Here is a 72,089-nt window from a genome sequence, read left to right as displayed (position 1 = left end):
GTTCAGTACATACCTAAATCCAAGTGGTCTAACATGCCCTTTAAAGCAGATGTTTCCTTGTTGATTCTTTCTTTCTTTCTTTCTTTCTTTCTTTCTTTCTTTCTTTCTTTCTTTCTTTCTTTCTTTCTTTCTTTCTTCCTTCCTTCCTTCCTTCCTTCCTTCCTTCCTTCCTTCCTTTCTTTCTTTCTTTCAGTTCACTTATTTATTTTGAGAAAGAGAGAAGGCGAGGGGCAGAGGCAGAGAGAGAGAATCCCACACTGTCAGTGCAGAGCCTGATGCAGGGCTCAGTCTCACAAACTGTGAGATCATGACCTGAGCCAAAATCAAGAGTTGGACGCTTAATGGACTGAGCCACCCAGGTGCCCCTCCTTGTTGATTTTCTGTCTGAATAATTTATTCATTGATGAAAGTAGGGCATTAAAGTCCCCTGGATTCACTTTTTTGCTATTTAGTCCACCTTTTAGGTCTATTAATATTTGCTGTATATACTTAGGGGTTTCTGTCTTGGGTACATAAATATTTACAAATATTATATCCACTTATTGGATTGACCTGTTTATCAGTATTTAATGCCCTTCTTTGTCTCTAATTATAATGTCTGTTACCCCAGCTTTCTTTTAATTTCCATTTACATGGAATAGCTTTTTCCATTCCTTCACTTTTAGTCTGTGTGTGTCCTCATGTTTGTGTTTTAAAAAACTTATTTCTAGGGGTGCCTAAGTGGCTCAGTTGGTTGGGCATCCAACTTCAGCTCAGGTCATGATCTCACGGTTCATGAGTTCGAGCCCCGCCTCGGGCTCTGTGCTGACAGCTCAGAGCCTGGAGCCTACTTTAGATTTTGTGTCTCCCTCTCTCTGTGCCCCTCCCCCACTCTCTCTCTCTCTCTCAAAAATAAAGATTAAAAAAAATTTTTTTTAACTTATTTCTAAATTCATAGCATTGTGTTCAGTTTTGATGCTTGCTATGATTTCAATCTTATTAATTTATTGAGATTTATTTTGTGGCCTAAGATGTGATCTGTTCTAGAGAATATTCCATGTGCGCTTGAAAAAAAATGTGTATTCTGCTATTTTTGTATGTAATGTTTTATATTTATCTGTTAAATCCATCTGGTCTAATGTGTTGTTCAAAGTTGCTGTTTCCTTATTTTCTGTCTGGATGATCTATCCATTGATGGAAGTAAGTAAAGTACCATTATTGTAATACTGACGTTTCCCTTTATGTCTGTTAATATATACTTTTTATATATTATCTAAATATATTTAGATATTTGGTACACAGATAATTATGATTGTTATATCCTCTTGTTGGACTGACTCCTTTATCATTATTTAATGCCTTTCTTTGTCTCTTGTTGCAGTCTTTGTTTTGAAGTCTATTTTGTCTGATATAAAGTCTATTTTGTCTGATTTTTCTTCTATTTGCATGAAATATCTTTCTATCCCTTCATTTTCAGTCAGTATGTGTCTTTAGGTCTGAAGTGAGCTTTTTGTAGATAGCATATAGATGGGTCTTGTTTTTCATTTTTAATTTTTAAAACTTTTAAAAAAGTTTATTTATTTTGAGAAATAGAGAGTGAGTGCAAGTGGGGTAGGGGCAGAGAGAAAGCAGAAAGAGAATCTCATGCAGGCTCCATGCTGACACTGCACAGAGCCTGATGTGGGGCACAAACTCACAAACTGTGAGATCATGACCTGAGCTGAAGTCGAGTCGGATGCTCAACTGACTGAGCCACCCAGTCACCCAGGTCTTATTTTTTTTAACCATTCCATCCCCCTATGTTTTTGATGGAAGGATTTAGGCCATTTACATTGAAAATTAATTATTAGTATGTACTTTTTGCCATTTTGTTAATTGTTTTCTGATTGGTTATGCAGTTCTCTGTTCCTTTCTTCTTCTCTTGCTCTCTTGCCTTGTGATTGATGACTTCCTTTAGTGTTATTCTTGGATTTCTTTCTCTTTATTTTTTGTGTATCTATTACAGCTTTTTGGTTTGTGGTTACCATGAGGTTCATATATAACATCCTAAGTATATAGCAGTCTATAATAAGCCAATGGCCTATTAAATTAAAACACATTCTAGGGGTGCCTGTGTGGGTCAGGTGGTTGAGCTTCTGACTCTTGATTTTGGCTCAGGTCAAGCCAAAATCCCAGGGTCGGGTGATCAAGTCCCATGCCTGGGATCCTCTCTCTCTCTCCTCATCCCCTTCTCCCCCTCTCACACCTTCTCTCTCTCTCTAAAATAAAACAAAAAAAACGACCACATTCTAAAAGCACAGTACAGTTTTACTCTCCTTTCCATGTTTTATTATGTATATGATGTCATATTTTACATCTTTTTTGTTTTGTTGATCCCTTAACTAAAATTTTAGCTGTAATTGAATTGACTACTTTTGCCTTTTAACCTTATAGAACTGATTGATCTACTACCTTTACTATATGTTTACTTACTTATTTTTAAAGTTTTATTTATGTTTTTTACACCCAATGTAGGGCTCAAACCCATGGCCTCAAGATTAAGAGTCACATGCTCTTCCAACTGAGCCAACCGGGCATTCCTACTATATGTTTATTTTCATTTGTGAAAATTTTTCCTTTCATAATTTTATTCTGTTACAGCCTTTTCTTTTCCTCTTAAAAAGGTCATCTCTTTAACTTTTCTTGTAAGGCTAGTTGAGTGATAATGAACTCCTTTAACTTTTGTTTGTCTAGGAAATTTTTATCTTTCCTTTAATTTGGAAAGGTAACTTTGCCAGGTAGAATATTCTTGGTTGTAGGTTTGTTTTTGTTTTTTGTTTTTTTTTCTTTCAGCTCTTTGAATATATAGTGTCATTCCCTTCTGGCCTACACAGTTCCTGCTGAAAAATCAACTGATAGCCTTATGAAGTTTCTTTTCCATGTATATGTTTTTTCCTTTTGTTGGTCAGCTTGTGTGATTTCCCTTACTCTGTCTTCCAAATCAGTGATCCATTCTTCTGTATCTAGTCAGTTGTTGATACACTCTCTTATATTCTTTATTTCAGTTATTGTATTCTTCAGCTCTGATTTTTTTGAAATATATTTTCTGTCTCTGTTGAAGTTCCCACCGTTCATCCATTTTTCTCCCAAGTGTGCTGAGCATATTTACAACATTATTTTGAACTCTTTGTCACATAAATTGCTTATTTCCATTTCATTTAGTTCTTTTTGTGAGGTTTTATCCTGTTCTTTCATTTTGAACATATTTGTCTGTCTCCTCATTTGCCTGACTCTCTGTGTTTGTTTTACTGTAGTAGGTAGATCAGCCATGTCTCCTGGTCTTGAAGTTGTGGCCTTATGTAGAAGGTATCTTTTGGGGCTCAGAAGCACAATCCCTCCTAATCACCAGAGCCAGATACTCCAGGGGTGTTCCCTGTGGGGGCTACATGAGCCCTATTGTGGCTAGACCATGATTGCTGCATGACTGACTGCAAGTCCTGGCTCTATTATGGAGATGCTAGTGATTATGTGGCTTGCCCTGCTGTCCACCCCCCAACAGGTGAGACCCGCTTTGGGAGAATGTGGGGGTGCCTGACCTAACCGAGGCTGCTCACTAGGTGTGGCAGCCATGGTGCTCCTTTGTGGGGGCACCAGAACCAGCCAGTTCTGCTCACTGGCTGTGGCACTACGAGAACCATTTTGGGGAGGTACTGGACCTACTGATGTGTATACAAGCCCTTTTCAAGAAGACACTGGCTTACAGGGGTGCCTGGGTGGCTCAGTCAATAAAGCATCTTACTCTTGGTTTTGGCTCAGGTTATGACCTCATGGTTTGTGAGTTTGAGCCCTGCATAGGGCTCTGCACTGACAATGAGGGGCCTCCTTGGGATTCTCTTTTTCTGCCTGTCTCTCTCAAAGTAAATAAATAAACATTTTAAAAAATGATACTGACTTACAGTGAGCTAGAGTGAGAAGGTAAAGAGAGGTATTTGCTGATTTCCCTGGCTTCTGGGGGAGAATCACAGTAACCCCCATATGTGTGCTAAATTAAAAGCCTGACCCTTAGCAGCAGCTTTTAAAGTATGAAAGTAGACACCTTTCAGAGAAAGACTGGGGAGATGGGTGATTTTTCCTGCTTTCTTTGTGCTGAACCCTGGGGGATAACTGTGGTTGAGTACTCATGCAGCTGTTAAGATTTTCTTCTTTGTTTGACATAGTCTTGTTGGTCTCATGGATGTGAGCCCCATTAACTTTCAGAGTTAGGCACTTTGGGGCCTGTTTCTCAGGTGAGAGTCTTAAAAATTTTGGCGGTAGGTGTGGAGTCCAAGCCCTTTTCTCTTCAGAAAGAAGCTAGGAGTTGAGTTCCTTCATGATTGTATGTAGCCATGCTGGGAGTGGGGCTTGTGGAGAGGCTTGACTCAGACTTTCCTGCCCATTCTGATGTGGGTTTTTTGGTTTTTGTTCACCCAATGTGTAGGAGTTGCTTGGCTGGTTCTGGATTTCTTTTAAAGGAAATTTCTCCATGTGTAGCTGTATGTTTTGTGTATCTTTAGGATGAAGGGAACTCAGGAAACTCCTGTGTCACCATCTTTGTAGGATTTTGAGGATTGCTCTTCATCAAGTGCACTGCAGGCAGAGAAAATGATGTGCTGATAAAGAGGGATGGTCAGAGGGCAACCGTCCTTCAGATTCCTCTGGCATCTAACTCAGATCCCCTAGTGTTGACAATGACGTTTAGTCTCTTCATTCTCCTATTTTACATTCCACTCTGTCACATTTGTATTCTGAAAACTCCATTTTCTCATATGAATACTTTGCTTGAAACATTTTTACAGTAGCCACTACTTATTGAGTGCCCACTGTTTTAGGCACTTTTTATTTCACATAATCCTCACAAGACGTTTCAAGTTCTGCACCAATGGCCCAAATTTGTAGTTGAATAAGTGGAATCTCATGGCAACCCTGGTCCATTTAACTTCAAATACCAGTTTACTTCTCATTTAACCCATTGTTCTCAAATTTGGGTACTAGTGGCAGAATGTCAGGGTTACTCTAATCCACGCAGTAAATAAGATCTACCTTACAGAAGCATCAATGTTACTCAAAGAGTGTGTGGGAGATCCATTACATTACAAATCCATTCCATCCATGCATCCATTTAACTATTTTGTGTTCAGTGGGAAATAAGAACCTGGAGACACATTTCTGTGGGGAGTAAGACCCAGGCATCAGTATTTTTTAAAGTTCCCTGTTTGATTGCCAAGGGCAGCAAGATGGAGAACCTCGGCTGTACATGCTCTGGTCCCTCTTATGTCTCCCACCTTATTTACTATTACTTTCCTCCACTCACTTTGTTCCAGTCACTGTCTGGTCTTGCTTCATCTTAAACACGTCAGGCATACTTACACGTCAGAGTCTTTGCTGTAGCTGTTGGCTCTTTCTGAAACATTTTTCGGTACATCCCCTCATCTCTCTTCCCTCCTTCAACTTTCTCTTTGCTCAGAACTTCACATTTTAAATGAGGTCTCCTCTGACCACTCTATCTTTACAACCTGTATCTGTCCTAACATATTAGATTTTAAGTTTAAGTTTATTCATTATTTGTCTATATGCCAGAATGTAAGCTCTATGAAGGCAGAGAAATTTGTTTTGTGCATTCTTGAACTGTAAACATCCTGAATGGATTTAGGGGAATTATCTTAAGACTTTGTAAACTTTTTTTTTTTTTAATTTTTTTTTTTCAACATTTATTTATTTTTGGGACAGAGAGAGAGAGACAAAGCATGAACGGGGGAGGGGCAGAGAGAGGGAGACACAGAATCGGAAACAGGCTCCAGGCTCCGAGCCATCAGCCCAGAGCCTGACGCGGGGCTCGAACTCACGGACCGCGAGATCGTGACCTGGCTGAAGTCGGACGCTTAACCGACTGCGCCACCCAGGCGCCCATAGACTTTGTAAACTTTTAATGTCATGTTGAACCGTGCTAATACGGTAGCTGTTAGTCACATATGGCTATTGAACATTTGAACTGTGGCTAGTATGAATTCATAAATGTAAAACGCATGCTAGATTTTTAAGATTTAGTAAAAAAAAAAAAGTGGAATATAAATCTTAAGGACTAATTACATTCTGAAGTATTGGAGATATATTGGATTCAATGGGTTATTAATTTCATCAATGTGACTACTAGAAAAATTAAAATTACATAAAGGGGCTTACATTCGACAGCACTGATTCATAATTGATTAGGGCTCAGATATATCACAAGTGTTTATTGCTTTAACTTGACAATATTAGCTAGCTTTGTATTCAAATCAGTTATTTCATAAAATCTCATTTTAAAAATTCTTATTTTAGTTACTAACCTATTTACCTTATTAATGGGTTAACTAGAGCTTTCACATGTGCTATTTATATGAGCATTTTAACATTTTGAGAATTGTTGATAGTATTCATTGCATATCTTGTGAATGAATGAGGCTGTCATAGACTTAAGTAGTGGTAACAAGGGAATGTACTGAAATTATAGAATCACCGGGTATTGGAGATGCCCAAGGTGAACTGACATGAATGAAGAGATCAACTGATGGAAGAGATCAAGTGAAGATGTTCATCTCACAAGGGGACCCTGGAAAGAAAAAAATAAGAGTTTTGCTCAAGCATGGACACCTGAGTTGCCTGAATCGAAGGGTTATCTCCTTCATAATAAAGATTAGGGGCTTTTCTAATGCTTTTAACTAGTTCACAGGATTTTCACAACTCTTAGAGACAGTGAGACTTGATTTTCATTTTATCTTAGAAGTAGAGAATAAAGCTACTTGAGTTTTAGGCTCCATAATCAAATGAATTTTAGAAGTTGGTTTTCCAGACCCTTGAGCCATTGGTCTTTCTGCTGCACCCTTTTGGTAGCTCTAAGCTTGAGGACAGAAGCCAAGACAGGATTCTACTCTCAAAGTTTCCATCGAAGCATTTTAGTTCCATGTATTTAGTCCCATACTCATGGTTCTGCTACACCTAAAACAAACCATTTCACTTACTTACTGTGCTGAGCCATCTTTTAAGTGTTTATTATTATTTAAAAATTTTTATTTCCCATTGGACTGGAGTTGACACATTAGTTTCAGGTGTACCACATAATGATTTGACAAGTTTATTTTTATGCTATGCTCACCATACGTGTAGCTACCATGTGTCACCATGTAATACTACTACAATACCATTGACCATATTTATGCTGTACATTTTATCCCCATGACTTATTTATTGTATAACTGGAAGCTTGTATCTCCTACTGTCTTTCACCCATTTTGCCCACGCCCCTACATGCTCCCCTCTGGCAACCACCAGTTCTCTGTATTTATGGAGCTGTTTCTGCTTTTAGGTTGGTTGTTTATTCATTTGTTTTTTAGATTCTACATATAAGTAAAATCATATGGTATTTGTCTTTTTCTGACTTACTTCACTTCGCATAATACTAATCCCACCCACGTTGTCACAAATAGCAAGACCTCATTCTTTTTTATGGCTAATACTGTGTGTGTGTGTGTGTGTGTGTGTGTATGTGTGTGTATGTGTATACACACCACACCTTCTTTATTCCTCTATCATTGAACACTTGGGTTGCTTCCATATCTTGGCTATTATAAAGCTGCAATAAACAAAAATAAACATCTTTTTGAATTGTGTTTCCATTTTCTTTGGGCAAAAACCCAGTAATGGAGTTACTGTTTCATATGGTAGCTCTATTTTTTAATTTTTTGAGGAAATTCCAAATGGTTTTTTCACAGTGGCTACACAAATTTACATTCCCACCAATAGTGAAGGAGAGTTCTCCTTTCTGTACATCCTTGCCAACACTTGATATTTCTTGTCTTTTTGATTCAAGCCATTCTGACAGGTGTGAGGTAATATCTCTTTGTGGTTTTGATGTTGAGCATCTGAGTGATTTGTCTGTTGGCCATCTGTATGTTTTGGAAAATGTATATTCAGGTCCTCTACACATTAAAAAAATGTTTATTTTGAGAGAGAGAGAGAGAAAGAACAGGGGAAGGGCAGAAAGAGAGGCAGAGAGAGAATCGTAAGTAGGCTCCACCCTGTCAGCACAGAGCCTGATGTGGGGCTCCATACCAGGAACTGTGAGATCATGACCTAGCCGAAATCAAGAGTTGGATGCTTAACTGACAGAACCACCTAGGTACCCCTCATGCCCATTTTTTAATTGGATTGTTTTTTTTTGGTGTTGAGTTGTGTAAGTTCTTTATATATTTTATTTTATTTTAAAATTTTAATTAATTTTTAAATTTCTATCCAAGTTAGTTAGCACATAGCACAAAAGTGATTTCAGGAGTAGATTCCTTAAAGCCCCTTACCCATTTAGCCAATTCCCCCTCACACAACCCCTCCAGCAACCCCGTTTGTTCTCTATATTTAAGAGTTTCTTATATTTTGTCCCCTCCATGTTTTTATATTATTTTTTTGTTCATCTGTTTTGTATCTTAAATTCCTCATATGAGTGAAGTCATGTGATATTTGTCTTTCTCTGACTAATTTCGCTTAGCACAATACCCTCCATTTCCAGCCACGTAGTTGCAAATGGCAAGATTTCATTTTTGATTGACAAATAATACTCCATTTTGTGTGTGTGTGTGTGTGTGTGTGTGTGTGTGTGTGTGTGTATACATACCACATCTTTATCCATTCATCCATCGATGGACATTTGGGCTCTTTCCATACTTTGGCTATTGTTGATAGTGCTGCTATAAACATTGGGGTGCATGTGCCCCTTCGAAACAGCATATCTGTATCCCTTGGATAAATACCTAGGAGTGCAATTGCTGGGTCATAGAGTAGACGTATTTTTAATTTTTTGAGGAACCTCCATATTGTTTTCCAGAGTGGCTGTGCCAGTTTGCATTCCCACGAGCAATGCAAAAGAGTTCCTCTTTCTCCGCATCCTTGCCAACATCTGTTGTTGCCTGGGTTGTTAATGTTAGCCATTCTGACAGGTGTGAGGTGGTATCTCATAGTGGTTTTGATTTGTATTTCCCTGATGATGAGTGATGTTGAGCATTTTGCATGTGTCAGCCATCTGGATGTCTTCCTTGGAGAAATGTCTATTCATGTCTTTTGTCCATTTATTCACTGGATTATTTGTTTTCTGGGTGTTGAGTTTGCTAAGCTCTTTATAGATTTTGTACACTAACCTTTTATTTGATATGTCATTTGCAAATATCTTCTCCCATTCTGTCAGTTGCCTTTTAGTTTTGCTGATTGTTTCCTTCGCTGTGCAGAAGCTTTTTATTTTGATGAGGTCCCAATAGTTCATTTTTGCTTTTGTTTCCCTTGCCTCTGGAGACATGTTGAGTAAGAAGTTGCTGCAGCAAAGATCAAAGAGGCTGCCTGCTTTCTCCTTGAGGATTTTGATGGCTTCCTGTCTTACGTTGAGGTCTTTCATCCATTTTGAGTTTATTTTTGTTTATGGTGTAAGAAAGTGGTCCAAGTTCATTTTTCTGCATGTTGCTGTCCAGTTTTCCCAACACCACTTGCTGAAGAGACTGTCTTTATTCCATTGGGTATTCTTTTCTGCTTTATGAAAGATTAGTTGGCCATACGTTTTTGGGTCTATTTCTAGGTTCTGTATTCTCTTCCATTGATCTGTGTGTCTGTTTTTGTGCCAGTACCATACTGTATTGATGATTATAGCTTTGTAATACATCTTGAAGTCCGGGATTGTGATGCCTCCATCTTTGGTTTTCTTTTTCAAGATTGCTTTGGCTATTTAGGGTCTTTTGTGGTTCCATACAAACTTTAGGATTGTTTGTTCTAGCTCTGTGAAGAATGCTGGTGTTATTTTGATAGGGATTGCATTGAATATGTAGATTGCTTTGGGTAGTATCGGACATTTTCACAATGTTTGTTCTTCCAATCCAGGAGCATGGAATCTTTTTCCATTTTTTTGTGTCTTCTTCAATTTCTTTCATAAGCTTTCTATAGTTTTCAGTGTCCAGATTTTTCACCTCTTTGGTTAGGTTTATTCCTAGGTATTTCATGGTTTTTGGTGCAATTGTAAATGGGATCAATTCCTGGATTTCTTTTTCTGTTGCTTCATTATTGGTGTATAGGAATGAAACGGATTTCTGTGCATTGATTTTATATCCTGCAACTTTGCTGAATTCATGGATCAGTTCTAGCAGTTTTTTGGTGGAATCTTTTGGGTTTTCCATATAGAGTATCATGTCATCTGCAAAGAGTGAAAGTCTGACTTCCTCCTAGCTGTTTTTGATGCCTTTTATTCTTTTGTGTTTTCTGATTGGTGAGGCTAAGACTTCCAATACTATGTTGAACAACAGTGGTGAGAGTGGACATCCCTGTCGTGTTTCTGACCTTACAGAGAAAGTTCTCAGTTTTTCCCCATTGAGGATATTATTGGTGGGTCTTTCATATATGGATACTGTATTTTGTCGAATGCTTTCTCTGAATCTATTGAGAGGATCATGTGGTTCTTGTTCTTTCTTTTATACATTGATTGCTTTCTGAATATTGAACCAGCCCTCCATCCCAGGTATAAATCCCAATTGGTTGTAGTGAATAATTCCTTTAATATATTGTTGGATCCAGTTGGCTAGTATCTTCCTGAGGATTTTTGCATCCATGTTCATCAGGGAAATTGGTCTGTAGTTCTCCTTTTTAGTGGGGTCTTTGTCTGGTTTTGGAATCAAGGTAATGCTGGCTTCAGAGAATGCATTTGGAAGTCTTCCTTCCATTTCTGTTTTTTGGAACAGCTTCAAAAGAATAGGTGTTAACTTTTCTTTAAATGTTTGGTAGAATTCTCCTGGAAAGCCATCTGGCCCTGGACTCTTGTTTCTGGGAGATTTTTGATTACTAATTTGATTTCTTTGCTGGTTATGGGTCTGTTCAAATTTTCTATTTCTTCCTGTTTCAGTTTGGTAGTTTATATGTTTCTAGGAATTTGACCATTTCTTCCAGATTGCCCATTTTATTGGCATATAATTGCTCATAATATTCTCTTATTATTGTTTGTATTTCTGCTATGTTGGTTGTGATCTCTCCTCTTTCCTTCTTGATTTTATTTGTTTGGGCCCTTTCCTTTTTCTTTTTGATCAGACTGGCTAAGAGTTTATCAATTTTGTTAATTCTTTCAAAGAACCAGCTCCTGGTTTCATTGATGTGTTCTACTGTTTTTTGTTTGTTTGTTTGTTTTGTTTTGTTTTTTTTTTTAATTTTTTTTTCAACGTTTATTTATTTTTGGGACAGAGAGAGACAGAGCATGAACGGGGGAGGGGCAGAGAGAGAGGGAGACACAGAATCGGAAACAGGCTCCAGGCTCTGAGCCGTCAGCACAGAGCCCGACGCGGGGCTCGAACTCACGGACCGTGAGATCGTGACCTGGCTGAAGTCGGACACTTAACCGACTGCGCCACCCAGGCGCCCCTGTTTGTTTTGTTTTGATAGCATTAATTTCTGCTCTAATCTTTATTATTTCCTGTTTTCTGCTGGTTTTCAGTTTTATGTACTATTCTTTTTCCAGGTCTGTAAGGTATAATGTTAGGTTTTATATCTGAGACCTTTCTTCCTTCTTTAGGAAGGTCTGGATTGTTATATACTTCCCTCTTATGACTACCTTTGCTGTGTCCCAGAGGTTGGACTGTGATGTTATCATTTTCATTGGCTTCCATGTACTTTTTAAATTCCTTTTTAACTTCTTGGTTAGCCCATTCATTCTTTAGTTGGCTGTTCTTTAGTTTCCAAGTATTTATCTTTCCAAATTTTTTCTTGTGGTTGATTTCAGCTTTCATAGTGTTGTGGTCTGAAAATATGCACAGTATGATCTCAATCTTTTTGGACTTGTTGAAGGCTGACTTGTGTCCCAGTATGTGATCTATTCTGGAGAATGTTCCATATGCACTTGAGAAAAATGTGTATTCTGCTGATTTATGATGAACTGTTCTGAATATATCTGTTAAGTCCATCTGGTCCAGTGTATCATTCAAAGTCATTGTTTCCTTGTTGATCTTCTGTTTAGATGATCTGTTCATTGTTGTAAGTGGGATGCTGAAGCTCCCTATTATTACGGTATTATTATCAATGAGTTTCTTTATGTGTGTAATTAATTGATTTATATATTTGGGTGCTATCGCGTTTGGAGCATAAATGCTTATAATTGTTAGATTTTCTTAAGGGGGTAGATCCCTTAATTATGATATAATGCCCTTCATCATCTCTTGTTACAGTCTTTATTTTAAAATCTAGATTGTCTGATATCACTCTGGCTACTCTGGCTTTCTTTTGGTGACCATTAGCATGATAGATGGTTCTCCATCCCCTTACTTTCAATCTGAAGGTGTCTTTAGGTCTAAAATGGATCTCTTGAACAAAACAACATATAGATGGATCTTGTTTTCTTATCCATTCCATTACTCTATGTATTTTTCTTGGAGCACTTAGTCCATTGATGTTTACAGTGAGTACTGAGAGATTTGAATTTACTGCCATTATGTTGCCTGTAGAGTGGAGTTTCTGGTGGTGTTCTCTGGTCCTTTCTAGTCTTTGTTGCTTTTGGTCTTTTTTTTTTTTTTTTTTTTTCTTTTTTTCTCCCCTCAGAATCTCCCTTAAAATTTCTTGCAGGGCTGGTTTAGTAGTCACCAACTCCTTTAATTTTTGTCTCAGAAACTTTATCTCTCCTATTTTGAATGACAGCCTTGCTGGCCTGCCAAGTTTCTGTGGATAGGTCTGCTGTGAACCTGATTTGTCTTCCCTTGTAGGTTAAGTCCCTTGTAGACTTTTTTTCCCTTGCTGCTTTCATGGTTCTTTCCTGGCCTGAGTATTTTGTGAATTTGACTATGATATGCCTTGTTGATGGTCGGTTTTTGTTGAATCTAATGGGAGTTCTCTGTGCTTCCTGGGTTTTGATGTCTGTGTCTTACCCCAGGTTATGGAAGTTTTCTGCCATGATTTGCTCACATAAGCCTTCTACCCCTTTTTCTCTCTTCATCTTCTGGGACTCCTATGATTCTGATGTTATTCCTTTTCAATAAGTCACTGAGTTCTCTAATTCTTATGTCGTGCTCTTTTGCCTTAGTCTCCCTCTTTTTTTCTGTTTCATTATTCTCCATAAATTTGCTCTCTATTTGGCTGATTCGCTGTTCTGCTTCATCCATCCTTACCGCTGTGGCATCCATTGGAAATTGCAACTCAGTTATAGCATTTTTTATTTCATCCTGACTAGCTTTTACTTCCTTTATCTCTGCAGAAAGGGATTCTAATCTATTTTCAACCCCAGCTAGTAGTAGTATTATGGTGATTCTAAATTCTGGTTCAGACATCTGGCTTGTATCTGTGTTAAGTCCCTGGCTGTCATTTCTTCCTGTTCTTTTTTCTGGGGTGAATTCCTTCATTTAGTCATTTTGAAGGAAGAGAAGGAAGTAATAAAGTAAAAAATAAAAATAAAATTAAAATTAAAAAGTGAAAAAAACATAAAAAAATCAAATAAAGGATGCTAGATCCTAGGTGTACTTGGTTCCTTATCTGGGGAAAGATAAGGAAAAAAAGGGAAAAAAATTCATTTGAAAAAATGAATACAATAAATAGAATAAAATGAAATGATGAAAGTAAATTAGAATTTAAAAAATCTACAAAAAAGTAAAAAATATAGTAGAAAAAAATTAAAGAAAAATCTTTTTAATAAAAATGGGAAGTAAAAATATTTTTTTCTTTCTGTATTCAAGAATACAGAAAGAAAAAAATTGAATAGATGGATCAGCAAACAGAATGAAATACGATTGAACTTACATCCAGTTTCCCCTAGAAGTCAAAATATGAAGCACTTTATAGTCTGTAAACTAAGCAGAGGGGAGACTTGTGGGGTTCCTCAAGAGTGAGGTTGGCCTAGCTGGGCACAGCTTAGTGTAACGGCTCCATTCTCCACTAGAGGGTGCTGCTCGGCTTACCGGGGTGGATTGTTGTGGCACGTGTAGGCATGTATGCACATGTGCAGGAGGGGTGAAAATGGCCCCACCCAGCTACCCAGTCTCTAGTTCAGAACTCTGTTCTCTCCCTAACTGGCAATCAAGCACCCCTCCTTTTTCTCTGGCTTCCGTCCACTCATCACTACTTCTACATTGTCTGTGACCAAGCCATCAGCCTGCCAGGCGGCACCTCCCTCCCTCTGGGGGAGGGTCTTGCTGAGCAATGACCAGGTGCTCGCCTGCTCCCAGCAACATTCCCCAGATCATGCTGCTGGCAATCCATGCCCAGAGACTGCGGCTGGATGCCAGCCACTCCAGAAAAAGTTTGCATGATCATGTCGCAGCAGCACTTCAGGGATTATGGTAAATCTCAACACACATCTGGCACCAGCCTTCCCCCTTAACATCCTTGTTCCAATACCAGCAAATGTGGTTGTTCTCTGGGGTCCACTGGGACCTTTGTTTGAGGGGAGGCCACACACAGCCTCTACCAAATGTCTTCCCAGAAGGGGAACTGCCACTCTCATTGTGGCCCAAGGACTCCTTGGACCTCCCTCTCCATACCTGGAGTTTTGCCCTTCCCACCAGAGCACTGCCAGGTGTCCAGCTGTGGAGTTTCAGACTCTGCACTTCCCCTGTTTATAGGGTCTTAATGGAATTTAAACCCTCTCCTTTCTCCTTTCTCCCATTTTAGTTCAATCCCTGTGACTGTTGCCACTCTTCCACTTTTCTCCAGCTGCTTTCGGGGTGGAGGGTGCTTTTCCCATACTCTCCCCCAGTGTCTGTCCTCTCTCCACAAGCAAAAACAGGTCCCCGTCCTCCATGGCTTCTCTCTCCCCCATTCATCTCTCTGCCCCATATACCTGATGAGTTCTGTGGTTCAGGTTGTACAGATTGTTGTGTTAATCCTCAAATCAGTTTTCTCAGTGTGCAAGATGGTTTAGTGTTGATACGGCTGCATTTCAGGGACTAGAGATGCAAAAAAAACCTTCCATGCTGTTCTACCATCTTGGCCCCTCCTCTCATTCTTTATGTATTTTAGATGTTAACCCTTTTTTGGATATGTCATTTGGAAATATCTTCTCCCATTCAGCAGGTTGCCTTTTTGTTTCGTTGATGGTTTTCTTTGCTGTGCAAAGTCTTTTTAGTTTGGTGGAGTCCAATAGTTTATTTTTAATTTTGTTTTCCCTTGCCTAAGGAGACATATCTAGAAAAATGTTGCTAAAGCTGATGTCAAAGAGATTACCACCTATGTTTTCTTCTAGTTTTATAGTTTCAGATTTTACATTTAGGACTTTATCCATTTTGAGTTTATTTTTGTGTATGATGTAAAAAATCGGTCCAGTTTGAATTTATTTCATATAGCTGTCCAGTTTTCCCATCACCATTTATTGAAGAGACTATCTTTTTCCTATTGTATATTCTTGCCTCTTTTGCCATAGACTAATTGATCATAAAATGGTGGGTTTACTTCTGGGCTTGCTATTCTGTTCTGTAGATATATGTGTCTATGTATTTGTGTCAGTACCATACTATCTTGATTACTACAGCTTTGTTATATATCTCAGAATCTGGAATTATGATATCTCTAGTTTTGTTCTTCTTTCTCAAGATTGCTTTGGCTATTTAGGTGTTTCGTGCTTCCATATAACTTTGAGGATTGTTTTAGTTCTTTAGTTGGTATTTTGATAGGGATTGCATTGAATCTGTAGATTGCTTGGGTAATATAGACATTGTAATGATACTATTTTTCTAATCCATTGTAACAGTATTCTTCCAATCCATTATCACAGAATATCTTCCCATTTATGTCATTCTCAATTTCTCTCATCAGTGTTCTACAATTTTCAGAATATAGGTCTTTCTCCTCCATAGTTGAATCTATTCCTGTGTGTTTCATTCTTCTTGATGCAACTGTAAATGGGATTGTTTTCTTAATTTCTCTTTCTGTTACATCAGTATTAGTGTATAGAAATGCAACAGATTTCTCTATATTAATTGTTTCCTGCAGCTTTACTGAAGTCATTTGTCCATCCTAATAATTTCTGGTGGATACTGTGGGATTTAGTAAACCTATCTCCAAAACAGATCAAGAACATTATGCCCTGAGTGTGTACTTAAGGGTGTGGTAAAGCAAAAGAAAAGAATCAGGGTGGGAGGAGCTGTACTTGAGAATATTTTTGGTCACAGAAAGGTCCTCATGGTAGATTTGTCCAACATGGCATTAGTCTGGATCACATGTAAATTTGTTGAGACTTGTTTTGTGGCTTAACATGATCTATCCAGGAGAATGTTCCATATGCAACGGAAAAAAATGTATATTCTGTTTTGGGATGGAATATTCTATATATATGTTAGGTCCATCTGGTCTAATGTGTCACTGAAAGACAGTTTCCTTATTTTCTGACTGAAAAATCTGTCCATGGACATGTGGAATATTAAAGTCCCCTACTCGTGTTATTACTGGTAATTTCTCTGTATGTCTGTTAATATTTGCTTTATGTATTTAGGTGTTCCAATGTTGGGTGGATATTTTTTGTTATATCCTCTTATTGGATTGGCTCCTTTATCATTATGTAATGGCTTTAGTCTCTTGTTACAATCTTTGTCTTAACGTGTATTTTGCCTGATATAAGTATTGCTGACCTGCTACCCTGGCCTTTTTTTTTTTTTTTTTTCTTTCACCTGTATGAAATATCTTTTCATACCTTCACATTCAGTCTGTATGTCTTTGGGTCCGAAGTGGGTCTTTCTGTAGGTAGCACATAGATGGGTCCTGTGTTTTTAAGCCATTCCACTCTGTGTCTTTAGAATGGAGCACTTAGACCACTTACATTTAAAGTAATCATTATTAGGTATGTACTTATTGGCATTTTGTTAATTGTTTTCAGGTTGTTTTTGTAGTTGTCTCTTCTCTTGCCTTTTTTTAAAAATGACTTTCTGTAGCGTTATGTTTGGCTTTATTTTTTTGTGCATCTGTTATTGGTTTTGGGTTTGTGGTTACCATGAGTTTCATAAATAACATCTTAAGTACGTAGCAATCTCTATTAAGTTATTGTCATTTTGCTTCAAAACATATTCTAAAATAATTTTTTGCTCACTTCTCCACATTTTTATGTGTATGTCATGTTTTTATATCTTTTTTATTCATATTTTTATTATGTCTAATTATGGACTTTTCCTCTTAGAGAAGTCCCTTTAACAATTGTTATAAGGCCAATTTAGTGGTGATGTGCTTTTAACTTTTATTTACCTGGGAAAGTCGTTGTCTTTCAATTCTGAATCTTGCTAGGTCATTCTTGGTTGTAGGTTTTTTCCTCCCAGCACTTTGAATATATCATTCCACTCCCTTTCGGCATGAAAATTTTCTGCTGAAGATTTACCTGTTTTATGGGGTTTCTCTTGCATATAATCTTTTGCTTCTTACTGTTTAAAGAATTCTCTTTAACCATTAATATTTTAATTATTACATGTTGTGGTGTGGATCTCCTTGGGTTCATCTTGTTTGGAACTCTCTGCTTCCTGAACCAGATATCTCTTTCCTAGGTTAGTGAAATTTTCAGCTGTATATTTAAGTTAGTTTTCCTCCTTTTTCTCTCTCTTCTCCTTCTGGGATTTCTATAATGTGAATGTTCTGTTGATGTTGTCCAAGAAATCACTTAACATATCTTTATTTTTAAAAACTCTTTATGCTGTTCAGCTTGGGTGCTGACTTCCATTACCCCATTTTCTAGATTGCTAATCTGTTCTTCTGCATCTGCTAATCTGTTGATTCCCTCTAGTGTACTTTTCACTGTTATTGTATTCAAATCTAGTTGGCTCTTTTTTCATATTTTCTACCTCTTTGTTGCAACTCTGAGTTCTTCCACTCTTTTCTCCAGTCCAGAAAGCATTTTTATGATCACTTAACTCTTTATCAGGCATATTGCTTATCTGTTTCATTTAGTTCTTGGGACTACTCTAGGTTAAGGGCCTGGGGCTCATCGAAGTGGTAAACTGGCTAGGGCACCCAGGCCTTCCCTTCTGACCAAAGTGTAGGGGGGAACGTAAACCATGGTGCTTTGACAACCTCTCTGACTTGGGAGAGTTCCAGCAGCTTCCTTGCTGTTCAGTGGAGTTGTGGGGCTGCATCTTTTATTTTCTGGTCTTTCAAACTTTATTTTTTCTGTGCCCCAGGATATCCAGGAGAGGTGTGCGGACATTTCCTTATAAGAAATGTCCCAGGGGTCATTGAGGGACCTGGCTGGCTATGGTGCAGGGACTGTGCCCCTAATCAAGGTAGAGTGGGAATGTAAACCCCTCAAACCCAGAGAGAGTTCCAGCAGTTCTCCCACCATTTGGCAGGGTTCTAGGGCTGGAGCTTTTATATACTGGTTGCTCTTTTACACCACGCTCCTTTTCTGTGCCCCAGGGCAGATGAATCTGCAGTCAGTCCCTCAGTACTATCCCTCCCATCACCGTTCATAGCATCTGATTCCCTTGTTGTCCTGTCTGCCTCTTGCTTCTGTATGTGGTCTCTCTTGTGAAGGTGTCGTCCAGCCCTCTTCTTCAGGAACAGCGGTCCTATAAATAGGCATAGATTTGGTGTGTTCCTGGAGGAGGGGAGTTGATCTTTCTACGTTGCCATCTTGGACCCTAAATCTAAGTTATTTTCCATCTTTTAAATGTTGGCCAAAAGATTTTTATTTTCTGGGACGTTTTCTGGACCATTCCCAGATATTTTGGCATGCTGTATTCTAGACTCCATCACTTTCACATTAGGTTATAATTTTCCCCTAGTCTGTTTTACCATAGGTGGTGAGCCTCAAATTGAAGAATGTTTGGGTTTGAGTACAATAGGTGCTTAGTAAACACTGGTTTTCCTATTACAAACAGCAGTAAACTAATGCTTAAGATTTAGCAAGGCTTAAACCATCTTAGTTTCTTAAAGCTCACAGTTGGGAACAGGGTAAGGCTGAACGTGCATAGGTAGGGACATGTCAAATTACTGAATGCCCTGGCTTTCAGTAGCTTTCTCAGATGGGCTCAGGAAGCCTCCAGTTCATCGGCTTTGTTTAGGGCTGCAAGGGCATATACCAATAGGCATGTCATAATTTGCAGGTACTTAGCAGTTACAGGGATGTATCTGTGCCCCAAAGATTCCTCAGCACTAGCCATTGGTTACTTTCATTACATGCTAATATATATCATTACTGTATATCTATCCAAGTTTCAGATCATATGGCCCTTCTGTTGACAAAGACACTAATCTTTCATTTTTTTAACCCAAGACTTCTTGAAAAATTCACTATCTGTATGAACAATTTTTCTAGAGAAGGCAAACATAAGATGAGGCATAATTAACACTTTCCTGGGGAACACGATCAACAAAACAATACTCCAAAATTTACAGCTTATAACACAACTTTTATTAGAAAAGTTATACATAACATAGCATCAACTATTTTCAAGAACAATATTAAACCCGATAAGCAACAAAACCAGACTAACAAAATGTGTTAACAAGAAACTAATGACCTTTCTATAATCAAACATTCAATTATCTACAATGACTTTTTACAAAGGGAGAAAAATCCATGGTTTACAGGCACATATTGAAAATAAAGCTGCAATAGCAATTTTATACAATTACCATTCTCAAGAAACTGAATCATCAAAACAGTAATTACGAGTTCACTAATTTAAAACATTTCACATAATTTAAAATTATTGGGTATACACTGAAGTCTGAGTTTGAAAAGTGATTTTTTTTTCCACAAAAGTGCCAACATTTAAGCTAGAACTTTCAGTGTAATTTTGCCCTAAAAAGTTAAGACATATTTTGAGAATCATAATAGTCACATAATTTCTGGTGCTATCTGGTCTGTTAATAATAAAGCCTTTATTTGGATGTTTTTCTTAAATTACAGGAAACCGGATATAGGATTTCTGTTGCAAAGCCATTAAAAATAAAGTTCCAAACATAGGAGTGTGCAGCATTGGGAAAAGATCAGTACTAAACTTGTAATAAATATCAGAGAAGCCATTAGTTATTAACAGCATTGTCTGCTTAAGGGCTAAGTCAACCAGGTGTATAATTTCCCATCAGTCTGTCCTTTTAGTTGGCATAGCAATTTCTATTTTCATGATCTGAATACTCAAATATATCCAAACATCTTTTTAAAACTTTGATTTATAGCTTCTGGAAAGTTATAAAATGTTTTTATATTTATTCTACTCTAAAAAGTCTACTTTGGCTCATTTTAGAGCCTCACTAAAACAACAGATTTCAGGATAGTCAGGTTCATTAAAAAGTTTCAAATGGAATGACTTACAAAATAGAACACTTTAAACCAAGTTCTATCATTTTGTAGCTGAAGGGTTTTACTTATATATATCACAATTTCACGTGCCCTCTTGGTCATTACGGAATTACACCTTAAAATGTATCTCAAGAGGACAATTTGTTTTGGGCACCATCCCTAAAAATAGGTGTTAAGATTGCCAGTGTTACTAGTGGGAAAAGACAACTTCTTTCTGTCAAAGACTCACACCATAGTTCTTAAACTGTCCAGCGTTTTTTTCCTGACATGTTTTCCTTTCCACTGCAATAATGGAGAACTAAGATAAAAATCCCGACTTTCAACTGCTACTCATCATCACATGCGCCAATATTGCACACAACTGTTCTGAACTGTTAAAATGATCTTCTGGGTCCTTGGGTGTGCTTGTTTCTCCATCAGAACACAAACACATTCATATAAGCAGTTTCCCTTAAAGATGAAACTGATAAATTTAAAATACTGGAAAATGAAGAAAAAGGCAGAGACTTTGTACAGACAAAAATCTAAATTTTCTCAAAGGGTTTTGTGTGCCCTACACATGGGGGCAATTTGTATACACTAGTGAAATGAACACTAGCTATAATGCTTCTAGCTGCTCAAATAATGTGGAACCTTGGTCCAGGTGTTGCAATGATGTCACTGTATGGTTCTTCCTGTGTCAGCTCGATAGCTTGTTGCTTTTTAAGAACCAAAAAACTGTAGAATTTTGCTGCAGCTTGCTTTCTGTTTGTGTTTCGACATAACTCAAGCAAACTGATAGATTCAGCTCCAGTTTTAGCAAGAGCTCGCTGAAATAAAACAAAGGAAGAATTAAAGTAATCTCACAGGAAAGTGCTATTTTTTTTTTTTTTTTAATGTTTGAGAGCCAGAGCATGAGCAGGGGAAGGGCAGAGAGAGACAGGGAGACACAGAATTGGAAGCAGGCTCCAGGCCCTGAGCTGTCAGCACAGCCTGATGTGGGGCTCGGAACTTATGAGCTGTGAGATCATGACTTGAGCTGAAGTTGGACACTGAACCGACAGCCCCAGTAAAGTGCTAATTTTAAAAAGATGCTAATTTTGGATACTAGGAAGAGTATACTATGTATTCTGGTGGGAGTGGACTTTTTTCAATAGTGAAGGTAAAGGGGAAAAGCAAATGTGATACGATAGTAAAACTGAGCACTAACTCTTCCTAAGATTTCAACTTACTTTTTTTAATGTCTTTGAGAGAGACAGAGAATGAGTGGGGGAGGGGCAGAGGGAGACACAGAATCCGAAGCAGGCTCTGAGCCAAAGTCAGGTGTTTAACTGATTGAGCCACCCAGGCGCCCCTCAGCTTATTTTTAAAATCTCTCGATCCTTTGACTCTATTTTGGGAAACCTTAAGCAACATGCCTGGTATTTCACAGATGCTCAAATGATCCAACAAATACGTTCAATGATCACTAAAAAGTAGCAGACACACAGAGGAATTCTATAAGCCACCACCAGAGTCTACCTTCGCAGCATAACCACTGCAAAGTGTTCACCTGGATGCTTTCCAGGCTTACTCTTTCTTTTTTAAGGCCTTATTTGTTTGGAGGGGGAGAGGCAGCGTGGAGCCTGACACAGGGCTCGATCCCACAAACTGTGTGATTATGACCTGAGCAGATATCAAGAGCTGGACACTTAATGGACTGAGGCAGCCCAGGCTTACTCTTGGCATATGTATTGGAATACGTAGTGCTGGAAAAAGTGTCACAAACGTAGACTTTCTGGTTATAGCATGTTGCTTTTTGAGGGAGCAATGTCAAGTTTTCACTCAAGTCTTTCTAAGTCTGGACTGGCACACGTACCTGAAGACCATGAAGCATCTGCTGAGTCCTTTTATTCCATCTTCTTTCTTCTTGATCCTGATCACCCCCAGAAGCATCTTCATCCTGAATGAAAATGACCCCACCCGACGCATAAAAAAGCTGACAAAAGTGTTCTGCAAAATGATTTCCTTTATCCTGAAAGGTCTAATTTAAATTGTGTATTGAGTAACAGAAAATATCTGTGTCTAGTATGAACTTGCCTAACTTACAGAAGAAAGTCTTCTGTACCTGTAAGCAAACACTTAACTGAATATATAGCTCATCTCCTTGTGGACTAGTACCAAAGAGCATACAGATTAGCAGATGAGGAAGTACTACTGGTCTGGATAGTGTTTTAAAAGAAATGGGCTAATACTTGATTTTACTTGAGCTGCCTGGCTCCCAGTCACCTGCAGACCTGTCTTCTGTGAAGCTGGCATGGGGCGACTGCTGAGACCTGCTATGCCGGAACTACATACCCCATTTCCAAGAACCGGGAGTTTACAGCTTCATACATAATAAAATGCACAAGAATTTTAAATACTGACTCAACACAGTCTGAGATAATGCGGCATACATTAGTGCATAAAAGAGTAGCAGCTCTGGGGCTAAATCCTGACTGTAAAAAAAGGTGGTACTCAAGCACTAAATGGTTATAAAATCTATGGTTGGCATAATGATGATAAATTATAAATACAGATACTCATGAAAATATATACCCAATCCATAACCTCTAGTCTTAGAAGAAATTTAAACTTCCTGGAAGATATTTTATTAACATTTTTATTGTAAATCTAAAATATCTGACAGCATCAAAATAATAAATCCTAAGTTACCTAGAACAGCTTCAAAGGTCCAGAAAGACCCCAAACAGCCAAGAAAAGCCATTCTCAAAGCACCTCTTCTTTTAAAAAAATAAAGCCATTCAAACCTTTCTTTTAGCCAAGTCACATCTCACCCCAATCTAATGAAAACAAAACTCATGGAAAATGGTTATGTGATTTCCAGGCCACAGAGAGCGAGGTCATACCAGAGGCAGACACTAAAAGTAAGAATTGGCCACAAGATAATAAAAGCAGGTACAAACCACCTAGACTTTAAGAAATCGGTGAGAGGGCAGTCGTGTGTCCTTCAAAAGCCCACAAGGGAAACAATGAGGTATAGCAGAGCATAAAACTTGATATTCTTAATGATGATCCAGATCATTAAGAATTTGGTTAAATTTTGTTTATGTGTGAACATTTTTCATCACTGTGATGCTCAACATCAATTACCTTAGCTCTAATATGAGAAGTAAAAGAGAGCTGTTTTAAGATTTTTGCTAAATCTGGGATGGGAATTTATTCATCAGATCTTTTCCAATATTTCCTTACCTCCTCCTCCTCATCATCTTCCTTCTCCTTCTCTTTCTCCTTCTCTTTCTCTGGTAGAAGTTCTAACTCTGGAATTAACTGACAGATATTTGGAGGCTCTTCTGGGGGCAGCTCTACAGGGGGGATTTCCACCTGCTCTACCTGCTGGGGCTGAAACAGTAGAAAGAAATACTGAGTCATATTGCCATACTTCCTTAAAACCAAAACTTGATGATCTGTTCTTCTTAAAGAGCTTTAACATTAGGGTACAGAAGAAATTAATCCATTATAATAAAAGTGTTGTGTTCTTATACTTACTTTTTAGGCATCAAATACCTATAAAGTCCATGTGAGAAAGTTGTAACCCCCAGAACTTTGTCTAGTAGCATTTTAGGAATAACCATACAAAACAGACTCACCCACTAACTCTAAGGCAACGCAAAAAGGCTTTAACGTTAAATAGCCTGTACTATCAACCATTACTACATACAACTGTCTTAAGATTATTACAACTAAGCGTGGGCTTGCCTTGGAGCTCTTACTGGCAGCAAATTATAGGAATGAGGAGACTATCTTTCTGAGTCCATCTCTTGAATATCCTTCCTCTCACAGGCTTAATGTAAACAGTGAAGAACATTACAAAACAAGTTCCTCCAGGATAGTAGTACTAGAGTAACTCTCTTGATACCTGTTTCCACCCTCATTCCTGAGCTCATACAGGAAGATGCTCTCCTTGACAACTCTACCATCAGAGGGCACAGGAAACTAGTTCTTAAAATTGGCAGAGGAATCTTCTGCCAAAACCTCCTGATGGAGGCTGAACCAAGAGCCTAAGGTTATAAAAAATCATCCTTTTGCCCAGATTCATTTATTCTATAAACTTAGGATTAGGGAGCCTCACACTACACCTTACTCCCTTTATACTTATTTTAGTTTTCCTATCCTACATGAACTTAAGGGTAGCCAGATGTTACTTCATGACAAGTATATTCTGATTATTTAATAAGATAGCCTAAAACGGTCTCATACTACAGGAACCTGGAACAGAATAGAGAGCCCAAGAATCAACCCATATATATAGCCTACAATGTGGAAATCTTATTTCAATAATGGTTCTGGAAAAATTGGACCCCTATCTTACACCACACACACAAATCAACTCAAAATGTATTAAAGACTTGAATGTAAGATCTGAAACCACAAAACTACTAGGAGAAAACATAGGATGGGTAAGCTCCTCAAAATAGGTCTTGGAAATAAAAGCACAAATAGACCTACATCAAACTAAAAAGCTCTGCAAAGGATGCTATGGATAAAAGGAAAAGGCAGTCTATAGAATGGAAAAAAATCTTTGCAGATCATTTATCTGATAAGGGGTTAATATCCCTAATAAAGAATTCACACAATTCAAGAGCAAAAATAAAACCAGTTTGATTCAAAAATGGACACAGGAGGTGAACATTTTCCAAAGACCCTAGAGATGGTCAAAAGGTCCATGAAATGGTGCTCAACATCTTTGAAGCAAGGAAATGCAAATCAAAACCACAATGAAGGATCCCCTCACACTGTTAGAATGACTAGCATCAAAAGAGAAACCCTTGTGCACTGTTGGTGCAGCCACTATGGAAAACTGTATGAAGGTTCCTTAAAAGATTAGAACAGCACTTCCACTTCTGGGTATTTATCAACAGAAATGAAATCACCACCTTCAACAGTTATCTGCACCCTCATGTTCACTGCAGCATTATTTATAACAGCCAAGACATGAAACAACGTGTCCATTAATGGATAAAGAAGATATGATACATATACTATGGAATATTTACCACGAGAAAGAAAATCCTGCCTTTTGTAACAACATGGATGGACTATAAAGGCATTATGCTACTTGAAGTAAGTCAGAGAAAGACAGATACTGTATGCTCTCACAGGTAGAATAAAAAAAGGTTAATTCATAAAAGAGTACAACAGTAGTTACTAGAGGTTAAGAAGATGGTCCAACAGTATAAACTTACAGTTGTAAGTTCTGGAGATCTAATACACAGTATGGTGATCTTACAAGTTCTCAGGACAAGAAAAAAAGAATCATGTAAGACAATATATATATGTATGTGTGTTGGGAAATGATTTCATAATATCAAATCATTATGTTGTATACTGTAAAGTAATAAGTATGTCATTTGTATCCGTCAAACTGGAAAAAACTGTTCAATCTTGCTGACAAGGAGAAGAAAACCTATTAAAAAACTGGTCAGACACCTGGAACTAGGTGTTAATTACAAAAGTGACAACCTGTGTTCACTTTACTCATGACATATTTGATACTTAAAGAATTTAACAGGTTCTATATAATGATTTTCATCTTTAATCCAGAATTGTCAGATTCACCTGGACTATTGTCTGAGAAAGAAAAATAAATAATAAACTGGACCCAAGTTCAGAATCAAGGATTTCACATTAACCAAGGATGGTCCTGTTAGGCCCCTCTGAAACAAAACTATCCAAGAAGAGTCAGAAAGGCTCAAACTCCCAGATATCTTCTCCCACTTAGGGCACACTGTGTTCACATCTTCGGTTGCCATTCTTTCTCTCTAGACCCATTCCCTGCCATTAATACTTCATAAGAGCTCCTTAGATAACCTTATTACTAGGGATCTAAAATTCTTAATAACTGATATGCTTACTTACAGGGATCACAGGCTCTGGGTCAATTTGTCCTGCTTTTCGCTTCACTCCCTGGGGAGGTGGTGGGGGCATGGCTGAGTCATCCAAGTTTGTCCTGCTGGTCTCCATCACGGACTCCTGGAGGCGGCTTGGTTCTTCCAAAATGGGCTCATCTGCAATTGGTCATATGAAGAGGACATGTGGATCATACAGTCTTTAATAATATTTTAGAGAATTTACTTTTAATATTAATATATTAAGAGTACTTTTTCTCTAATGAAGAAGGCCAAATAAATTTTTACCACCTCTCCCCCCGACAAATATTACTCAAGTTGTCAATACATTTAAAGGTGGAAAAGGGCCTTAAAAGGACAAGTTTCACCACCTCCAACCCAATGCAGGATAATCCTTTTAGCAGAAGATTACTCAGCCAGTCCTACTTTAAACCTTTCCAAAAACAGAAAGCTTATATTTAACAAAGAAATCGAACACTATAGTAAGGAATGTATTTCCAGGTCCAAAAATTTGAGTATACCCCTTTGTTCCTGATTTCTTCTACTCTGCCAATATACAGGTAAGTCATCAAGGAACTATTCTAACAGAACATACCGATAACATCACGCTGCTGGTGCTGCTGCTGCTGGTCCTCTCTGGGAACCTCTGGATTTTCAAATTCTTTGAGGAATTCATCCAAATTATCAGCCTCTCCTCCTTTCCTCCTTTTTCTAAGATCTTCTGGTACTAGTGGTGTAAGACAGCGTGTAAAGAGCTAGGGAAAAAAAAAAAAAATCTCAATTATAAAATAAAAATCATATTAAAATCCACCACTGACATTTCTATTTTCCATTAAGTACATTTTAATATAGTTGTATGATTTCTACTTCATGTTAAATCCACACTTCATTCCGTCTTAATTTTTAAATACAGGTTAACAAATTATTAAGTACAGCAATTTCAGAAAAATCAATAAAGAAAAATTATCCACTATCCTGTAACCTGGAGAGAACACTAAAATTTTAAATTTGTTTGCCTGCAGTTTATTTTCATAGTCATACACTTACTCTAACTGGAAACATACCAAGTGGTTTTACATACTGTTTTTTTTTTTCACTTAGTTAATAAGATTTCCATATAATACCATCACTTTTAATTTTAATAACTATTTAATATTCCACAGAGTGGAAATATATATGTACATGTGTACATATCACATTTGAACCATTTTTTTGCTATTTTGTTGTTGCTCTATTGCAAACACTGTAATGGACCATACTCACAGAAACGGTTTTCCATATTCTGAATTACTTCCTTAGGAATTTTCCTAATAATGAGATCACTAAGTCAAAGAGTAGAAATACCTTAAAGACTTTCTTCCAAATAATTCCATCACTCAGATTCCAATAAATAAATTTTACAATAGCATGGCTGCTCTGAAATACTTTCTAGTAACATCTATCGTAAAATCAATTCTATGCATATTTCTACTTTAGAATAACAGTCTAATAGTACTGCTTCACTCAGCATTCTCCACTTTTGGACCTTGTTTTGGAATAGTATGGAACCTAAAATGAGTAGAAAAGAGCCTAGAGATGAAAGTAATTCTTATTAAATAAATTTAAAGCCAGATAGTTTGGTTTTGTTTTGTTTTGAGGGTGAGCAAGTGCACAAGCAGGGGAAGGGCAAAGAGAGAGAATCCCAAGCAGGCCTCAAACCCACAAACCATGAAGTTGTGACCAGAGTGGAAACCAAGTGTTGGCCGCTCAGTGGACTGAGCCACCCAGGCGCCCCATCAGAGAATTCTTTATTCCAGGAAAAGGAGAACCACACCATGGTTTGGCTTGAAAGCGGTATCTAAGGATTGTAGACTTGAAGTACAGTGTATGCTAAGGTAATAGAATTAGTAATTTATCAGAGAGAGGTTGAGGAGAGAGAATTATTAAAAACCACAGCAGCTTTTTCATACAGAAAAAATTCCTTCTGCATCTTTTAGAAATGCAGGTGTCAACACAATCTTTCAGATAGGTTATGTTCAGTATATTGTGATTTAAGTAAAAAAAAGTGCCATATAGTTGAAAATACTTTATCAAAAATGATTCAAAAGTTTTAAAAATTAACTTAAAAAAATTCTGCAAACTCTATTACCTTCAGTAGTCTGTTATTCCATAAAGGCTGAGCAGGTAAGGAGAAGAGTTTTTCCACTCCCCCTGTTTCTTTCCACATCATCAATTTCTTGGTGGGTGGTGCCAGATCCAAAGTAGTAACAATATCAGAATAATCACTGAGCTGGGCTCTAATGGTCTTACTATCCAACTCTTTGACACTATCAACAATCAGCTTCCTCTTCCTCTTGGCTTTTGTTTCTTTGACTGGAATGATAGAAGAAAATAAGGTCATTTTCCTGTGAGGCCATCATGAAATAAAGAGCCACCAGAGTTGGTCTCATTGTATCCCTGCTTTTCTATACACCTGGTAGAAAAACATCAAGAGGGCAGAATCCGTTTTAACTGACGTTTCTGCAGTACCACGTAGAACAGAGACTGGCATACACAATAGGTGCTTGATAAAAATTTGCTGAATGAATATTTATAGACTTTAGGCACAAAATGAGTAAAATAATTCAAGTGCCAATATATTTTTCCCATGTAGGTTTACAGTGTAAAAAGGAACCTATCATACTTGATTCAGATCTGGGCTCAAGAACTGGGTTTTGTAATTTATTATTACCCAAGTGACCACTTAGAAAAGTTAACTTCATCTTGCTTATCCCTTTATTTTCTCACTTGAAATAATGCCAACCACTTATAGGAGTTGTAAAATAATTAGTCTTCTGTAAATGGTTGCAATTATTATGATTTTTAGTGGAGAAGTTACAATTCACATATGGCACTTGTACAAGCAGACTGATGAAGTAAAACAAAAGCCCACACCAAGATGGACCTGGAGCTCTACTCTCCATCCTGCCTGTACACTCACTCGTAATCCTTACCAAAAACTCAGCAAAGTAGGCAGCATTCTCTCAATTTCTTAGGCTACAAATTCCTCAACATCACATCCTGTCAGAAATGTTATACCTCCACGATTTTTATGTATAAAACATTCAGGGAGTTCAGAATTCAAGATTCAAAAAGATGTTATACAGTGACAGCCCCGTACAACAACTTATTCTCCAGCTACTGAGTTCCCGTCTCTGAAAGTTGAAGTTCTTAAAACAGACTGCAAATTCTGATTATTATTATTATTTTTTTTTTACTATTTTTTTAGAGAGTGCAAGTCAGGGGGGAAGGGCAGAGTGAGGGGGACAGAGGATCCCAAGTGGGTTCTGTGCTGACAGGCTGAGGGTAACGAGCCTGATGTGGGGCTCAAACTCACAAACTGCAGATTATAACCTGAGCCGAAGTTGGATGCTCAACCGAACCACTCAGGCGCCCTCTGATTATCCTATTTTAACCAGTGCGGTGTACCTATTTTGCCTTATTTATAGCTCTCTACAAAATTGGTCACTAATACAGTACATATTGTACTTACTCATGCTCCCCTAATTAGTACTTAAGTTCCATGGGATAAAGACTTGTTCTTTGTTCTATTTTCAGTTTCTAAATAGATGTCTACCAAGCACTCTTTATATACCAGAAGCCCAAGGCAATTTTTGGTGATCAAATTCTAGTTTTAGGTAGAAAAAAAGTTTATCTTGTTCTATTTAAAAGTGATAGCTGTATCCTGAATTATAGTGTAACTAATTTCAAGTATTCACCCCAAAGTACCCATAAACCATCTAGAAATTTTAATTTCACATCTAATTTACCTATCTTAAATTGCCCCTTTTATTGAGAAACAGCACCCCAGTATGTTTGGCTTTGTTTCTTAATAAGCACTAAAAGTGCTTATTTTAGAATCACATTTCCAGTTAAAAAAATAAAAATAAAAAAAGAATATGCTTAGCTTTTCCCAGATTGTAGCCCAACTCTACAGAACCTAGAACTTTGGAAGGTAATCCATCTTGTAAAATGCCTTGTAATGTTTTCTAATTGTTACCTGTGATCTTTTTTGGGAACCCCCAAAGACTAAGATACACGTTAGCAAAAAACGTGTTCTCTATATTTCAGAGCGACCTGTACAGATATTCTGTAAGATATCTGGATTATAACTGAAGATTCTATAATAGATACCTGACAAAAAGAAAGAAGCTTAGTTATCTAAAACAAGAGTAGCAGATTAGAGAGAGCAACCAGAACTAGGACCTTATATTCTAAATTTTATATGTCGAAAAAGTCTGTTTGCTCACCAGTGATATCAATAGGTTCCAAAGCAAAGGCTTCTTCCTCATTTGGAACAAGTGTTGTCTGATCAGTCATAGTTGGCATTGGTTCAACAGGATCCACCGAATCAGGACTATCAGGCCCACCCACTATAAAAACAGAAATTTGGTCACAAAAGCCTTGGGTATGTAATACATCTCCTACAAATGGCAGGGCAAAAATCCCCTTGAGAAACTGAAAGAAACCCACTGGTACCAATAACCAACACTTTTCTAGTTATGAAGGAGTTACTCCAGACGTGAACCCTACTGGCCACAAAAGTGGAGGGACAGAGTTAAACATGAAAGAGAATAAGAACCAAACACTGTTTTTAAGAAGATTTACAATTCATTAAAAGCTGGAACTTTTAGTTTACGGTCATCTACATTAAATACCTTTCTAGCTACCACATAATCATGTCCAGGTCACCGAACAGGAAATGCTTACTTGATACGTTATCATCCTCATCCATATCATCATGTGCAGGCTGTTCTGGCAACATCACACCTGCCTCAGACAGGGCAGGGGGATCGTCAAAGATACCACCATCATTATTACTTATAAGTTTGTCATCTGAAATAGGGAATGTAATTTAGTTATAACTTGAAAAAGAAATGCTAAAAGAATAGCTAATCACTAGGAAATACGATTATATGAAAATCAACCAAATTAAAAAACTTCAACTTCCATCTGTTTCTCTTCAAGGTAGCATACGAAAGTATAAAACCATATACAAAAAAATTTCTCATTCTTAATTTAGATTTTCTGGTTCATGTCTCTATTTAAAACATATTTACTTAATATAGATATCAAACACAAATAGAGAAGTTTTAAGAACTAGTAAACCTTAACACTCTGAGACAAGCACCTTTAAGAAAATCAGGTACATCATATTTTTAGGCTAGTTTCAGAGAACTTCAATGAAATCAAATGGTCACAATTCACACATCTGTACCCAAAGAGCTGCTTAAGGCATAAAATTAGTGATTGCTCTAAACCACCACAACTGAACAAGGAAATGTTAAAATAACCACCTTGTTGTGACCTACCTAATATACCACCATCATTTCCTTCTCCAAAATTGTCATCCTTATATTGGTCTTCATATTCTAAATGGTTAATTTTCTCATTCAGATTGCTGGTGCTCTGTTCAGGCTCTAACAGGAGGTTAGAGGCGCTAGTGCTCACTAACATGTCATCATCCTCAAAAGCGCTGCCTTCTCTCATTATCTCACGATCATCCATTCCAAAGTCGCCTGAACAAATTTTAGTGATAAGGTAAACAAAGTTACAAACATCACTGTTATAAAAGAAAGCACCTAACGATTTATGATAATTGTGATGCCACATCTACTTATGGAAGTCTTACTTGAGTATTAAAACATCTAGGTTAAACTTTAAACCTTTAGCATTTATATTTCATAAACTGATTCTGGGGCATGACTAGCAAATTCAAAAGTAGGATCCATATTTACATCATTTTAAATATATCAGGTAAATTTAACTATGTATGTAGGTTAGGTCGCATAAATACTCAGATTTTGTTACAATGTGTTTTCATCAAGAAAATACTTCCGCTAACTTGTTTTAAACACTATTCAAAAAGAATAGTAGGTACATAATGAAATTGTTCCAAAGTGGTTAGTTTAAATGTATTACTTCAATATTCAAACTTTTCACACAGATCCATACATAGGTTCTATCACTGTGTATGGGGGGCAGGAGTAGACGAAATCAAGTTTGGTGCATAAATGGAAATGACGGTTCATATACTGGTAGGAAGGCAAATTCTTTTTTTGATGAAAATACAGGAGATAAAATTTTTTCTGTCATCATAAATGTAACATATGTCTGGGTTTTCTTTTTCAAATTGCTAGTAGTGCAACAACATAATTCTAACATTAGCTAGTGTCTAGTGATCTGTTTCTCTATTACCAAAATCATTTTCTTGTAGAATACTGATGTTCCCAACTTCTTCTCTCATGGTTATTTCTTCCACTCTACTCTGGTTCAGGCTGAACTGCTGGGCCACATCTATGTCACTTTAAAAGAATTTCAAATACATTTTAGTCTCAAGTCTTACTGTAATGCATATACATACATACATATATATATATATATATAAAATCCTAATTCTCTCTATAAGGAAAAAACATGCACACAAGTTATCATGGTTTATAAGTCTTAATATAGAATACTAAATACAATTAAAGAATCTTTTTCAGTTTTTTTTTTAATGTTTATTCATTTTTGAGAGATGGAGAGAGACAGAGCATGAGTGGGGGAGGGGCAGAGAGAGAGGGAGACACAGAATCCGAAGCAGGCTCCAGGCTCTGAGCTGTCAGCACAGAGCCCGATGCGGGGCTCGAATCCGTGAACTGTGAGATCCCAACCTGAGCTAAAGTTGGGATGCTTAACTGACTGAGCCACCCAGGCACCCCTACAATTTAAGAATTTTAACAGTGATTTGGAATTTATTTTGTATGCTTATTTAAAAATCATAAGTGACCGGCAGGCAAAATAGAATATGCTGAAATCACTACATAAGGTAATAGAGTATACAGAGGAAAAACTTAGAAGTGCATGGTTTAGACAGGCATGAGTTTTCATCAGGGTTGTGAAACTTACAGGTGTTACGAACACTGAAGCTACCCAGCTTTTCTGAGACTTTCTTCTTCTAACAAATAATCTCTATTATTTAAAAAATATTAAATAAAAAACATGTAACATTAAACAATGTAGAATACCAGGAAAATTCAGAATGTAAATGCTTCAAAACAAAACATCCGTTTTTTGTTTTTTTTTTTAGCAAATGTCAATAAAAACACAAGAGACTTCTGAAACATACCAACCAAATGCAGCTTACAGAATGTGTACAGACCCTAACTTAAACTGGGGGGAAAAAGGCCTATGTGTCAACGGGGGACATTTGAATGCTGACTGGATATCACATTAAAGAAATGTTGTATTTTTAAGATGGGATGTTGTTATGGATATATTTAGAAAATTCCTGGGGCGCCGGGGTAGCTCAGTCAGTTAAGTGTCCGACTTCGGCTCAGGTCATGATCTCACAGTTCGTGGGTTCGAGCCCCATGTCGGGCTCTGTGCTGACAGCTCAGAGCCTGGAGCCTGCTTCAGATTCTGTGTCTCCCTCCCTCTCTGCCTCTTCCCAATTTGGGCTCGCTCTCTCTCTCTCTCTCAAATGTTAAAAAAAAATTAAAAAAAAAAAAAGAAAATTCCTTACCTCAAAAGAGACACATACTGAAGTATTTACAGAGAAAGGAAGATCTATATTCTTTAAAATAATCCAGTGTGCGTTGGAGGTTGAATTGGGGAAATACATATGAAATAAAACTGGCAACATATTCAAATTAAACAACAGTGCATGGGGTTCATTATACTAATCTAATTTTTGGCTGTTAAATTTCCAGGATAAAAATTTTTTAAAAATGGAAGTTTAAGAGGAAAAAGAAAACAGGAAAGGAGCTAGATAGCACCTAGCATTATTTCACACACACACAAAAATAAATCAGGAGTCATAGATCATTTTACAAAGCAGAAAAATTTGTCAAAAAAAAAAAATGGGGCGTAGTGTAAGAGTTTTCTGGTTGTCACTTGTGCTACTAAATCACATGGAAAGTTATAGGCACATTCCCTGTCATGGTAACAGCTGGATTTTGAGGACTCGAGAAAAGAGAAATATACTACAATATTATGCTAGAATGGTCATCCCTGTACAACTTTCTCAATTGGATGTTGTGACAATGACCCTTTCTTGCTCTTTAAGTTAGCTTGGCAAAGAGGATAACTATAGATGACTTTAATATATACCTCCAGAGAAAAATCATGAACCAATAGTTCATGTTTACTAATATCCTTATGTAAAGCACAAATCTGGGAAACTGTTTACACAAGCTTTGGCCTAAGCACATGTGAATTCTCCTATCTTAGCTTTGTTAAAGTTGACATCTGTACAGTTTTCTTACAGAAGAAACAATTCTAGGTTATATGTTTCATATTTATACTTTATCCTAATTGAAAGCTTATACATTTGAGCCTCATGTTAATTTGGTGTCAAAACATTCCAAGGAAGGGGCGCCTGGGTGGCTCAGTCAGTTGAGCGTCCAACTTCAGCTCAGGTCATGATCTCAGTGTTGGTGGGTTCAAGCCCCGCGTTGGGCTCTGCACGGACAGCTCAGAGCCTGGAGCCTGCTTCCGATTCTGTAACCCCCTTTCTCTGCACCTCCCCCCTTGCACTGTGTGTGTCTGTCTCTTGAAAATAAATGTTAAAAAAAAAAAACATTCCATGGAAAACTATACATTTGGAAACCAATAATGTTATTTGTAGACCAAGTCAACAATTAAAAGAGGGAGAGACATACTCTAAGTCAGGCAGTGGCTGATCAAAGTCATGAAATTCTTCAGGTAAGGTAATAGCATTGTAAGCAGCTTCTCGATTTTCTTCAGGTAGGTCAACAACACCTGGAAAGGAAATGGTAAGCTTGAAGGCCTGGTTATATCACAGGTTATCTAGGGATGAGAGAAGGTAAAGTCAGTATGATCTCCTAAGGTTATAGTCCTGAAAGATTGATAATGTATGCAAAGTACCACACCAAAGCTCAAGTACTTTTGTTTTTCTATACTCATAAGCCAAATTACTTACTTTCCAAAAAAAGTCAAAGCACTAATAATGCATTAAGGTGGTAAGTCTTGAAAAGGACATGACAAATAAATAACAGTTTTCTTCATAAACATGTCATTTATGAAGAAGGGGAATGACTGGAAAGGAACACCCTAAATATCAAGAGGAGTTGGTTATTTTAGGGTAAGCGGGATTACATTATTTTGGTTTTCCTTATATTCTTCAGTGTATGCTAAAAACACATTGCTTTAAATAAGAAAAAATAAAAAAGCATGGTTACTTAAGCAAAATGCAATTATCTACATGTTAGAAATCATTCAAGTACCATAGCCTCTACCTAAACAATTTGCTTTTAAATAAAATCTTAGATCTCAAAAATCACTGTTCATATGTTAAAATAAATTGAAGTAGGAAAACATAACTTCGGTAAAAACTACCATATAAGGCATCTCTTATTTTAATTAGAATAAAATTCCATCATTGTTTTAAAAATTATAAAATGACATATGAATTCAGATATCATAATTATTATCTATGCAGATGGAAATTTGGTTGCTAGAATCCAGTTTTAGAGCCAATCACTACCTAAAACAACAAAACACTATAAAGAATGTTTAATAAAAGTCTCAAGTTAAAAGTGAATTTTAAGAATATGCTAAAATTTGGGAAAAAAATTTTAAATCTTAAGATTTTCTTAAGTTACATTTAAAAAATTCATGTAACAATCAGCTTTCAACATTTCAACTCTGACTCAGTTCTATCTAAGATAATGAAAAGGCATTTAGAAAGGGGTGACTGCCATAATTCCATATGTACGACTGAAGTGGGTTTCTTCCCTTGAACCACTGCCTCTCCAAGCCTAGCCTTGTTTTTGAAAGGTTCCCCTGTATTAATATTAGAACAAAACAAGTGGAACTAGAATATAGGTTTTGCAATTTTTCATACTGCATGAGAAAATCCAAGGTTAAAAAAAAAAAAAAAAAGTCAACAATACCTGGCCGAAAAGCCATCTTTATCTTAATGAATGCTTCATTACAGTCTGCAAGGAGATATTTGGCTTTTCTGTGATAGATTCGAACTACTCCCAGTAAGAGATGTCCTGATGTTCGGAGCGCCATCTTCACCTAGGAATAAAACATTAATATTAATCTAATTTACAAAGTTAATTTTTTTGGTTTTAGAGGTAATCATACTTCAAAGCTTGTATTCTGTGCAATTGATGGGCAGGTTTCACTTTCTCTCTTCATACTTTCAATCATTTATTTGAAGTTACCTTATAAATCACCTATAATTATTTTACTTGTGCCTTTACCTGTAAATTTCGAGTATCTGTATTGACCAGGACTAGACTAGCAGTAATTCATGAGTGAACACAGACACAAAGGTAGCTATGCAGCAGGTACCAAGGCATCCCACAGACTGACATCATAAGCACATTAAGGAATGTGTGGCGCTTTTGTTTGCCAATCCAGAGCCATTGCTCCTTGCTAGCTAGCTGAACTCTATTTTGTCCGGGGAGTGAATGTTCTCAGCCTTGAAGAACTGTCTCTTTCCTCTTTGCTAATGCTTTTTGAGTGGGCACATAACCCAGTTTAACCAACAAGAAAAAGTATAAAGTATGTCAGCTTCTGAGAGAGATTTTCCCAATAAGAAAAATAACGCCTCTCTCTTTTTTCCCTCCTGTGTTGTGAGCAGTGGGGTTTGGAGCTGCTTGTAGTCATGAGGCTGTAAGTACAAGAACAAGAAGCCACCAGGAGACTGGTGAGTCCTTAGATGAATGACATCATTGAATGAACTCAACTAAACCTGAATCTTCCTATCTCTAAACTTCTAATTAAGTGACTGTTAATTTCCTCACTGTTTAAGACCTTTTTCACGGAGTTTATCGGTTGACTGGAAGGCATAATAACAGTTGAAAGGTAATGGTAACCCATCTTTTTTTTTTTGTTTACAAGAAAATACACTCTTCAGCCTGTTTTTTTTTTTTTTTTTTCCCTTTCAAGGTAGATCTCAATCAATGCTTGTGTGGGATGAGATGCAGTAGTTGGGAAAAGAAAGCGCAGTAAACACTCAACTAAACAGCATGATTCACAATTCCTCTAGCTAGAATATGGAAAAGTTTTTGAGAACAAGACAACATGAACTCAAACTTTCCCAGATTATTTTCCAAATCATACCATAGATCTCAAATTCTAAGGTAGCAAAGAAAGCTGTTAATCATTTGCTTCAAATATAATTAGTATGTTACTTATAAAATGTTACTTATAAAATGAAACACTGTATTTCTCAGTTATATATGTACTGTCTATAGCAGCCTAGGATTCCATTTACAAGGACTCTCAGGCTCTGTCTTTATGGCAATTTCACATGACTTACAACATAAATTACGAAAGTTACTGCTATTCTTAGTATATCTAAAATTAAAAATTTGTGATCAAATCCAGGACTTATCATCCTTGATATGAAAAGACCCAATTAAAACACTGTTCCTAATGGAAAGAAAGAATCTACTTTTATGATGTGGTCTTAGAAAATTTAATATTGACCGCACCTTTACCTAAGAAAGGAGGAAGGATTTAAAATTAAAACCCACTGCATGCCATTATCTTGTAAAGGTGGTGTTTGGGCAAAAGATTTCTTTCTGGATGAGTTTGGTTCAGAGTTTAGCAAAGAAGTAGGTAATATGAAGTATGGCCCTTTTTGCTGCTGAGCTAGCCCATGTTAAGAGTATAGGTGTAATATGGAACACAGGTTATGTACCCAGGGAAAGCTCTACAGAGGCTACCAGTGGCTGTTCAAACAGAGGAGTGTCGTGAGTGGGCAGAAGCCACACGGTTACAACTGAGCTGTATGTCTGACGCTTGTTCTAAAATCCCTCACAAGAACTGGACAAGAGCAAACAACAGATGTTTTTGAGTTAGTACACCTGTGAAAATATATATTCTATCAAAATAAAACAAGATCAATCATAAAAACCCACTTAGACGGGTGCCTAAGTGGCTCAATCGGTTGAGCATCCAACTCCTGATTTTGACTCGGGTCATGATCTCACAGTTTGGTTCCTGAGGTTCATGAGTCAGAGGCCCACATCAGGCTCTGGGCTGACAGGGCTGAGCCTGCCCGGAATTCTCTCTCCTTTGCTCTGCCCCTCCCCCACTCACACATGCTCTCTCAAAATAAACATTGAAAAAAACCCACTTAGAAATGGTTTTTAAAGTAAGGTGTTCTTTCTCACACCCTCCACAGTTTTTTACATTATTCTTGAACTGTATGCCTTACTTTGTGGCACCTGCTACATACCTTCACATATCAGATTATCTTGTATTCTTTTGTAGTGTCCCTAAAGGCGTACAAAGTACTCTGCACATACTATGAAAAAATGTTACCCTTTTAAGCCAAATCACCCTCAATATTTGCTTATGGGTGTTAAAGATTAGTCACACATATCAATTTCAAGAAAAGAGCTCAACTTCTCCTTTTTCCATTCACTTCCCTCAGTAAGCACACCTATAAAAAGTAGAAAACCTCATATTCTCATATAATTAGACCAGCAGTGCAAACTGGTACTATCTCCCCACAGAGCAAACTATTAATGCATATCAGAAATATACCACCTGGCCCATCATTTATCTTCCTAAACATCAACACTAAGGAAAAATTTACAGATGGGAACAAAAGATCAATGAAAATGCAAGACTGGTTTTGATGTATCCTAACCTCACATAGTAAACAATCTTGAGTCAAAAAAAAAGAGGGGGGCATCTGGGTGGCTCAGTCGGTTAAGCACCCAACTTCGGCTCAGGTCATGATCTCATGGTTTGTGAGTTCAAGTACCTTGTCTGGCTCTGTGCTAACACCTCAGAGCCTGGAGCTGGCTTCAGATTCTGTGTCTCCCTCTCTCTCTCTGCCCCTTCCAGGTTCATGTTTTCTCAAAAATGAACAACAACAATAACAAAAAGCCCACAGATGTGACCAAAAGATTTTGCAAGCAATGTTTATTCAATGGTTATTTATTTATTTATTTTTTAAAAAAAATTTTTTTTTCAATGTTTATTTATTTTTGGGACAGAGAGAGACAGAGCACGAACGGGCGAGGGGCAGAGAGAGAGGGAGACACAGAATCGGAAACAGGCTCCAGGCTCCGAGCCATCAGCCCAGAGCCTGACGCGGGGCTCAAACTCACGGACCGCGAGATCGTGACCTGGCTGAAGTCGGACGCTTAACCGACTGCGCCACCCAGGCGCCCCGGTTATTTTTTAAAAAGAGGAAAATAAACCTGTAGTCCTACCAAGCATAAAAATCTTTGTAATTTTAATGGTTGCACAGTACAGGACCAGTGGAATTAAAATTCAAAAAATTAGGAAAAATTATAGATTATCTAAAAAAGACACTGGTAAAATAAATCATGTATAATCGAAACAATGAATTACAGGTCTATAATCTTTTATGTTAAATCCTTGGGGCCAAAAGTGTTTTAGAATTAAGAGATTTTTTTTTTTTTTTTTTTTTTTTTTTATTTATTTTTGGGACAGAGAGAGACAGAGTATGAACGGGGGAGGGGCAGAGAGAGAGGGAGACACAGAATCGGAAACAGGCTCCAGGCTCCGAGCCATCAGCCCAGAGCCCGACGCGGGGCTCGAACTCACGGACGGCGAGATCGTGACCTGGCTGAAGTCGGACGCTTAACCGACTGCGCCACCCAGGCGCCCAAGAGATTTTTTATTATTAAGGTAATACAGTGCATACGACATATATTAAGACATTCCCAGGATCATCTAATTCCAGCTGTTTCCAATAATCATTTACATTAGTTCTACAGTGAACATATGAATACACAAATGACCTGTTTCTATGTTTTGTATTTAAATTCTGTGGATAAGAGACCATGACACTATGCAATGCAACCATGAAAAATGATGGTAAAGTTATGAACAGAGCTTTTCCTGAATGTAGTCTTGTTATAAAACATATAATGCAGTTTGTGTACACATGCTTATGTGTAAAATATATGCACACATTTTAAATGCATACCAAAATACTAAAACTTTCTCTAGGTGGTAGGACTAGAGGTCACGTATTTCCCTGTTAGTAAACTTTTCATTTTATAATTTTTCACTTTATATCTTAGAAATAATATGATAGAAATTTCCTTAAAACCAATAAATGCCACCAAATTTAACTCTAAAACCAGCCAAAATTCTATAGACAAGTGGAAACTCTGTAATTTAGCCCTCATTACACATATAAACTTTCACTTTTCTCTCCTAAAACATATCCTCTCCCACACGACTTTTCTGAACAAGTCTTTTCTAGATCCCAGCTTTATTCATCTCAGATCCCCTTGCTTCTTCAGCAATAAAGAACTACCCTTATTTATTTAACACATCATGGCAGCCAGCATCATCCAAACTGCCAATTCTAAGAGTAGCTCTCAATGCGGTCCAGACAGTTGTATCTGGACTATTTTCTCGACAGGACAACTAGAGCGCATATGGGTTAATACAAGGTCCACAAAAGGACCTTTAAAACACAGACGTAACGTGTGTGTGTGTGTGTGTGTGTGTGTGTGTGTGTGTGTGTGTGTTGTATCATATTTAAGGACTTTTCCTTTGAGATCAGTCCTTATACATTTTGAAGTCAACGTTATCTGTTTCTCAACAAAGTGTTAATGATGTTAATACATGTAACTGTGTATGTTGTAAAGGTCCTTTCTTGGCAACACAAAAAAAACATGGATTATTTCTAGTTACACTGTTTGTGAAATCCAAGGGTAAAAACCACTGCCTCAGAACAGTTTCACAGGATGTTAATAAAAGCTCCTCTAGGAACAGAACCATAAACAAGGCAGATAAGGTAAGGACATTCATGAGGCTTCCATGCTAGTGGGAGACACACAATAATTAAATATTTAGGAGAAGAGCACAGCAAGTATAAAAGTTCTGAGACAGGGAAGAAGCTTGATATCTTTAAGAAACAGCAAGTAGGCCTGTGGAGCTGAGGAGGTACAAGAGTTATGGATACTATTTACTAGATGGCTACGATAATTAGATCTGATCCCTACAACAGTTTCTAATTAAAGGGTCCTTATTTTGAATATTTTATAAATTCCCAAATTAGAAACACCTATACACATGTTTAAGTACAAAAACATCTAGAAATATATTTGGCTAGTGCCTGATCTCACGCTGATCTACCATGAAAACAGGCAAATGAAAAGATCTGTGCACTTACAGAATTTTTAAAGGGAATAGCATACCAAACTGGAACTCTGGGTAATCTAGAAATTTTTCTTTGCCTCCAAAGAAGACGTAAACCTAAAAAGCTGTTTTACAGAATTGTTTCACATATCAATAAACAATTGACAAAGTGAATAAAAATATCAACAACAAACATACCTTTGGTGAGATGATACTCTCCACACTGCTCTCTAAATTACACTCAAACACATGGGCTTTGGTTAGCTTCTTATCCCAATGGGCCGCTAGCCAAATTTTGGCCAGAGGCCCTCTCTTACTGAGGACAAAATGTGCGTAGAACATTGTTCCGGCTGATTATGAAACAGGAGGAAATCTGAAAGGGAAAAAAAGTTAATATAACTACCATATGAAAACAAACATTTATCAAGACATAGAAGAAATATGAAAATAAAAGTTTCCTATTCTTTTTAATATGGAATCATGAAAGGTGGAAGAAAGTACAGTATGCATTTATGAAAACAATCTACTGTGTTAGTTTTGAGAGGGCAAGAAAAAGACCCCAAAATAGCAGCTGAAGAGAAAAGGGACAAAAGAGTCAAATCATTTTCATACCCAAAATAAAAGGGCCATTTTTTTTTAAAGTAAAAATTGTCACCAGAAAACTCTTTTCCATTTTGAAGTTCCATCAAGTGTTCATTCCATTCCTACCCTGATCACTGACTGTGGAAAAGAGTCTGCCTCTGGCCAAAAAAAAGAAAAAAAAAAAAATTCTTTATTGCAAGAAAAGTATATCTAAGAATACTCAGGAACAGATATTAAACAGTGTGTAAATTTCCATTTTTAGAACCCCATTAACAATGGATTCTCAGCTAGATGCTTTATAGGATAATTGCTACCTCATGACAAGTACTGTGCTAACAAGTATTTCATATTGTACCAGATAAAAGTAGGTGGGTTGGTCCACCTTTACAGATGAGTAGTTTAGAAAAGCTGAGGCTTAAAAAAGCATTATATACATAGTTTTTCCAACTCAAGAACTTGAAAAGCACTTGTCCAATTATAATTTAAACACTAACAGGACATTGTATCAGGACAATGATACAGCGTAACATTTATCTTATGACTGAAATAGTCTTAGTGGAAATACAAGTGCACATTTTTCTTTTAGCAAGCTATGTGTTGATACAGAAGGAAAAAAAAAGGCACCCTAAAAAATCCAGTTTATAGAGTACATTAACTGTGTATGTTTCCTTCATTTCCTGTGTTGATATTTCCTTTATTTATTTACCCTTACATAGAAGATTAAAAAAATCTATTTCACCAGATGACTTTCTTTTTTTAAAATGTCTACAACTACAATAAGATATACAAGTCATGTTTTTACAGAAATAAACTCAAGCACACCCATAGCACATGAAAACTACATAAACATTTTTATAACATTTTTTCTCTTGAAATAATTATAGGTTCACAGGAGTCCCAGAAATAGTAGAGAGGTCCCACTTACCCTTTAACCAGTTTCCCCCAATGGTGACATCTCACATACAGTATCAAAACCAGGACACTGACATTGGTGCAAGTGTATGTATAGTTCTATGCCATTTTATCACATGTGCAGATTTGTGTAACCACCACTGCAAGTGAATAAGATACAAAACTAGTTCATCAACACAAAGCTCTTCCTCTCTATCCTTTTTAATTGTCACCCCCATTCCTTCCTCTCTACCATTCCTAAGTCCCAGCAACCACCACTCTTCTTCATCTCTAACTTGGTCATTTTGAGAAGGTCATATAAGTAGAATCATATAGTATGTTTTTTGGATTCAGCAGTCTAACACTCTTTTTGAGATCCACCCAAGTTGTTGCAAGCTATCAACAGTATGTTCCTTTTGATCACTGAGTAGCATTCCATGGGATAGAGAGGTACACCACTATTTGCTTTGTCAATCACCTATCGAAGGACATTTGGTTGTTTCCAGTTTGAGGCTGTTTCAAATAAAGCTGCTATAAACACCTGTGTATATAGACTTTTGGTGAACAGAGTTTTCATTTCTCTGGGGCAAAAGTCCTGAAGTATGATTGCTGGGTAGCACGACAAGTGTATGTTTATTTATTTTTTTCATGTTTATTTTGAGAGAGCACATGCATGTGCATGCAAGCGGGACACGGGCAGAGAGAGAAGGAGAGAGAGAATCCCAAGCAGGCTCCAGGATGTCAGCACAGAGCCCAATGTGGGGCTTGATCCCCAGAACTATGAGATCAATGACCTGAGCTGAAATCAAGAGTGGGATGCTGAACTGAGCCACCCAGGTGCCCCTGTATGTTTAGTTTCAAAAGAAACTTTAACATCATGCCTATAGAAATCCTTTTGAGTTTTTTTTTTTTTTTTATAGCCATTGACAAGATTTTTGTAACATTTCTTTGGAAAGGCAAAGGAACGAGAATAGCTAAAACTACTTTTTTAAAAAAGAATACAGTGGGATGAATTTGTCTAACCAATTTCGAGATTTACCTAACAGCTACAATAGTCAACATTGTGTGGCAGAAAACACACACACACACACACACATATCAATGAAACAGGACAGAAACCCAGAAATAAATCCACATAAATAACTCCAACTGATTTTTCACAAAGATGAAGAAGCTTGACAAAGGGGAAAGGACAGTCTTTTCAGCAAATGGTGATTGGATATCATCCACAAAATATGAATCTTGATCCAAACCTCATGGATTATATAAACAGTAATTCAGGGGTGCCTGGGTGGCTCAGTTGGCTGAGGTCCAATGCTTGATTTTGGCTCAGGTCATGATCTCATGGTTTCATGGGTCTGACCCCCGCATTGGGCTCTGCACGTGACTGCAAGCTGGCTATGCAGAGCCTGCTTGGGATTCTCTAGACTCTCTCTCTGCCCCTGCTGTCCCTCTCAAAATAAGTAAGCTTAAAAAAAAAAAAGTAATTTAAAATAAATCACAGACTTAAATGTAAAACTATAAAATTTTTAGAAAAAACCGGAGGGGAAAACCTTTAGTACCTAAACCTTGGGAAGAATTTTTAGACAGGACACCAAAAACATGTCCCATAAAGGAAAAAAAGGCAATAAATTGGCCTTTATCAAATTAAGAAATTTTGTTATATAAAAGAGTTCACTGAGAATGCAAAGATACAAAATGGGGAAAAAATTGAAAATGACATATCTGACAGGAACCTAGATCCAGAATAAAGAATTCTAAAAACACAAGTAAAAAAATCTAATTAGAGAGGTGCCCGGGTGGCTCAGTCAGTTAAGTGTCTGACTCTTGGTTTTGGCTCAGGTCATGATCTCAGATTTTCCTGAGTTGGAGCCCCGCATAGGCTCTGCACTGACACCCTGGAGCCTGCTTGAGATTCTCTCCCCCTCTCTTTGCCCCTCCCCCACTTGTACACGTGCATTCAAGCACTCTCTCTCAAAATAAACTTTAAAAAATCTAATTGGAAAATGGGCAAAAGAAATGAAGAGAAATTTCACAGAAAAGGATATACCAAAGGTAAATAAGAACAAGAAAAGATGTTCAACATCACCAGTCATTAAGAAAATGCAAATTTAGACCCACGAGATATTACTGCACATTATTAAAACGTAAAATAAAAAATAATGGCAACGTCAAAGGCGGGTGAGGATACAGAGAAGCTTCACCTCTTATACACTGCCAGTGGGAATGTAAAATTTAGAATTAGCTTAAAAAAAATATCCAGAGTAAGTTAACTCTAAACTTCCAAGTTTTTGCAGAGACTGTAAATTTTAAAATGAGAATCTGTAAATTTTATAATGAGAATTTTGCTTATTGTATTTTGAATTAACAACTGTATCCATTCTTTCCAGTGTTGTACAGGAAATATATATTAGTTAAACATATTATAGGCAAGAGATTTCATGCCTGTCAAAAAAGTTTGAAAGGGTGGAGGGTGGTTGTGCAAGAGTAATTCAGTCAGGTTTGCCTCCTTTCCATTTTTCTATTACTTAATGGCAAAGGGTCCTGAAATTTTCAATCGTTGAACCAGATGTGTCCAGAGGATCATTATTAATTCACACTAGGAAAACTGTTTCAAAAGAAAACAAAAAACAAAAAACAAAAAACAAAAACAGGCTTCATCAACTGCCCAATGTTGTGAACTCTCTTAAATGTGACTAAGGAATGTGAAAAGTAGGAAGAATTCAGATTAAACACTCTACGACAGAATTAAACACTAACTCCTCAAGTGTATCTTATATCCTGCTCAGCAGTATTTTATATTTCCAAATATGCTTCCCATAATCAAAGAGAGCCTATGTTGCAAAGCAATGCTTTTACTTTAAGCCTTAATGTTTGTTAGCCTGAAAATTAAGCTGCCTCTACAGCGCTATAAATAAAGTGTACAGGATTTTGTAGAAATCCAATATGGCAATGTGTTCTTAGAAATACAGTTGCTGTCATACACAAGAAGTCCCAATTTTCACTATAGAAGATAGCTGTATTCCAAACAAATATCTCCTTAATATTTAGATTTTAGAATACCGCCTGCTGCATAACAACTACTAAATACGTGCTTAATGAATAAGGAAATGAGATACACCAAGTGATCTCATAATTGACATATGTAAAAAATTCTGGAAATTTTAGAAATTAAAACTACTGGCACTTTTCAACAGGTGTCAGTAACTCATGGCCAGGACTTAAGCTGCTAGTCAGAGTACCATGCCTAAAATATCCCAGTTATGTGGAGGCAAAGATTCCTAAATAGATGCTTTCTTGGCATGGGATGGGGTAACTAAAGCAAAGTGGTGCGAAAGTTATTCTGGGAAACAATTAGCAAGAGGAAATCACCCTAATAACTATAGGACGTCTGAAGCACAGTGGTAGATCAACAACTGGCTTATATCTAAATAAAGTACAATCTTTTGAACAATCTTTTTTCTTAGTATTACCATACTTTAATTAAAAAAAAGTTGATTAATCTCTGTAAATGTTGAAAATTCTAAGTCTGTTAATCCTTTGTAAAAGATCTTAGCATAAAGCCTGTATTTGGTCTGAGAGGATAGCTTACACAATTTCAGGATTTCTCATTTTTTTCTATAGCAGCAAACTTTTTTCAATATAGCCTAAAAAGTAATTTAAGTCTAAAGTGAAATGACAAATCAGTATTTTTGAACACATTTAGAAATGGAAAAAATGACAATTTATGATCTTACAAAAAAAGGCAAATTACACCCTTGTTTCTACAATGTAGAAGCAATGTTTCTACCATGATATTAGTCATTACGATATTTCACTCATCTGTTAGAAAGCAGGGCAGGACAATAGTTGTATAAATTGGGATAACCTCTTTTAAGGGCAATTTGCCAACATCTTATGAAAATCTCAAACACTCGAAATAGAAACTGCACTTCCAGTAATAATGCCAATGGCATACCTTGAGATATACAATAACAACAAAAAATGTTAAAAACTGATGTGTCCATCCTTTTAACGACAGTCATATGAGGTAAGCACCAGCCCATTTTACAGATGAGGAAACAGAGATAATGGACAATGTGCCAAAGGTCATTAGCATTTAATGCAAGTGAAACTTGAATTTCAGAGCTCACACCTCTAACGCAACACTGTGTTGCCTTGCCAGCATGTCTTTTAACAGCAAAACATTAGAAATAATTTACCTGGCTGCTAATTAGTGACTTTTAACAAATTAATACAGCCATATAACAGAATTCCATGCAGACTTAAACAATGATATACATATATGTACTCTTTAAAGGAAGGCTCTCTCTGTAAGATATATTTAATGCACTTACATAAATTATCTGTGGTGTACAAATGAAACTGATGACACTGGTTACCTTTGGAAAGCGGGTCTGCTGGGAAAGTGACACCTATCTTTTTGTACTGTTCGACTTTAACTTGGAACACACAAATATCACCCAAAGTAAAAACTATTATATTGTAAGTCAAGACACAATCCTGCTTTGCCATTAACTAACAAGCAGCTTAGTCTGTGTTGTTCATTTTCACAAACTATAAAAACCTGGAAGGTGGAAGGTTGAAATTCAGTGATTTACTAACCTTGGAAAACATCTATACCTAAAACTCAGATAAGAATGTGATGATCTCTGGAGGTTTGGGGGCTGTCTCAGGAACAGAAGTTATTTCCAACCCTGCACACTAGAGCTCCCCACCCTTCTGCTACTAACATTCTTTGAACAACAATTTTACAATCAAAAGGTCCTAGATTCAAATTCAGCTCCCTCCTAAGTTGTTCTGTAATGGTTAAAAGTTATTTAACTGAGTCTTAGCTTTCACATCTATAAAATAAGGATGTTAACCACAAAGGATTATGAGAATGAAACAGAACAGCAAACTAGCACAATCCTACCGGGATGTAAATAAACAGTAAATTTGAAAAAAATCTCACAGCAGAAAATAAAAAGCATGATCATGCCTAACAATCTGACATCACAACATTTAAACAAAATACACAAAACCTTTATTTCTTAAACATTAGAAATTTCCCTTCTGCACCAAACTATCAAAGATAAAATTTTTTCAGAATATTTGCCTTCCAATAAATAGAAATTCATCAGGAAAGAAATAATTTTAAGAATACTTTAAACCTACCACTCTAAGCGAAAAACAAGTGTAGAGTGTACTAATGTGTCGTCTTTATAAACAAAAAAGTTATTAAGGTTACTCTTTACCAATGTAATTCTGACTTGTTTATGAAAAGCACTATGTCCATTAGTTATGCACTGCTGTCACCTCAACAATTTACGAACTGTTAAATAATTTAATCACTGGTTACGGTATATGTCCTCATCAGTGTCTTTCTAAAAATAATTGTAAATTGCCTCCAACATTAAAAACAAAAATAAATTTAAAGATTCTACAACTTAGGAAAGCTTCTCCAGCCCGTCTCTAAAATTCTGCCGATTCACACAGCTCATTGGCCTTTGCATTCATTTTTAAAAAGATTTTTTTTCTGGATTTCAGTGATGATTCTAAACAGCATTACGAGAGCAAATATTAAACTTCGCTTGCAAAGAAAGCTGACAGACATAAGCCTTTGCCAGAAATCATTAAAACACTAGCGCGGTTTTGCACCCTTAAGACAGCGTTACAATCATAGGGTGGGCAGACAAACCCTCCAGCGTTTCCTTTCAAATTTGAAAGAATGCCGCTAGGTCTGGCACCACAAGTAGATAGTGTCACCCCACTCTATCACAGCAGATCAATCGCGAAGACTTTCTCAGAAAGGAGAAAGACACCAAGCATTTGTCAGAAACCACCTTCCCAAAGCGTCTCTATATCAATTACCAAAACACTCAATATCCCTAATCATTAGAAAAGTAAGGTGGGGGGGACCAATTATGCTAATTTCCTAAGAATCAGAAGCAACTTCCCTTGGTCTCGTTTTCTATTGGTCTGTCCAGTGTGTAATATTCCCAACGTAAAATATTTCCTTAAAAAAAGGGGAGGGGGAGCAGCAGCAATCCCTGGCGAGGGGCCCGTCGCCGTGCTACGGGTCCACAGCGCCCGCGAGGGCAGTGCCCGCACGTCTCCGACCCCCCGCACCCGAGCTCGGCAGACGGTTGCTGCCCCACCGAGCTGCCACCGCGGGCGCCGACCCGCCGCCGCCGCCCGCCCCGCGTCCCGCGTCTTCCTAGACAGCCATTTTTGCCCGAGTAGGCGGCCCAGTCCCAGAGCGGGCTCGTTCAAACCTCCTCCTTTCCCTCCAGGACCCTAGGTTTCCTCTGCCTCCTCGGGGAGATGTGGCTCCCGAGGGACTGGAGGAGTAACGGCTTTTTCGGTCTTGGAACGGACCAGAACCAGTTGTTACCAGACAAGCGATAATGCGGGCCCAGGTTGCGCGGGTCCTGGCCGAGGGCGGGCCCGGGGAAAGCGGCCTGGGCAGGCGGCGCTGCCGTTCCAGGGCTCGGAGGGTGGCAGCACGGCCACCGTCCCGGGATACGGCGAGTGCTTTCCTCCCTCGCTCCCCCCCCCACCCCCCCTCCCCGAGCCCGGCTCCTAGACGGCAGGACGGCAGGGAAGGGGTAGGGGGAGGGAGCCGGAGGATAAGAGGGGCCGGCCGAGTATCTTACCTTGTACTCCGCCGGGAGCTGGGCGGGCTGGGTGGCCTGGGGAGGGGAAAAGGGTCGGGGGAGGGGGCGGGGAAAGGGGGGGGAGCCCCTGTGAGGTGTAGCTTCGGAGCAGCTCCCGCCGCCGCCACAGCCACCGCCTCCTTTCCGATTCACTCAAACAAACAAGATGGCTGCCGTTACGCCGCGGCTCTTCCTGCCGCCCAAATCCTCGGTTCAAATCGGCAGGATGTTTACGGTCAAAATGGTACATATGCGCCTGCGCAGCCAGCCTAGGACCCAGAAGGAGCGGACGCAGGCGCAGTGACCATTTCCTCCTCTTTGGACCCCGCCCTCTGGTTGTGCAGCCCCGAACTAAGCAGGCGCTAAGGTGATTTTCTGGCCAGTGTCTTCAAGGGTTGAGAACCTGGCAGATAGCGCACGCGCAGTGCTTGCCAGTGAAGTGAATCCCTGGCTTTTACCTTTATTCTTGCACTTGTTTTAGAGGGAAGAGCTATCGTTGTTTGCCACGACACAAAAACTCATTTTAATGGCTCTGTAGCGACGAAAGTAACATAAAACCCTTAAACAAGCTCCATAAAATCTAAGGGTTCAGTCAACCTAGATTTATAGATAGTTGGGGTACAACAGAGATAGAACCTGCCTCCATGAAGCTTTCAGTATAGCTAGGGAGGGATTTTTAAATTTTTAGACATGCCTGTGGCACAAAAAATGTCAAATATACAAGGAGACCCAAAAGCAGGGCAGTTGGGAGTGGAAGAGAGGTCTTTCTTGAGGAATTTTGCAGCTGGGATGTGGAGGTTGAGTCCCAGGAAGAGAGAACAGCATGTACAAAAGTCCTGTGGCGGTAGAGAACAAACTAAGGACAGAAGAAAAAAAAAAGAAAGTCATGTATATGGACACTGATGGAGGATTCTGCATTTTAGAAAGACCATCCAGGCATATTGGAGAGGACTAGAGTAAATGACCAAGTGTAATTTGTGTTCGTTTGTGTGTGTGTGTTTTGTTTTGTTTTTAAGGAAATAAAACCAATAGGAAATGGTAACTGATTCCTTATGGAGTCGTGGTAGAGGGAGTTGCAAAGATGATTCCTCTGGTTTGGAACTTATAAGGATTATATGGTCTAGACTGGGTAGCCATACACTGACATAGAGCAGATGGAGGAAGGTTATATAAAGGTTAGTTTTGTTCTGTTTTTGTTGTCCATTTCACCAAGTTTCTATTCTCTCATTGGCTTCTTTAACTGGTCTCTCCACTTCCACTCTCGTTCTTCAATTAATTCCTTGCAATGCAGCCAAAAGAACCTTTGCAAAACACATGCGTGAACAGTCCCCTCCCCTTTAAAAACTCTTCCATAGCTTTTAGGCTATTAGCCACAATACTTGATGTAGCCCCTGTCTCCTGCTCCAGCTTCCTCGCTGCACCACCCCTGCGCCCCTGCACTGTGCTCCAGTCACTCCACTTTTAAAATCATCAAATGCACTATGAGTACTCCTGCCTCAAGAATTTTGCACTGGCTGTTCCTTGTGCTTAGAATAGTCTTGTATTTCCACCCCCCCACCCCCCCAGTCTTTTTTAAATGTTTATTTAGTTAAACAGTGCTGTCAGCACAGAGCCAGACATGGGGCTCGAACTCACAAACCATGAGACCATGCCCTTAGTCTAATTCTTAATCTTCCACAATCTTAGTTCCACAGTTATTTCCTCAAGAGAATCTACCCTGATCTTCTGTATTACTTAGGGTAATGTTATTACTATAAAATAAATCCCCTCCCTGCCCCAAATTTGAGGGCTTTACAAAATGGCCCTACCAATTACTGCCTGTATGGGGATAATTTTCACGATTGTTGAAAGAATTAAATGAGATCATATATTCAAAGTATGTAGCATAATGCTTGGAACTGAGTTATTACTCAATAAATTGTGGCCATTCTTGTTCCTTCTTTCTGAGCAATGAAATAGCAAGGTATGGCAAATATTTATCAGATACTCAAGTTTTAAGAACACTGAAAATACCTGGATACTCTTAAATGTCCCTCTTAACTATACTCTATGTCCATCTTGTATTCCATATATGAAAATGTCTCTCTCTCTCCCCCTCTCCCCTTCTCTTCTCTCACTTTTCTTCCGCTCCCACTTTCCCTCCAGTACTGAATTGCCAACGTACTATCACTTCTTTCCTCTTGAACCATTTTTATACTCATTAGATCTCCACCGAAGCCCACCTTCCCTTTCATGGATTTTTATATAGTTTCTTCACATACAGCCCTGGTCACCTAAATCTGCTGAATTTGATTCTTTTGACCAAGGTTTATGTTCTGTTCTGGCTTAAAGTCCCATCCTATCGACATATTCATTGATCTCCTTGTACCAGAATGTCACGTTAACTTTTCTTGTTATAGAATTTAGCTGCAGTCACTATCTCCTTTACCTGGCAACACTTATTTGATGATTCTGCATGTTAATTTTAATAACTGTAGATTTGTTTGACTGAAACCATGACAGGACCAATTTAAATCGGCTTTCATCTTCTTTGGTTGAAAATATCCTGTTTTCCTTTTCTGATTATTCAGTTGATGACTTGTGTGATTTGGGACAACCAGTGTCTGAAGAACTGGAGGCTGCCACTGTTCTGCATATGTTTATGAAAGCAGCTGTGTTCTTTCTTATTTCACAATGACATGCACACACACATGCATACACACACAACTGAGACTTAATGTGAAACAAAAATGGTTACAGAGAAAAATTACCAACTGATTGGTAATTATTTAAGATTTACACACAATTTGGTAGACTTATTCCTTTAAGTTGCCAAATTTTAAAAGGAGGATTATTTTATAATATAAAAAATATATATGGTAAGTAGGAGGCATTCGATTAGGAGAGATATAAGGCAAATGGATAGATGTTCAGGAGTATTTCAATGTTAGTAATGGGTGAGTATTGAGCATGTGGCACCAGAATTTTTAAAAATTTTATTTAAATAAAAAAAATCAAAGTATAAAATATTTGTTGCATGAAACTTCTAAACTTTATTTAAGAAAATCTAGAGTGAATAGTGTCGTTAAGATTCTGGACTAAGCAGAGAAATGGACAGAAAATAACTGGGAAAACAATCGTATATTCTGGCTTTTCCTCTAATGTCAACAATATCCATTTTATCTTTAAAAGGGACTGGAGGGGCACCTGGGTGGCACAGTTGGTTAAGTGTCTGCCTCTTGATCTTGGCTCAGGTCAGGATCACTTGGTTTGTGAATTTGAGCCCTGCCTCCGGTTCTGTGCTAATGGTGCGGAGCCTGCTTGGGATTCTGTCTTTCCTCTCTACCCTTTTCCCACTGTGTATGCATGCTCTCTTTCTCCCTCTCTCTCAAAATAAATAAGCTTAAAAACATTTAAAAATAGAAGGGACTTTAATATTTTGATCAAAGCAGGAATGCATTTTAAGGACAACCATAGTCAAAAATATTATAAAGAGACATAGAAATTATATAAGAAGACATAAGAAATTATATAAGATTGAGGACAAAACATGGAAATATTAATTCTTAATGTGCTGAGGTATTAAGTAAATGACTGGGTAATGGGGTGTGTGTGTGTGAGAGCTTTGTGAGCCACAGAAATGGTAGATTTCATTCACAGCCCCATGCTTTGAGCATATGGGTTTGAGTCAGTATCGTACACTGGAGAGGGGCTGCAAATCTCTCTGTCCAAGTGTACAAAAGGTCTGATCAGACAGGTAGGGGTCAGCAAAGAAAAATGACCAGAGGCCAGAGCAGGCCCAGAGATGCTGTAGGTCTGTGGGCCAGGTGAGACTGTGAGTTTGTCAAGAACTGAGGTTGAGACTAGGTGAAGCTGCAAAAGCAGAAGCTGGGTAGGGGCCTATGTTAATCACTTGGACTTGTCTCAGAAACTTTCATCATACTAACTGCATTTCAAAGCTGAGAGCAATTTTAACCCTTTAGCTGGGGATTTTTGTCAGTGACTATTTTAATGCATTTCTTCTGTCTTCAAGCCCATCATCTCTTCTGTGCATTGTGCTGCACCTTTGAGAATAATGGGTATTTATCCAAAAGTAGATGGATAGTGTTTCTTCTGAACCTCTCTAATCATTGCAGAATGTGGGCATTTGTGTTGTTGTAACACGATATACTTTGTTCCTTTCATTTAGCAAAACTGCTTACTAAAAATAATAGGGCAAACTGGAAGAAAATTAAGCTGGGTAGGTCTCTTAACTCCTATACAACTATCAAAAATGTTAACATCTTAATGAAAAATCCTTGCAAACTTAAAAAAGACATACTAAGTTACCATTCATCAAAGACGTAACATAGTAAATAGAGTACTTTTCCTAAAAAGAAGGGGAAGGTGACTTGATGGAAGGGGTGAAAGGGAAGGTGGGAGCTGCTAAGTTAAGAGGCAAGGACAAAATGCACAGAGATAAAGGAAACTCCAGCAGTAAGCACTTTAAAGACACAGCATGTGGCTAAACTGAGCCAAGTACTGACTTGAAGTGATTGGGAGTGATGTACAGTCTTGTGCTTTCTGTGGCTAGGTGCTCAACTGTGTTAATTGCTTTGCATTAACTTGATGGGGGCAAAAAGTTAATGTGCTGGGGAAAGGAATCATATTTGAACTAATGTAATTTCCATGTTATTTGGAAATTATTCCCCTATCTGCTAATCCTATGTGAGGAATTAACATTATTATATAAACTCACACTAAAATATAACTGACTGAAATTCTTTCCCTAAAGAATAAAGGCGAACTTTATTATCAGTGAGGTCTGATATATTTATGGCAGAATGGCAGGGAATGAGGCTTGTCCAACTTTAATAGATTTACAGCTCAGGAACTTGTTAAATTGCAGATTTGCATTTGGCAGTTTAGGGTGGGGTCCAAAAATTCTGTTTTTTGTTTGTTTGCTTTTTTTTTTTTTTTTTTGGCGGGGGGGGGGCAAGATTCCAGGTAATTCCGAGGCTGCTGGTACACGAACCATATCAAGGAGCAAAGATTTTTTACAGAACAGACTTTGGAACCAGGTAGACCTTGGTTTATATCATGGCTTTTCCATAGCTGTGTGACCTTCAGCAAGTTGCTCAACTTCTCTGAAACTCAGTTTTCTTATCTGTAAAATTAGGCTAAATAGTATCTATAGCCTCATGGCTGTGGTGTTCATTGCCCAAGATGAACTAAAGCATCTAGCTCAGTAAATCATAGTTACTATTTTAATATTATTGTAGTTGGATCTGATAATTTTCTCTTTCCTATTGATATAGAATAAAGATCTATATTGACTTCCATGCTAAACTGAGAACTACTTCCCAATATCTTTCCCTTTTCCTTTAGTTTGGCACATGGCCCCAGGTAAAACATTACATTTCCCAAACTCCCTTGCATGTAGGTGTGGCCAAGTGAATATGTTCTACTCAGTGATATGTGAGTGTTCCTAAAAGATTTCTTTAAAAGGAGCAGCCTGGGGCACTTGAGTGGCTCAGTTGGTTAAGTGTCTGACTTCTGCTCAGGTCATGATCTCATGGTCTGTGAGTTCGAGCCCCACATAGGGCTCTGTGCTGATATCTCAGAGCCTGCAGCCTGCTTTGGATTCTGTGTTTCCCTCTCTCTATGCCTCTCCCCCACTCATGCTCTGTTTCTCTCTCTGTCAAAAATAAATAAACATTAAAAAAAAAAAAGCAGTCCAGACTTCTTTTTCCTCCATTTTGCTGCTTGGAATGTAGATGTGATAGCTGGTGCTCCAGCAGTAATATTGGACCATGAGCACAAGGGTTATGCTAAGGATAGTAGAGCAGTGAGATGGACAAGTTTGGACCCATGATAACTTTACAGAGCTCTCATGTGACCTCTCAAGTGTCCATCTTCAGGCTTCTTTCTTATAACTTAGAAATAAAGTCATGTCTTGATATTTTTGTTTTTTCTGTTATTTGCAGCGGTATCTAATCCTCACTGATACAAACACTTACCTGGTTCAAGTGCTTTATAAGATACAAGGGATATAAAAATGAATGTCTGGTCTTTAACTTCAAGTAGCTCAGTCTTATATGTTACATCATTTAGTTGTCTTTCATAGAGTACTGTTTTATAATTTCATTGAAAGAATTTTGTCACCTATAAACTTCACTTTCAAGCACCCTGTCCCCTCATTATTTTTTTGGCCATGCAAATAATAAATCTTCCACCAAATATGTTCTTCCAAGTCTTTGTCATATATTCCATTTTTCTTTAAAAAAACATTTTAGGGGTGCCTGAGTGGCTCAGTTGGATTAGTGTCTGACTTCGGCTCAGGTCATGATCTCACAGTTTGTAAGTCTGAGCTCCATGTCAGGCTCTGTGCTGACAGCTCAAAGCCTGGAGCCTGCTTTGGATTCTGTATCTCCCTCTCTCTCTTCCCCTCCCCTGCTCATGCTCTGTCTCTGAAAGATAAACATTAAAAATTTTAAAAACAAAACAAAGCAAAACAACCCATTTTAAATCATGAGGGAGAAAATCAGGACCCATCAATCAAAAGTCATGGTCAGTTTCTCCAGCATCTTCCTTTAGCTTTCCCAGTAACCACCTTCATGGTGAAGAAATAAATTTACATGTTTCATCCCAAGACTTGGCAATTCCCTATTTTAGACTTTAAGTTCACTGGCAATACTTCATGGTTTTCCTTGGAAGGCAGCATTTCATGTTATCTGAAATTGTTAGTACATGATGAATTTGTTGAGCCCCAGAAAGCTCTCTATTACATTTCTCTCCAAGATACTATCTCCCAAACCAAGCAGCATTTTTCTTTGGCATGTCAAGTCCATAAGGGAAATCTCTGCACATACTGTAGAATTATGAAGGTGTAGCAGTCATGGATTATTCCTGGGAGATGTTTTCTCACTAGCACCTTTTCCTCCTTAGCATTATATGAGTATAGGTAACAATAACTGCTTCTTTTGATGGTCCAGAATTGATCACCGTTTATTGGCAAAGGTGCATCCGATATAAAACTCTTTTCTTATGCACTGTACTTCTTGTCTGGAATCAGTTGGATTTAATTTATGTTAAGTTTTACTTCAACCATTGATAGGATTTTAAGTTGCAGAATAAAACTGGGCAATCTCAGGGCATCTGGGTGGCTCAGTCGACTGAGAGTCCGACTTCAGCTCAGGTCATGATTTCACAGTTCAAGAGTTTGGGCCCCACATCGAGCTCTCTGCTGTCGGTAGAGTCAGCTTCAGATACTCTGTCTCCCTCCGTCTCTGTACCTCCCCAGCTCATGCTCTGTCTTAAAAATTAAAAAAAAAACATTAAAAAAATACATTTAAAACTGGACAAACTCTTTGTCCACTAGCTCATGGAAGGTCAGGTTCAAAAGGATGATAGTCAAGAATTATTTATTTTAGATATGGAATGGTATTGTGGTTATATTTTTATTTTATCATTTTTTAAATGTTCTGATGCTTTATGTCTTTACTGATTTTTTTTTTGTCTAGTTGTTCTATCAATAAGGCATGTTAAAATCTCAAGCTATAATTATGGAATTGAATATCTCTCCCTTTATTTCTATCAATTTTAATTAATATATTTTAAAACTCTGTTATAAGACTTAACTTCCTAACAACAAATTCCTTTATCATTATAAAATGTCTTTATCATTGATAATGATCTTTGTCTTGAATTCTGTTTTATCTGCAATTAATTCCACTCCACTCTTCTTATGGTTACTATTTGTATGGTATATATATTTTCTGTCCATTTACTTTTTTAAAAATTAAAAACTTTTTTATTAAGTTTTTTATTTTAATTTCAGTATAGTTAACATACAGTGTTATATAAGTTTCAGGCATACAATATAGTGATTCAATAATTCTATACATCATTATTCAGTGCTCATCATGATGAGTGTACTCTTAATCTCCTTCACCTATTTCACTTATCCCCCTACCCACCTCCCCTCGGATATGTTTTATTTTGAGTGAGTACCCTCAGTTAAAGTAATTTTTTTCAACAAGAACATTTTTTACTTGAGGCATACTTCAGAATAGATGGTTCTAAAAGATACGTATAAAACATTCTATCTAACAAAAATAGAGAAAGAATATGCATTTTCTTCATGTACACAAAGAAGAATCCTCTGGTTAAATCACATACAAAGAGAAGTAACAGAGGGGTGCCTGGGTGGCGCAGTCGGTTAAGCGTCCGACTTCAGCCAGGTCACGATCTCGCGGTCCGTGCGTTCGAGCCCCGTGTCAGGCTCTGGGCTAATGGCTCGGAGCCTGGAGCCTGTTTCCGATTCTGTGTCTCCCTCTCTCTCTGCCCCTCCCCCGTTCATGCTCTGTCTCTCTCTGTCCCAAAAATAAATAAACGTTGAAAAAAAAAATTTTTTTTTAAAAAAAAACAAAGAGAAGTAACAGATATTACAAATTTAAGAAGACTGAAATCATACCAATTGTATTTTCCAACCACAATCGTACAAAACTAAAGATCAACAAAAACATACTGAACAATCAACAATGTAAATAAATATTAAATATTTAATTTGTAAATATTAAACAGTACACTATTGCACCAGCAATGAGCCATATAAGAAATAAAATGGCAAATCAAAAAATGCCTCAAAATAAGAGAAAAAGAAAACACATTATTCTCAAATCTATGGGATGCAGCAGAAGCAAATGTTATAAATTTATGCTATAAATGCTTATATTAAGATAAAAATTTAATATAAACAACATTACATCATAAGGACCTAGAAAAAGAAGGAACTTAGCTGAAATTTATCAGGGAAAAAGAATAACAAAGAAAAATCAGCAATAAATAGGGACCAGAATAAACAATAACATAATATTGAAAGTAATCACCAGTTTAAAAAAAAATAAAATTGGTAATGCTTTACCTACATTAACTAAGAAAAAAAGAGAAAAGATTCAAAAACCAAAATGAGAAATGGAAGAGAAAACAATACAACAGATAACCACAGAAATAACATAGTATGATAACATTACTGTAAATAATTATATAATAACAAATCAGATAACTTAGGAAAAAACCCAGATAATTCCTAAAAATACACAATTTATCAAGATTGAATCATGAATCTTGAATCCAAGAGGTGGGAAATTATCTTAGATCAATAACAAGAATGAATGTTGTATTAGGAATCAAAAATCTCCCAGCAAAGAACAGCCCAAGACTACATGGGTTCACTGGTGAATTCTAATAAACATTTAATTAATGGTAATCTTTATCAAAATCTTACATATAATGGAACAGAGAGAACACATTCAAAATAATTCCATGAGGCCAGTACTACCCTGATACCAAAGAAGGATAAAAACAAGAACAAAAAACCTGGTTTGTCCAATATAAGTACTGCTACTCCAACTTTCTTTTTACATCCATTTGCATGATAAATGTTTCTCTACCCCCTCACTTTCAATCTGCAGGTGTCTTTAGGTCTAAAGTGAGTCTCTTATAGGCAGCATATGGATGGGTTTATTTTATTTTATTTTATTTATTTATTTAATTTTATTTTTTTTTAACCCATTCTGACACCCTATGTCTTTTGATTGGAGTGTTTAGTCCATTTACATTCAACGTAATTATTGATAGATACTTTTTTGTGTGCCATTTTATTACTTGATTTGTTGTTGTTTCTGGAGATTTTCACTGATTCTTTCTTGTCTTTATTACTTTTGGTCTCTCCTTTGCACTCAAAGAGTCCCCTTTCATATTTCTTACATGGCTGGCTCACGAAATCCTTTAATTTTTGTTTGTCTGGTAAACTCTTTATCTCTTCTTCTATTGTGAATTATGGCCTTGCTGGATAGAGTATTGTTGCCTGCAGATTTTCCCCACTCAGCACATTGAATATATCATGCCATTACCTTCTGGCTTGCCAAGTTTCTGTCGAGAAATCTCCAGCTAGTCTTGTGGGTTTTCCCTTATAAGTTAAGCCCTTTGTCTTCCCGCTTTTAAGGTTTTCCTTTGTCACTGTATTTCGTAAATTTAATTCGTGTTGGCCTGCTTTTGTTGATCTTAATGGGAGTTCTCTGTGCCTCAAGGATCTGGATAGCTATTTCTTCCCCCAGATTTGAGATGTTTTCTGCTATAATTCTTGAGATAAATTTTCTGCCCCATTTTCTCTCTTCTTCTTCTGGGTCTCCTATAATACAAATGTTATTGTATTTTAATGGAGTCACTGAGTTCGTCAAGTCTATTCTTATGTTGCGTAATTTTTCTTTCTCTCTTTTGTTCAGCTTCATTATTTTCCATTACTTTGCTTCTAGGTCATTAATTCATTCCTCTATTTTTTCCAGCCTGCTGTTCATTGCATCAAGCTGTTTCCAATCTTGTTTATTGCATTCTTTATCTTTGATTCTTTTTTAAAATTTCTTTGAGAGAGACAGAGAAAGCATGAGTGGGGGAGGGGCAGAGAGAGAGGGAGACAGATAATCCCAAGCAGGCTCAGCTAGTTTAGCACACAGAGCCTGATGTGGGGCTCAAACTCATGAAACTGTGAGGTCACGAGCTGAGCCAAAATCAAGAGTTGGATGCTTGTCTTTCATTCTTTTCTCAAGCCCAATGAATATCCGTATGATTTTTGCTTTAAAGTCTTCATCACGCATGTTACTTATATCTGTTTCACTTATATATCTGACTGTGACCTTATCTTGTTCTCTCATGTGGGATACATTCCCCCATCTTGGCATTTTGCTAAGTCTCTGCCTTCTTCTGTGTGTTTTCTAGAAAAGCCTTTTTTGCCTCCTGCTCCTAAAAGTAATGGCTTTATGAAGAAGAGGTCATGTAGCACCCACGGTCTGTGCTTCATGGAGTGTCTCCAGTGTGTACTGTATGTGCTCTGCTGTTGCGTTTTGGCTGCTCTATATCCTTTAGGCCATTCATTTGCAGAGGCTCTTCTTGCCTGCAGTGGGCATTGTTTGGTCCTTGGCCTAAATGTGGCAACTTTAACTAGGTGTGCTCTGGTCTGCTTGTAAAATGAGATCCAACACCAACTCCACCAGAACTGAGGCCCTGTAGAACTCTCTGGTCAGGAGACATGATGTGGATAGGGGTTTGTGCTGGCGATGAGGTTTGGGGTGATGGTGGGGACAGCCAAGAAAGAATTCTTGAAGATATCTTTGGTGCAAAAAGGTGATTTTGTTAAAGCATGGGAAAGGACCCATAGGCAGAAAGAGCTGCACTGGGGTTGTGAAGAGTGACAGGTTATATACTATGGAGTTGGAGAAGGTAAAGTCAAGGGAAAGTTTTCAAAGAGATTTTCATATGCTAAAGAAGATTCACAGGATATTAGAGGTCTAGCTATTGTCAAAGTAAGGTTGTTTTTCCCTCTAGCAGAGCATTAACATTAAGAGAGTAGGGAGTTCCTGGAGAAATGTTCTACTCTGCCAGTCCCAAGTATTTGTCAATGGGCTGCAGGTTATAAGGAAATTTAATTTTACCTGCTATTTTCCTTCTTGCCTTTGTTCCCCATATCACTATGGAGGGGTGATGTTGGGGCTCCAGGAAACTGAGTCTACAGGTTTCTGGAGATTAGGCTATTGATAAGATTGCCTTTTTGTTGTAATTTACTAAGATATTTGTAAACTGATGGAGACCCATGTATTGTATGACTGTGATCTCTATCAGTTAACCATTTGTTTTCTTTCCTTTCCTTTGTTCTTGGGCAGCCAGGAGTGCCTGAGGAATATCACACATATCCCACCTGGGGTGGGGGTGGTGGTGGTGGTCATGTGCTAGCTTGTGCTTTGCCCTTAGCCTGTGTTAGGTTTCCATACCACTAGTGTTCTTGGGAAAGGGTCTGCCATGCTGGTACTGAGGCAAGGTTGACTGAGAAGAGCCATCCCTCCAGACCGCAGTGGGGTGGGACGTGGTGTAAGCAAGTTAGGTAGCCTGTGTTGGAGCTGCGCTGCTTCCTGCGGGTGGCTCTGTGTTTATGCTGAGGGGTAGGAGAGTGAAATGGCACCAGACGGTCTTTTGTTCCTGGAGAGGAATCACTGTGAAAACTGCCTCACAGGGAAGCTCCTAGACTAGTGAATAATATCCGTACTGTGTGCCCCAGGCATTCTTCAGATTGCTGTTTTCACACTGTCTGTCCCAGCCCCTCCCCCTGTTGTTTGCCTGCCTTCTCTTCTGGAGCAGGACAGTGCCCTCAGGGGTCTATCCCAGCCAAACTCACTGACTTTTAACACTACAGGCTTTAAGCCCTGATGGTTTCATGAACTCACAAAAGTCAGCCCCTCTTGTTTTCCAGGCCAATGGCTTTGGGGAAGCATCCTCCTTGTGTGTTCTCCTGTGTGCTCCTCTCTCTCTCTCACCCTTTTCTGTGACCATGGCTCCCTTCCCTTTGCAGCACCTATGATCCATTTCTCCCTAAACCACATCCTGCCTTCCTGCCATCTTCGATGTGGCCTCTTCTCTCCCTTTAGTTGTGGAATTTGTTCTGCATTAAGGTCAATTTCCGGGGTATTTAGGATAATTTGATAGTCATCTAGTTGTGTTCATGACACGAAATGAGCCTAGTGTCCTCCTACTCTGTTGCCATCTTGTTCCACTTGTAGTTATATTTTTAAAGAGCATTCTTATCCTTTAGAGATTCATACTAAAATATTTATATGTTAAATGATAGGATGTTTGGCATGTATTACAAAATAATCCCCAAGAAGGAGGAAGAGGAGTGGGTAAGGCTATAAATAAAACTGCATTGGCTCTGAGCTGACAGTTGTCAAATTTGGGTGAAGTGCATATAAAGGATCACTTTAAATTCTTTATCTTTGCATATGTTTAGAATATTGAACATTTTTAAAAAATAAAAAAAAAATGAGATTGAGAAGTGAATAATTTTAACCTTAAATAAGCAAATTTCCGAAGATTCACAGAATGGTTTTCAACTGGCATTTGCTGTTGACCACTTGGAATTTATTAAAGTACACTTATGTATAAACACTCAGTTCAACAAATTTTTTCACCATCAATTGGAAACTGAAAAGATTTCTCATTTACATACCTTGTTGTTAAGCAGAGAGCCTTTATCCACTGTCTCATTATAGGAAGATCAACTGGGGTGAAATCTACTTGATATTTTAAGCAATGCATTAGTTAGGCTCTATGGTTTTCCATGCCTTATGTTGCTTCTCTCCTGCCATGATTCATTTCTTTAGCAAAGTGAGGCTATGAGTATCAGAGGCAAAGGTGGATCATGATGTCATCTGTCAAGGATCTGGAAGATCAATGGCAGTCTTCATCTTTTCATTCCCAGGTAAGCTCTGCCTACATCTAATCATCCATTCAATAAGCATCTATTTGATAACTGTTACATAGCAGCAAGATTTCCAATGTTTAAAAAACTTACTCGTCCCTCCACATCCCCTTTCAACTACTGTACCATCTCTTATTTTCCCTTTAGAACAAAACTTCTTGAAAGAATTGTTTATGTTTTCCACCTCCAATTCCTCTCCTTTCAGAATTTATCTTTTTACTGTGGTAAAATACATATAAAATTCACCATTTAACCATTTTGTAGTGTACAATTCAGTGGCATTTAGTGTAGTGCATTCACAATGTTATATAGCCATCACTACTATCTAGAATATCCTCATCACCCCAAAAGGGAACCCCATACCCATTCAGCAGTTATTTCCTATTTCCTCTTCTCTCCAGCCCCTGGAAACCACTAATCTATGGATTTTCCTATTCTGGATATTTCATATACATGGAATTACACAATATGTGACTTTTTTTGCCTGATTCTTTAACTTAGCATAATGTTTTCTAGGCTCATTCACATTGTTGTCTGTACTTCACTCATTTTTATGGCTGAACAATGTTCCAGATATACCAGATTTTGTTTATCCATTCATAAGTTGATGAACATTTGTATTGGTTCTATCTTTTGTCTATTGTGAATAGTGTTGCTATGAACATTTGTGTACATTTGTTTGAATGCTTGTTTTCAATTCTTTTGGGTATATGCCTAGGAGTGGAATTGCTAAGTCACATGGTAATTACCGAACAGCATAACTCTTTTCCAGTGTCTGTACTATTTTAGATTCCTACCAGCAATGTATCAGAGTTCCAGTTTCTCAATATCCTTACCAACACTAGTTATTTTATGTTGCATTTAAAAAATTCTGAGTCGATATGAAATGGTATCTCATTATGATTTTAATTGACATTTTTCTGACTAATGACATTAGGCATTTTTTCATGTCCTTGTTGGCCATTTATATATCTTCTCTGAAGGATGTCTATTCTGACACTTTGTCCATTTTTAATTGGTTATTTTGTCTCTTTGTTGAGTTGTATGAATTCTTAACATATTCTGAATAATAGATTCTTATTAGGTATGTGATTTGTAAATATTTTCTCTATAATTGGTCATTTTTGACAAAGGATAGTGAAGAGCCTAAGGATCTCAAATGTTCTGATATTCAGTAGGATGGATTGCAAGTGTAGATTAAAAAATGTAGTTTGCCTATAGTCTCATTATTAGCAGGAATAAAAAATATTTCAAATTCTTGAGTTGTAGGCAATAGTAGTCCATTTCTGATACCCAAACATGCCCCCAAACTTGAAATATGTAGATGTGCAATTTTTAAAAAATTTATTTTGGGAGTGGGAGGGGCAGAGATAAAGGGAGAGGGAGAGAACTCCAAGTAGGCTCCACACTGTCAGTGTGGAACCGGGCACAGGGCTTATCCTATGAATCTTGCAATCATGACTTGAGCTGGAAACAAAGAGCCAGACGCTTAACCAATTGAGCCACCCAGGTGCCCCTAGATGTGCAATTTAATTCTCAGACTGATATTTGAAATGTTGTCTTGGACCACAATTAAAATGAATCTTAATGAGTTTAAGGAAGATCACCACAACTGAAATTCAATGTTTTTGAGTCTTTCCTTTTCCTGGACCTTTGCAAAATAATATATATTGATTCAATTTAATGTACTGGATTTCCAGGTTTGGAAATTTGGCCTGACATTACAACTGATATTTGGAAGTTAGTAGACTCCTGACCTTTGTGTGAAATAAAGATACGCCATGCAGAATTCCTATGAGTGACCTAGAGATGATGTGTCAGTCAGGATCTATCCAGGAGATAGAAATCGCTCAGTAGTTTGAGTGGAACATTTTAATATAAAGTGTTACTATTTAATAATGAACTAATAAACTTATCCCATGGAATTAACCACTAAGGGATTAAATAGTTAACTAATAACAGAGGATTAACAACTAAGCAATAAAGAGAACTCAGATTACAAGAATAGTAGGTAGAGGGAATAACTTCTACAGCTCAGGATCAGTACCTATGAAAGGAAAAAACTTGAAGCAAACACTGACATCCAGACCCTGATGGAGAGGGTGTGGCTGTGCCCTACTTAATGGCAGAGAAATCTGCTGCAGTGCCACCAGTCAGGGCCAGCCGAAAACCACCTGCCACCACCTGCTGGGGCCCCAATGAAACTAGGTGGTAATCAGTGTTCTGGAATGTTGGGGAAACTCACTGGGAAGCCACCCTCTGTGGTGCTAGACACTTTGCAGTGGTTCTGGCAAAACTTGCTGGGGTGCGAACTCCCCTGGGCGTCCCCTAGGTTTCTTGCTTTTAAGGGGTGGGGGAGCAAAAACTGCACAGAGGAACCGGGAAGTGCAGCCCCTTCCTCCAGTAATGTCTCTTCCACGCCCCCTGCTGACAAAGCCTAACATTGCACCAGCTGCCAACCGGGAAAAGTTCACTTAGTCCAGCCCCTGTATCACAAAGCAAGACAAAGAAAGGTGGATTTGGAACTGACAGACAATAAATTGATAACTGGCACAAAGGGTGTTTTGTGACTATTTGAGGAAAGAATGCAGAAAAAATATGGTTGATGAGGAAAAATCCTCAGAGGTGTTATGTGTGCAATGCATGGTAGCAGTGCGATTAATTTGAGTACGAAAGCTTAGCAATAGCTGAACCAGGAAACCTGTAATAATTAAAAAATAGATATGTTGAGGATTATCTGAATTTGTGAGCCAAAAGTTCCCAAAACGGGAAGTTCTCTTTTGGAGCAGACCCAAAGATAATGCCCAAAGCAGGTGCTATACAATCAATTATGAGTCAATATCACATGTTCTAGATAAAGTATTCCATTAAATGAAGAATTGCAGATATCAACAAGCAGATGACTTTTTTGTTTGTTTCTTTGTCTGGGAGTGTTGTGGTAAAGGGGTCTTGAAATCAGACCAGGCCTATTTTTGAGGATAAAAGATAAAATTTTCCTTTTATGTGTGTATCAATTAAGAATGCATTTTTTTTTCTGAAAGTAATAAATGACCCCCTCCCCCCACAAGGAATAAAAACCAGTGGTTTCAGGAATAAAGAATAAGACATTTAATTATCTCGCTTGACAAAACATCTGGTGGAAGAAGTTCCTTGATAGCCTCACAGTTATGCTCTTTCATCCTTAAAATATTGTGGCTTCATGGTTGGAACATGGTATCTGTTGCTCTAGGTATCACTTCACCATTTAAGACGAGAAGAAGGAAGAAAGGAGTTGTCATATGCACCTATGCTCAGCAGACATCATTGGTATCAAACTGCGTTTGACAAATATTTTAATGAGCTATCATGTGCGTGGCAATGTGTCAGGCTGTGAAATTTAATGCTTTATATTCTGGGCCTTTCCTACATATCCAAATATGAAACTTGTCCTTCCTCGGGATTCCTTTTCCACTCTACACATGCCTGACCTTGCGTAGCAGGGTCTTTCTCCAATCCCTATATACTTAAGGTAATTCCTCTGCTTTGAGCCTTCCTGGTACATTTTAAGAATTATCTTATTATTTATTTTTGCTATAAAATGTTTTTAGGATAACTTTTTCTAATTTTTTTGTGATAGAATTCATTAATATAAAATCATTTTTAAAAATATAATTTATACTGATGCTAGGAAAGATTAAAAAATTTTTCTTCTTAACGTTTATTTTTGAGAGAGAGAGAGTGAGAGACAGAGCATGAGCAGGGGGAGGGGCAGAGAGAGAAGGGGACACAAAATCCAAAGCAGGCTCCAGGCTCTGAGCTGTCAGCACAGAGCCCGACATGGGGCTTGAACCCACAAACACGAGATTGTGACCTGAGCCAAAGTCGGATGCTTATCCAATTGAGCCATCCAGGTGCCCCTGATGGTAGCAAAAAATTTATTCTTTCTCTCTCCCCTCTCTATCTCTTCTCTTTTAAACCTAATAAACTATTATGCTAAATAATATGAAAGTGCCATCTTTCAGGCACATTCTCTTTGTTATGAGAGTCTGATTTCTATTTAAGCAGGGGGTGATTTATGGTTGATTTTGATGGCAGAAAGAATATTTCTTTTCTTTTAATAACTTTTACTAATAATGACAATTTCTTATTATCTTACAACTTTAGAAAGACTGTTCATTCCTTCTGTAATTTCTTGGACCAATTCTTAACACTCATGGAATAACTCTTTAAGTGAACAGAAAAAAACAATTTATTAAAAAATTCAATATAGGTGGGCACCTGGGTGATTCAGTTGGTTAAATGTCCAACTTTTGATTTTGGCTCAGGTCATGCTCTCACAGTGGTAAGATTGAGCCCTGTGTCAGTCTCCGTGCTGGGTATGGAGACTGCTTAAGATTCTCTCTCTCCTTCTCCTTTCTCCCACCCCCCCTTCCCCACCAAACACCCCCATAACATAGTTAACACGTTATTTGACAACCTTGTATTACTAAGTTTCAAGTATCTATGAAAAAATTCATCCTCTGATATCTTCTCCTTCATTTGCTTCCTATATTATGGAATCCTCTCTTACCAAGTTTGTCTCTTCGGAGAAGTAGCCTGTCCTTGGCTTGTTTGTATAAACATTATATAAATAATGGAGAGGATTTCCCCCCATGATATTTTTCTGAGATGGTTTTTTTCTCCAAAAACGTTTTCAGTTTCAAAAGCAAACTCCACAGATCCACGAAAGATAAGTAGACACAAAAACAGTTTAGCTGGTTCAACAGAATGTGCAAAAGACAGGAAGCAACAGCTAGATTCTCAGTCTTTCATTGTCCCAAATCACAGAAGTCATCAACTGAGTAATCACAGAAGGAAAACAAGCCACTTTTAGTTGCAAGAAGATTTGAATCCGTAATATGCACTGTAAACCCACAACGGATGTTTCATAACCATACCAAATGATTTTTGTGACTTAATTGGAGTTTCCCAGTACAACATACACTGAAAATTCCACAAAAATACCATACAGGATCATTGTGTAAAAACACTCAAATACTGAGATACAAGATTTTCTTGCCTCTTGGGAGCAGTCTTAACAAGCATCAGTAGCAGGTGCAAACTATTCCAGGCAAAGGGCGGCTGGAAAGAATATACGTATTCCTCTGGAAAGAATATACGTATTCCTCAGTTCCAGAAATCGATGTTTCTGAGGGATTAGGAGGAGGAATATCTGGTACCAAGTAAATCTTAACTATTCTGAGTCACTGAAAGAGGAATCTAGAAGTGTTCATTTCGTTTGTGGGATCATATAAACTTAAGCTTGACTTATTGTTCTTTAGTGTTCCTGATGTTCAGCTTCCTAGTTGTAAAATGGGGATATACTGTTGTGTCTAATAGGAAGCATCTGGATAATCTAAGGTGAATGAGGTAGATTGTGGAGAAGGGCTGGCTCTAGCTGTGTCTCCAAGAGTGACTCTCAGAATATCAACTGAGGAAGAGTAACTTCTACCACTGTCAGGAAGCTGAAAAATCAGGAAGGCATTGTTGGGACACTTGGTTCCATGATCACACCACCTTGGCTTTGGATTGGAGTTCAAACTTCCGCTAGAAATAGCGCTCCAGAGCCAGACCATGCCTACTAAACCCACTCCAGCAGGACGGATGTTGCTGGCATCCTCATCTTTCCTTCCTTTTTATTTACTAAACGAACGCAGCACACATTTATTGAATACTTACTATAACAAACAAGTAAAATATATGGCATGTTAGACAGCGATGAGCGCAGTGGAGAAAAGTAGTGCAGGAAATGTGGAGAGTATCGAGGGGGTGAGGGAAGGCCCCCCAAGAAAGTGACATGTGAAGACGTGAAGGGAGTAAGAGGATGAGACGTGTGAGTTTTGGGGAGAGCGAGCAAGGTGAAAATCTCTGAGACAGAAGCTTCCCTGCAAGTTTCAAGGAACAGTATGGAGACCAGAGTGGCTGGATGAAGTGAAGACATGAGGTCTCCGTCAGAGATTCACACTTACTCCAAAGTAAAAATTTCTTCAGAGATTTCTAAAGTAATTAATCTCTTGGTTTGCTGTATTATTTGTATTTTGAACTAGGATATTCAAGATTCAAATAGGATTCAAACTAACATATGCTTCTTGAAATGAAAGAACTGATACCAATCTATTGGAAGCCATTGTGCTTTTAGATAACATTCTGTGCTATTAAAGATGTTATGTGTAGTTTGTTTTTTTTTTTTTAATTATTTGTTTTAGATATTATCAATGAAAAATTTAAAAATACATGCATCTTTGATGTAACATTTTTGTGTGAAGAATTGATGGGTTACACGATTAAATCAACCATTTAGGGGATTTTTACGATAGGCTTCAGGTTTATTAGAGTACAGTCATTATATCTGAAGAAAATCTGAGTATAAGTTGTCAGATGCATCATGGAAACATGTCTTAAGGATGGAGAATAATAAGCAGGCTGTCTTTGACATACTACCTATTTCCAATGGAAGGCTAAGAGTGAGAAAATAAACTCATTTCTGTAGGAGACAGCAACTTACATTTATCTTTCTATGACAAATACTCCACCCTCACAAATAATATACATATTCTATGAATATTAGTTTCTGTCTGAGGCAAAAGAGATCTTATTGTAAAAACCATTGTGTGGTCATTATAATCATGTATAACTCTAGAGATTAAGAAAAACACATGGAAGGTGGGCTGAGAAGAAAACTACTCAGAAGACATCTGAGAGAGAAAGCATTTGAGCAGAGGTTCTCAGCCTTGGCATTATTGTTATTTTGGGCTGTACAATTATTTGTCATGGCAGCTGTCCAGTGCCTAGGATTTTTAGAAGTATCTCTGGCCTCCACCTACCAGATGCCAGGAACATCTCCCTCTCCCTCCCTAAATTACAACCAAATATGTCTCTAGGCATTGCCAAAATGTCTCCTGGGGGCAAAATCACCCAGGTTTGAGAACCACAGAGTAAGAGTCAGAGGAGTGAAACAATTTTAAAAATAAATCTGAGCTTGAAATTTGGAAGAGACAGCTCCCTTCATGAATATGGGAGCAGAAAGACTCAGTGAAGAGAGACGTAGTGATTTAAAACTGGATCTTAGAGACAATTTTAGTATTAATTGCAACTCTAGTTACATAATTATTGGTAATAATTGCTATTTTAATATCTAGTTTTCAGACTAGATTGTAAGCTACATGAAGGAAGGGACTGTATCTCTTACTGTCAGAGTCATATCATAATACTAAGTCAATCACCAGTTATTTACTGCATTGCTATTAGAGGTTTAGCAATGGGCTATTGTGCTTTGGAAATAAAACTGAGGATTTAGGCTTGAGTCCTTAGAATAGTTTATTATCTAGTTGCACAGAAAAGAACTACTGTATATAAAACAATGAGAGAATAAGCCATGAACTCAATAGTACTCAGGACCCTTGCTGGAAGAAGGGTGAAAAGAATATGAAATAGACTTTCAGGGAGGGAGAAGGACTGGACTGGAGCTGCCTCTTGTTAGATGCACAAGTGGGTGGAAGAAAAAGCAAATGAGTGTCCAGATATGGTGACCAGCATAAGCAAACTCCCTTTGATGGAATAGTTAGTTGGGAAGGTGGCCAATGTTTATTGGTAATAAGAGTTTGTGTTATCATAATAGGACTTTGTTTGGGGTATTTTAAGGCTAAAACAGGTCTTTGATGCCAGATATGAGTCTAACAACCAGACAACCAAAAGGACATATCTTGTTTGACACCAGAATCTTCATGGGAAGATACAGGCAAAGGCATATTTTTGGATATCATCTATCTTCTAAGGGAGTAGATTAGACTATTATTAAAGGAATTAACCAAAAGAAGAATTGCTTGCTGAAGCCAGAGCCTTAAAGACACCAGGTGTTGAAGCACAGAACAATGACTAAAAGGCAGCAAAATGGGTAAGAGAGAAAGAAATCAAAAAGGAAGGAGAAGAACCAGGAAAATACAAGGTCAAAACATGTTTAGAAAGCAAATGATGTATAATCTTTAATATTTTCTACTACCCTGTGAAATACAAGGGAGACAAAGCCAGTTTGGGGAACCCCTGAAGTCATCAGACCTGAGTAATTAAAAAAATTTTTTTTAATGTTTATTTTTGAGAGAGAGAGAGAGGGAGAGCACGAGCGAGTGAGTGCAGGGGAGGGGCAGAGAGAGACAGGGAGACACAGAATCTGCAACAGGCTCCAGGCTCTGAGCTGTCAGCGTAGAGCCTGAACCCACGAACCGCGAGATCATGACCTGAGCTGAAGTCGGACACTTAACCGACAGAGCCACCCAGGAACCCCTGACCTGAGCAATTTTATCACGAAGATGAAGAGCTCCATTTGACCCTTCAGTTCTCATGGCTACAAAACATCATGAGAGGATGATTCAGTTACTCTGTAGTTTGTATTTCTATCTGTGGTTACAAATTGGATGGTTTACACTTGGTAACAATTTTTATAGAAAAACAATTAAATTTTAAAAAAAGGAATTACTGTAAAAGGGTGAGTGTGGAAGGACAAGTGTCACATGTACAACTGACAATGAGATCTAACACAGATCATAACAAAGTTCTCTAAACATGCTCAGTGTTACAATGAGCTAGAGCAACATGTCTTCTCTCATATATCCACCATTATAGTGTCATACAGGGTATTTTCACAGCCCTAAAAATCCTCTGTGCTCTGCCTATTCATCCCTCCTCTCTCAACTCTTGGCAACCCCTGATCTTTTTGCTGTCTCCATAGTTTTGCCTTTTCTAGAATGTCATACAGTTGGGATCATACAGTATGTAGCCTTTTCAGATTGGCTTCTTTCACTTGGTAATATATATTTAAAGTTCCTCCATGTCTTTTCATGGCTTGATAGCTCTTTTTCGAAAAGTGTTGAGGGGCACCTGGGTGGTTCAGCATCTGACCCTTGATTTCAGCTCAGGTCATGATCTCACATTTCCTGAGACCCAGCCCCACATCAGGCTCTGTGCTGACAGCACAGGAAACTGCTTGGTATTTTCTTTCTCTTCTCTCTCTCCCCTGCTCATGCTCCCTCTTTCTCTCTCTCAAAACAAACAAACATTAAAAAAAGTGTTGTATAATAGTCTACTGTCTGGAGATACCAGAGTTTATTTATCCATTCATCTACTGAAGCAAATTTTGGCTGCTTCCAAGTTTTGGCAATTGCAAATAAAGCTGCTGTAAACATCTGTGTACAGATTTTTGTGTGGACATAAGTTTTTAACTCCTTTGGGTAAATGCCAAGGAGCATGATTGCTGGATTTTATGGTCAGAATATGTTTAGTTTTGTAAGAAGCCACAGCTATCCTCCAAAATGCCTGTACCACCTTGCATTCCTATCAGCAATGAAAGTTGATCCACATCCTCATCAGCATTTGGTGTTGTCAATGGATTTGACCATCTTAATATGTGCATAGTAGTATCTCATTGTTTTACTTTGCATTTTCCTGATGACATATGATACGGAGTA

At 37.8% G+C, this 72,089-nt stretch overlaps 1 protein-coding gene across 2 annotated transcripts; it reads right to left on the bottom strand.

Annotated features, from left to right (window-relative positions):
* Positions 1–19,328: 19,328 nt before the first annotated feature.
* RAD21 (RAD21 cohesin complex component) lies at positions 19,329–49,580 on the bottom strand. Of its 2 annotated transcripts, XM_030303788.2 has the most exons (15): positions 49,344–49,580; positions 42,740–42,866; positions 41,431–41,605; positions 36,030–36,159; positions 34,776–34,875; positions 32,329–32,435; positions 31,443–31,649; positions 30,841–30,966; positions 30,381–30,503; positions 28,241–28,464; positions 26,708–26,867; positions 26,123–26,271; positions 23,456–23,605; positions 22,083–22,166; positions 19,329–21,054 (listed from the first exon to the last, which is right to left on the bottom strand). In XM_030303788.2, exons 3-15 carry the CDS (start codon positions 41,572–41,574, stop codon positions 20,863–20,865), a joined length of 1,896 nt encoding a protein of 631 aa, XP_030159648.1. In that variant the 5' UTR covers positions 41,575–41,605; positions 42,740–42,866; positions 49,344–49,580; the 3' UTR covers positions 19,329–20,862. The 2 variants fall into 2 exon arrangements, with proteins under 2 accessions (XP_030159648.1, XP_030159647.1); XM_030303787.2 differs by lacking the exon at positions 42,740–42,866 and having other exon boundaries at positions 49,344–49,576.
* Positions 49,581–72,089: the final 22,509 nt, after the last annotated feature.

Source organism: Lynx canadensis, chromosome F2 (assembly GCF_007474595.2).
Source record: "Lynx canadensis isolate LIC74 chromosome F2, mLynCan4.pri.v2, whole genome shotgun sequence".
NCBI lineage: Eukaryota > Metazoa > Chordata > Mammalia > Carnivora > Felidae > Lynx > Lynx canadensis.
The sequence above is the reverse complement of the archived record's forward strand: the minus strand, read 5'-3'. Positions and strand labels throughout refer to the sequence as shown.

Coding starts and splice junctions, on each gene's coding strand:
- RAD21 (XM_030303788.2), bottom strand. CDS start 41,574: ATGTTCTACGCACATTTTGTCCTCAGTAAGAGAGGGCCTCTGGCCAAA. Junction 26,868..28,240: donor GGAATAACAGACTACTGAAG/GTAATAGAGTTT, acceptor TTTTTTCCCTAG/CTCTTTACACGCTGTCTTAC. Junction 21,055..22,082: donor AGATGCTTCATGGTCTTCAG/GTACGTGTGCCA, acceptor GTTTTATTTCAG/CGAGCTCTTGCTAAAACTGG.